Genomic DNA, 68671 nt, shown 5'->3' on the forward strand with positions numbered 1-68671 from the left:
TTGCAGGGTCTCTGTGCTGTGCAGGGCTCTCTTCACCATCAGCTTCAGGAAGTTTTTTTTACCAAGAACTGATATCTATTGGTGCTAGAGCAGGATGTCAGGACTATCTGGAGTGCTGCAAAGAAGCCTTTGGGATGAGGGTCTGTCATGGAGCCAAACAGGGGAAAGCGAAGGGTGGCTCTTCAGACAAAAACTTGTTGAAAAGAGGTGGAAAGGGAGGCTAGAAGAGATTTCTCTTGGTTTTCACAGCTGAGGCTGGTGTGCAGGACTGACAAAGCCTGACAGCTCACAGGATGCAGCCAGGGAGGGCTGTGCCATGGACCTGAACCAGAAGCTGGCTGGGGCTGGGCTTCAGCTGCTGCTGGAGAAACCTCACCACAGGAATGATGGCTTTGGTGTTAAATGTGGGCTATAGAATCAGGTATCCACTAAGCAGCAACATAAAGTACATTTCAGTGCTCTCTTCACTGCTTTTTAGGTTGGATAAGACCCAGTTTAGTCCATTTCTCCCAGCTGGAACTGTTAGTCTAAATAAAATCCTCAACTGAAGCCACACGTTCTGGCTTCAGGTCATGCCCTCTTGGTTTCAAGCCCATCACCCTGCCCTGCCAGCACCTCGCAGCATGGTGAGATGCCGTGCCCAAAACCACATCTGGGAGGCTGCCATGCCCCAGGAGAGGCAGCATTCCTGAACCATTCAGTACCTGTAAGTGCCCCCTGCCTGTGCCAGGCCGGGGCTGCCCACCAGTGCACAGGACTGTGTTGCTTCTTTCCAAATAACTGAGCCACTCCTGTGTCCACCACCTTTTGGAGGATGAGATCCCAGTCACACCAGTGATGTTCTGGTTCAGATGCTGCTGGCTTTGAGCTGCCTGCCCCTGCCTGCATCCCAGGAGGGGACCTGGGCATAAGGGAGAGGCGAGTGCTTGGCTCCTGCCTCCTCAGTTGGTTTTGAGCTCTGATTGCAGCACAGAGCTGTGTGTTGGGGCAGTATTTCATGCTTGCCTGTGTCGGCTGATAAACCTTTGATTTTCACTTCTGGGAATAATAGCACAGTAATGAATTATATTCACAAGAATAACTGTAATAGTCATAAAACTGCAAATAGAAGAAAATTGTAAATCAGTCACCCCCTTGTAATGTGCTTACTTCATTTGAATCACCCTCCCTGGGCAGATTATCAATTTTATTTGGCTTTTCCATCCTAAACTTTTATTAAGTGGGGTGCCTCATGCGTAAAGATACCAAGCACAGGCCATATGTTCCAGGGATTTATCTGTTTACTTTGCCTTCCTTCCCTCCCTCTCCCCTCCCACTCACGACTCTCAGGACCTGCAGGCTGCTGACCTCTGATCATAAAAGACACATCCTCAGTGTCATTTTACCTTTTTATGCAAAAAAAATAAGCTGTCAGTGATGCACAGATCTTCCTCTGTGCCGTGCAGCATTAGCCAGAGCCTGCAGCTTGTTTAGACTTCCATGTAATTAAAATAGAAATCCATTAGCATAGCTCCAGGGTAATCAAGGGGCCACATCCTGAACCCCAGTGAGTCCTGGGCTGTGGTACAAAGATTCTGCTCCTCCCAGTCGATGGGACAATACATGTCCTGAGTCCTGTGGGTAAATGGGGCAGCCCTCAGGCACAGAGAGGCATGAGAGGAAGTGGGGCAGCACCAGGGGAAGGATGGTGACAATTTACCACTGTGCTGTTGGGATTGAGCAGACAGAGAACGTGATCCTGAAAGCAGAGCCATGGCACCAACTGCTGTCATGTGTCTCTGCTGTGGGACTCCCCATGCTTTTCCCTGGCCATGGAGGGAGGCAGCAGCAGAGAAGAACTTCTGGGCCCAAGTATCTTCTCTTGCTGGGTACTGCATTGGTAATTTTTAGCAAAGCCCCTGTCTTCTCTCTTTTTACTGGAAAATCATATTAAAAAAATCCCTTTTTTTTTTTCTCTTAAAGCTGCCTGCCCCTGCCCTTTTCCATGTTTCCTATCAGAAATCCCTCAGTGGTTCAGGGGTGTAAGGCTGGCATGAGAACAATGCTAAATCAATGATGATGTGAAAGGGGTGACAGCAGCCCAGTGATCTGGGGGAAAGGTGCAAGTTCCAGTCAGCAAAAGGCAGCTGTTGGGTTCAGTGACCTTTTTGGAGGCAAACTGCAAGCTGGAGTGGAGTTTGCTTCAGCTGGATATGAACTTGCCAGGGCCTGCACAGTATTTCATGGCTTTTGGAAACACTGCCTGCAATTTTCCATCATAACACAGCAGGGGAAAAAGGAAAAACCACAGACCGTGTGATTTACGAGATGCTTCTCTTGGATATTTCCATCTGTGATCTGAAATTACCAAGTAATGCAGAAACCCTGAACTGTTGCTCCAACTGCTCCCATTGTGGGTGCTTTTGCCATGATTTTTCATGCAAGTCCAGCTCCTCTTTCCCTGTGCCCAGCAGCCCCCAGTGCTGGATCCGGCCCCTGCCCAGCAGCAGGGTGGTTTTGTGGCTCATGATGGTCAGTGCATTTGGGGTTGTTACTGATGGCTGCTGGAGCTGAGCCCATCTGCACCCATCAGGGCCTCTTGGCCAGGCTTTTTGCAGCTTAGCAGGACCCGGAACATCTGTTGAGTGAAGGCTGTGCTGGAGATCAATGTTTTCTGCTCTGGCAAGCAGTTTCTTGCAAACTCAGGCTCATTTTCCTGAGCCACGGGGGCTTGGCAAGTGCTTGGGCTGTGAGTGTGTGTTGGTTCAGGTACCTTCCACATGGGCTTGTCTTCCTGGCACTCCACACATGGGCATTGCCCAGATTTTCATTAGTGCAAGCTCAGGAGTGACCAGAGAGGGATCTGGGGGGTCTGTCCAGCTCCCCCATTCCTCCTCACTTTGCTTCTGCTGAGAGGCTGGGCCAGGGCCAGTCTTGTAATGTGGTTTGCAGGGGATTGCAGTTTGAGCCTGGAGATGTCTCAGCTCACCAGCCCTTCTCCAGCTGCTGCTGGATTCGTTTGGGCTTTTCCAGAGCTCCTGTTTGGCCTCATCTAAGGAAAACCAGAGCCTGCCAGTCGTGCGCTGTCAGGAAGGCTCCAGCCCTGCTGTGAAGCTCAAACTGTTCCCAGCTTTGGCAGAGCTGGAAAACAGGCTGAGAACATCTGAAAACATCTAAGCTGCATAGTTGGTTGCATGGAGGGTGGGTGCAGGACAGGCAGAGAGCACAGGGATCGGTTCAGGACAGGCAGAGAGAGATCACTGTGACTCAGGCAGATGTTTCACTCAGTACCCTGTGCATGGCAGTGTCACCAGCATCTATGGGATCAAAGGGGCTTGTTCAGGGGGAATGAACAGTCACTGGAGTAGGGAAAAGGGAGTACTATGAGGCTGGAGTGGGAAGGGCTGGAAACACCACAGCATCTGCTGGAGGTTCAGCCCAAGACATGATCCCCAGAGAAGGTCTTGCTTGCAGGCTCCAAGTAACGGGTTGGCATGTGCTCCCCAGACCTCTGTTTCCAGAGATTCCAGAGGCTAGAGGAGCCCAAGGTGAATACCATGGGAGAAGAAAAGGCCTTGTGGGATCCCTGCAGGGTGTGTGACTGCCCTTGGTCCTCCAAAGAGGACTGTGGGACGAATTTGTTGCTTGTGCTGCTTCACAGCTCTGCAAGGGGAGGGGAGAAAAAACCTGCAGGAATTGGATTTTAAAGGCAAGTTCAAAGTTCAAAAGTAGCTGCAACTTGAACAGAAATCTGCTCTTTGCAGCCAATTAGCAAAGCTGTGAAAGCAGCGGGAGCATCTCATGTTTTGACAGCGCTAAAAAGGCACAGAAACTGAACAGTGTGGATTGAACACGGCACCCACATGAGCTGTCTCTCTGGCATCAGCAACCCAGCGTCGACTGGAACTGGTGGAAGCTCCAGCAGCACAGCAGGTCCCAGGGATGAGTGAGGCCCCAGCCTGCCCACCAGAACCAGCATCCCTGCCCTGTCCTGCTTGCTGGCGTGCTTCCTAGACAGGAGAAAATGACATATTTTTTGTTAACTCCGTCCAGAGCAGTTTTGTATGCCAGGGTCTGTGTTTACACCACATGGTCCCCTTTTTATTCTTCTTGGGTTGAAGGTTTTCTTGGGTGGAAGGGACTGGTATGGATGACAGCATAAGCGGATGCTCTGGCTGTGCTCCCACGAACAGATGAGTTTGCAGCTGTTTCACTGTATCGGCAGAGTGAATCAATGGGTCTTTAATTAATTTATTAATAAAATAATATTAATTTGTGTGAATTAATTCATTTATCAGACCTGGGGTATCACATAGGACTGGCACAGCATCCAGGGTGCTGCCTAAGGAGGGCAAGAGGGTGAGAGGAACCCTTTGGGAGAGGGCATTCCCCGTGTTTAGGGTGAGGGATACTCCATTGTCCTGAGGATGAAAGAAACAAGCCGGGATGCTTGGGATGCTGATGCTTCCCAGGCAGCAGTAAGCAACCAAGCCAGTGGCTTTGGGAATGGCACTTCCAGGCATCTCTGGTCCCAGGCAGAGCAGACAGGGAACTCGAAGCCTCCGCACCAGCCCTTGCTCCGGCCGCTGCGATCACATCACGCTCCCGGCCCCACAATCGAATTAATGAGGAGCAGCAGCGCAGGCGGATCGGGAGCGAGCGGCGAGGAGGTGGCGGGGAAAGGTGGGCGGGAGGATGCTCTCGGTGACTCACTGACCCGCTCCCTGCTCAGGATTTTCTGTTTTGGAGGTGAAGACTGGAAAGCAGCTCCCTCCTTCCCTCACTCTCTCCCTCCCTCTCCCCCCTAAGCCAAAAAAAGCTGTGACAGCTTGATTTAGGGCTGGATAATGAGGCAATTGTGAGGAGGATGGGTACAGCGGGAGCCTGTGCTTGCCAAATCATTTGGCTTAATTGATCAAATATTTTTATGCATCGTTTATTCCTTTAAGGTGACCATAAGCCTCTTCTCCTGCTGCACTGAAATGAAAAGAGCAATGCTGGAATTCACCCAGGCTGAACCCGGTGAGACAGAGAGGGGTGGGTGGCTGCCAAGGGCCTCGTGGCCACCAAGGACTCGCCTGGCTGCCTGAGCCAAGTGGAGGGTGGGTGAGTGGGAGCCTCTCCAGGGCTCCCCAGGGCACACAGCAGGCAGGAGCACAGGTAGAATCCATCTGGCAGGGCTTGTGCCACCCAAACTGTGATTGCCCTTCCCAGGAGCCGGCTGTGTCCCCGAGTGCCAGGGCACTGTGCCACGACAGGCAGTCGCGGTGCGAAGGGAAACACCCGGCGAGGCAAGGTGGGCACGGAAGTAATGGCTAGGAAATGTTTTCCCCACGCAATTAAGTCGCTGTAATCACTAAATCCCTCAGTCAGAGCTGGATCTGTTAATCTACAAAGAAAGGAGGACAAAACAAATCCGTTCCGTGTTGCCTTTTATCTCCCACCCTCCTGCTGCAGGATGCCAGTGGTGGGAATTGCTCTCGGTGCGGGCAGGACATGGGCACACAGCTCTCATTCCAACTTCCTCCCTCGGACATCGCTGCTTCCAGGTGCCAACTTCAGCCCCCCCAGCCCCTCATGTCCCCACAACCCCTTCTCCCCTGGGTTCAGACTGGCCTACACGGTGCTGGGGGTCCCTTTGCCCACCCAGGCTCTAACACACTTTATTCACCATATGGAGCAAATAAAGTATATTTATATGGAGCAAAGCCGCTGCTGAATGGGCCGTGGGAGCCCGAGGAGTTGTGGCGAGGGTCTGCAGGTCCTCAGTGGAGGAAGGGCCGTCTCAGGGTAGGCAGGAGCAGCTCCATCCCTCCTGCCCGCAGCGCGGTCCCTGGGCACGGTGCCCGGCTGCTTCCTCCCTGCTCAAAACAAAACAAGAGCTGCCTCTAGCGGTGCCGGGGCGCTTCGCGGGGCTCCGGGCGAGGAGCTCCTTCCCGGGCCTGCCTTGGGCATTGCTGCCTGGCTGCGATGTGTCCCCATCACCCAACAACCACACGAGAGGGACCCCACGGCTTCCCTCCCCATCCAGCACCAGCATCCGCCTTTGTTGTCTGCATTTCCCTGTTCCCCGGCATGGTACTGCCCCTCCTGCCAGTGCCTCTGTCAGCCCAGATCCTGGCTCTGAGCTCACCTGTGTGTTTTTGCTGTTTGGATTCAGCTTGGCACGTAAAACCCTTGACCCAGGCTCCCATTCAGCTAAACGAGCCGAAAGCCTTGGGCTGCTGAGATGAGATTGGCAGCAAAGACACACCTGGCACTTTGCTGCGATGCTCCAAGGACAGTTCTGACTGGAAGCAAAGTGCGGGTGCTCACAGGCACAGAGAGATCAGCAGGGACGGCTGGAGAATGGCAAGGCACGTGGAACAACATGTGTGCTTCTTTCTAGGGGTGGGTTCACTGCTACATAGAGAAATGTCAGGGACTGAAGAGAATTGGTCTCCCTCCATTGGCCCCATACCTGCTCAGCCCTCAGCACTGTCCCCCTCACACCCTGACTGTGTCCTGTCCTGCCTCTAAGGTCACCTTTCCAGGTCAGAGGATGCTGGAACATGCTCTGGCTGAGAGCTAAGAGATGGGGCTGCTCATCAGTACAACCTATCCCAAGGTGCTATCTCAGACTCTCCCAAACACCAAATTCTGTTCTCTCTTATACAACCATCCTCCATGACAAACCTTCACCAGTTGTCCTGTTACTTCACCTAGAGAACTAGCAGACAGAAAACCTCATGGTCCCTTTGGAGTTCCCCCCAGGTGGCCTCTCCCAGACGCAGCTGATCCTCTGCACTTTCCCCTCTGTTCAGAGCAAGTCAAGTGATAAAAGATTTCCTTGATCACACACCCAGAGATGCTGCTTTATACTCTTATGTTTCAGGGATGAGCGACTAGACCCTAAGGCTTCAGAAGAAGGCTGAAAATCCTGGAAACATCTGAAATGAAGTGCAGGGAAGAAGACAATCAGATGGAGGTGAATTGACAGCTGGGGCTGACGCTCCAAACCCAAACTCACAGGAGAAAGATGACTGACCTGTGCTCTCTGCTGCCAGTCAAGGAGGTCACTGTGGCTGAGGCATGTCAAGAGAAATGCCATTCTCTGTGACCACTAATGGTATTTGAAGCTCTGCATTTAAAAATGATGATAAAGGTAATCAAACTGCCAGGAACAGAGACAGATGGGGAGCTTCCTGGAGCCAGTGAGGGGATTCCCTGCTTTCAGTTAACAGCTATGGAGCTGGAGCAAGGAGCAGGGCAATAGTGCTTTGCAAAACACTGTAGGAAGAAGTACACAGACATTGAATTTGTCTCTGCTTGAGCTTCTAGACCTGTTTATGCCATCTTTAGACAACACCATTAAATATTACAGGTGTTATAAAGTTTTCCCAGGAAATACTTTGATGAGCAGAAGTCCCTGATGAGATAACAACCAGTAACTTAACTTCCTCCAGCCAGGTGCATCCTGACAGAAACTCCCCTTTCCCTTATTTCTTCTCCCTCACAAGGCTTTGATGAGGTCCTGACAGCAGGCATCACAACCCTTAAGATCTGAGGTATGAAGTTCAGGGTTCTTTCAGAAATACAAGGCTGCAAGAGTCGTGGTGGGGACGAAGGAAGGGGAGGAAGGTGCAAGGACTGCCCTGCTGCAGAGCCACTGACCTTCACCTGCCTGCGAGGTCCACAGCTCAGGTCTCTGATGGCCATGGATCCCGAGCATATATTCAAAACCTCTCTTGCTTTGTCATGACTCTGGCACCCCTCCTTTCCTCTGTCTTCAGATGTTGTCTCTTTTCTCATCTTACCTTTGTGTAGTGTCACGTTGGCAGCAGGGACAGGCAGCAGCCTTCCTTCCTTTGTAACACAAGAGACACTGAGCACTGAGTCTGTGCTGATACCGTATCCATGCAACCTGTGTTTCAAGGATTGTGTTTGCTTTATTTCTGTGGATTAAAAAAAAAACCAAAAACCAAACCCAGTAAGAAAACAGCCTTACTAAAAAGTGTTCTAGCAGTTAATTGGTTTCAACATTGCAAGGGCCGCTGCCCAGCAGCTAAAAATCATGTTTGAATGGTGAATTAAGTCAGCCAAGCAATAAATCTGAGCAACAGAACAGTCCCTTTAGCTCAGAGAAGTTCTCTTTCCCAAAAACACTGAGAAATGGCTTTTTCTGAGAGCCCACGAGGTCATCAAATTAATAAAGCATTTCAAGTAATCTGTGGAAGTGAAGTGACACCCTGCTGCAAGAGATTTGCTGTTAAAGCCAGCTCTCTATAACGGATTGTGATGCATATAGGATTTCCAAAGCAAACCTGTCCTCTAATTTAGGACAGTTGTCCAAACTCCTTCATGTCTGTTCTGGTCTACTGTCTTCCTCCCTAGTCATTATTTAGGAGAGTTAAGCTTGAGAAAACCTCACAGAAGGTGAAAAAAAAACCAAAGAAAACTTGGGATTCTCCCATTGATCAGACGAGATACTCTGAGATACTCTTAATATTTCCATGCAGGGAAGGGAAGACACCAAGGAGGGAAAGTAAGTGAAATCCTGAAAATATCTTCAGATAATGGTGAAACAGGCTCGTGTGCTTTGCAGGGTCTGTTTTCCACCCCCTACCAGATATAAATACAAAGCAATCACCCAAAATACTGGAGTTACCCATTTGACATGAAGAGGGGCAGGGACTGCTGGCTGCCAGCACTGGTGTCAGGGGCATTTCCATGACCCAGCACAGTTAGACAACAAGAAGGTCCAATGCCCAAGAAGCAACATTCAGACATTCAGGCATCAAATAAACAAAATGAATTCTGCAGGCTTTGCCTGAGCACAGAATGACCTATTCAGGCACAGCAGGCACATAAGGTCAAGTATGGTCCCTGCTTTATGCCACCTTCCAGTTTCTTTCATGCATCTCTGCCAGTGGCTGTTTTTAAGACAGAACAGACATCTATGGCTGAGAGCACGTCCTGGGTGGCTTCTCATGCTTCCTTCATACCCAGAGCTGTTCTCAGTGTCCTGATCTTTAAAGGAAGAGAAAGTAGCATGGGACAAAATTTTCACTTTCAGCTCTTGCAAGATGGCCCATAACAAACCTTGCAGCAGAGCAGGGAGAAGGGAAGGAAAGGCAAGAACTGCAGCTAGCTATCTCCAACTCCTTCACTGGAAGTTTGTGTGATGGCAGCCTGTCCCTTAAACTTAAAGCTGAACATGTCCCCCCACTTTCCACTGAAATGCCTTTCTGCAAGCTTGTGTTACACTTGGAGCCATTTAATATGAAATATATATTTAATAACATGGTAGTACAAAGAGGCACCAAATAGGACAAACATAAAAAAGAGCTGGCAGTAGCCTCCGCAAAATTGTGTCCACTGGGTCCCTTCTTCACAAAATCCCAGCCCAGCTTTCATTTGCCTTTGATTTACTTAGTACAAACCTCTTGAGACAGTGTCCAGTGCATTTATACCCGCCATGATCACGGTGCTGAACCCCAAGGGGCGTGTTCATCCCTCTCCAGCGTCTGACCACGGCTGACATCCAAACCCAGCAGCACACACGACCGTGACTCCAGCCTCTGCAGGCTCATTGACATGCAACAGAGCCCCCAGATCCCATATGGAGCGTGGCTGCAGATGGATGGACATATGTGGATCCGTGTGCATCTCTGCTGATGGAAATGTCCCAGCGCAGCCGTAACGCTCGAGTGTGTGGTTTGCATTTGGGGCGAGAGAGAATTTTTCTCCCATTAAACAAATAAAACACGTTCTGAGCAACTTGGGATAAAGCCATTCTAATCCTTTTATCCTTTCCAAAGGAAAATGATTCCATATTCAGGGCACTGTGCAAACAATTAATTAGCCTAACGAAAATGAAAGGCCTAATTGCTCAGTATTATTACGCTCATTGGCATCCAGGCGTGACCAAAGAATAGGCATTGTCTTACCAGGGATAAAGCACAACTTTCCAGCTTTTGAGGCTTTTTTGATATTTGAACATCTAGCAGAACAATTTTTTTTTGAATGATGGTGCAATTCTCACTTCCACATGCAGAAAAGCTGGCAGTATTTGGAGACATCCGAATGAGCCGCTATACAATAAAAGGAGAGAGACCCAGCTGGTGTGAAATGACCTGGCTCAGTGAAAAGTCAATAAAGCTGTAACTTGCCTGAGCTGAATGACACCATGGTGTCTTCACTGTGTCTCCAGCTGGAGACTTGATGCACAAAAGTGCTGCAACATTAAGAAAAAATGTATTTTTTTAAGGAGTGCACCTAAAATTAAAGTACAATCATCCTTAATGCAGCTCCCTTTTCAGTGATCTGTTGTTACCAGATGGAAAAGTGCTTTAAGTGGATGCAGATGAATTTGTTCACTGTGGATAGGATCATGAGGGGTCAGGTTACAGGAGCTTTAAAAAACTGAACCTTTATCATTCATGTATCTCTCATAACAAGGAGACAGAAAGCAGATGCTGACTGAATATTGACCTAGCCTGAGGAGTATGGGCCCAATAATTCTTCCTTTAAGCAGCTGATTCTCATGGGAAAATCCCCAAGATTCAGCATTAATTACATTACCTGCCTTGTGCAGACACTGGCAACCAGAAACTATTCTTTAAAAACAATGTGGGTGAAATCTGCTCTCATTCACACTTGCACAGCCCCACTGACTGTGTTACAGAGGGTTTCTCTGTAACCCAGAGCAAGCTGGATTTTTGGTGTCTGGGGTGGGGGAATGCAGTTAAAACTTAACCAAGGGCACTTTGTGTTTCAAGCTGGCACTGAGCTGCAGGACATGCCCACACAGAAGACACAGAATGCCCACACAGAAGACATGCCCACACAGAAGACATGCAGTATCAGATGCTCATGTTGGAAATACAGCTTCCCAGTGTAACCAGTGGTGATAGGTGACCCCTGGGATCATCCCCTGGCAGAGTTTAATACTCTGAATTGATTGGAAAGAGATCAGGAACGCAAGCCTGGCCACCAAAATGCAGTGGGATGCCCCTTCCCATGTGAAAAAAGTAAGGGCAATACAGGTTTGTAGCTGAAAGTCACTGCACTTCACAGTGTGAAATCAAGAACACACAGACCTTCCTGAAACCATTTCATGTCTGTAAACTGTTCATTTATGCAGCTGGGAACAATTATTACAGATGTTGTTGGGGACTTGACACATAAAAAAATGACAGACACAAAGATGTCATAGCAGGAATGGTCCATCAGATGACTGAATATCCCAGCAACCTTTGTCAGGGATGACTAACAAACATTCTGCTGAGCTCCATACAGCTGCTACTTAGCCTTGGAGAGACAGGCACTCCTTACTTGTAAAACAGAAAATTCCACCCAAACAAGGTTTTTCTTTTTAATTTATTTTGAAAATCTACCAGTTCATTTTATGAAAGTATGAAAGCCTACGTAGTTACATTAAACAGTTACATTACAATCCAGGTAATACAAATAATCACTACACAGTTAGTTTTAGGTACTTTTAGATAACAAGTAGATTTGATGTTACTTAAAATAAAAGTAAGTCACAAAGAAGAGAAAAAAATAGCCTTGTGATTGTCAAAGACTTTAGTTTAAAGCAAGGAAACCACAGCAGACTTTCCTCATCCTACAAAAAGTTAAGAGAGAAACACTTTCAACGTTAATGTTAATTAGATTCATCAAAGAAATTTAAGTGCACATATCTACTCTCAGGATAACAAGAATAGTCCACAAGTTCTTTGGAAACCAGTGTCAAATTTCATTCTCTGGCAATCGCTTTTACTGTATAACATCACCATCGTCCTTGCTTCAGATGCATAAAAATCCTGTAAAATACACCAGAGCTCCAAATCTGCTCTAATTGAATTCAGTGGGAGTAGGATCAGTTCCTACATGCAGTAAGTACTCCTGATATACTGAAATCCTTACAAAACCTCTTTTCCAGGAATGAAATTAATTTAATGAACAAAATACTGTAATAACTGAGGAAAACTCTTTGCTTTGCTATCCAGCAATTGACACTGCAACTGCATTTCTGAGGACCTTTATGCACCTTTATTCCTCTCCAACAGCAACAGGACACACAAAGACACCAGGTAACTGTGCTTAGTAAGAACTTGAAGGTATGTAAAGTACAAAAATCAAAGAACGGATCAAATTAATCTAGAAACTGCTCTCCTGACACCCATCTGACACACCTCCAGTGTCATTCGGCTGCCACTTCTGATGAGACATCTGTCAGTCATAACTGCTTCTTAGGAAGCAGTTAAATGGACCCCACATTTTGTAGTGGCATCTCTCATGGTGTGTGTGTAGTTTGGGGCTAAATATGCAACGTGCCACTGCTGCGTATCATGCAACAGTTTCACAGAAGCAAAGAGCTGCTTATGGGAAATAAGGCAGGTGCAGGTACAATTCTGACGGCCTGTGGCACAAAGGAGACTGAAACAAGTCATTCTCTTGTAGCCTTCACATCTTTTGAGTAGGACATCCGAGAGGGTGCAAACCCCCAAATCTCCACCCACAAACAAACCTGCAACAAACCTGCAGAACTCATTGTAGTACAGAAGTCAAGCCAGTAGCATCTTAGCAGGGCTTCTGAGAGAACTAGGTATTTATCCACAGAGTATTTTTTAACACTGATCACCTTGAAGAACTTAAAGAAACCAGACAGGTTACACAAAACTATACAAACTTTTCACCTGGACATAAAGTGCCATCGAACTATGGAAGCAAAAAAGAAGTTACTGTTGAGGGCAGTAGCTACTCTAAGTGTCTACAGAAGGCTTTATTCCCCTGAAGCAGCTAAAGTTTGCTACAGTCTGGCAAATGGCACCAAGCTGGTGGGAATGCTACTATAACCAAGGCTACCAATTTCCTTCCTTCCTGACAAACACCACTCTTACTTGACAGGCCGAAGGCAACTAGGGTGCATTTACTGGTGGCTGACTGCAGGACTTTTCCCAGAAGGTAGTTTAAAATGGTAACAGATGCTGTCATTTCCCCCTCTCTGATATGATATGATAACTATAATTCGTTCAGAGCGTGAATAACCATAGATGGCCCCACCCTGCTATTACCACTCTGCCTGCTTGTTTTCTACCTCTACTCATGTAAATCTAATGTCAAATCCTCTTAAGAATCCTGAGCAGCCGTCCAGAATCACTTGTTCAACCGACATTTCTGTAATAATAAGGAAAGAAAAAAGAGTTGTGGGAAATTAAATGGTGCTCCTGTTGCCAAGTTGTTAAAATTATATGGCAATACGCTTCCAGTAGTTGTAAGAAATTAATTTGTGGAGTGCTTACAAGCTTTACATCTACTAAATCTCAACAGGATAGAAAATGCTATTTAAGTGATGCAACTTACAAATGTTAAGGAGGAAAAAAAAAACAGCACCAAAGAGTGAAAGAAGAAACTAGATTCTTGTGTGCACTCTGATTCCTGGAGGCTGGATCTCTACAGCTGAGGAAGCCACGTGGGAGATCCTCGGTGAAGTACTTGTGTGTGTACGTATGTCAGCACCGGCACCTCTCCCTTCTGCCACCCTCTTCAGTGGATAAGGCTGGGCTACACCCTGTAAACTCCACACCTGTAAACACGGGCTGGCAAACAGCTCAGCCAGTCCCTCCACCACCCCCTCTCTCTACCACTGTCTTCTGATGGTACTAGCCAGAGCAGAGCAAGTGTCACTACGTTTTACCTGCTTTATGATAATGCTCAGAAATTAAAATGCTCAGAAAGAAGTGCCTGAGACACCTGTCTATAGATGAACTTATTTATTAGTTATGCCACTATGTGATTACTGTCATTCATTTCTCACAACAATGTCAAATACAATATAAAACTTTGGATTTTTCTGTAGTGAGTGAAATCAGCAAAGTCAAAAGCCAGGCAGTGCTGGCAGTGCTGTTACTGCTCCATTCTGTGGGACAGAACCAGGGTAAGGCGCTTTGGCATCAGCACCAAGTTTAAGCAACAAGCTTCTAGAGTATGTACAAGTTTCCTGCAGATGCATGGAAAACTGAGACCCCCTCGTTGTTCTCTAAGCTGCTTTGAAACTACAGCAATTTGTTTAATCCAGCAGCAGACCCTGGTACTTTTCCTAAGTACAGTACATTTTGATAGCAACATAGAAGCACGGGACACAAAACAGATTTGTTCAAGCTCACCATGGTTGTGATGGGCTGCACGCACCAAGAGGCAACTCAAAAAGAGCACACAACTTGAATCACCAGGACAACACTGACTCAAAGGAATTTCGGCTCAACTTTGTGAAGAAAGAAAGAATTCACAAAGGAAAAGACCTTATTGCAAGTTGTACTGCTCAGCTTGGCCAGTTCTAACACAGATCAGAAGTATCAGAAGCTACCAAGGAGCCAAGGACAAAGAACTCCTGTTTTGCAGGAACTGTTTTAAGTATAGCAAGCCTGCTTTAAAAAGAAAAGCCCCCGCACAACGTTCCAAGTGGCCTCTTCTAACAGACTGAACTCGTTAGATCAACACTGAAAGGAAACACAGATTTCTGGCACCTTGCAATTTGGAAAACTGTTGTGCACGTGGGACTGAGGCAGCTTGTTTGCAGACCCCTTTCTCACAGTATCCTTGGGTCACCCCAGCTTCCTTCACCCCCTTGGATTGCTGGACTCAGCAGGTGCCTTCCTCAGAAGGCGCAAACTGGCAGCTGTCGTGGGAAACAGTGTCGATGCTCTGCACCTCGGACTGCGGGTGGATGGACACCTGCACGGCGATCTCCTGGCCCTGCTCGCTCATGGAACCGTCGTCGGAATCCCCGGCTGGGGAATCGCTGCGCTTCATCTCCGGGTCGATGGGGAATATCGCAGCCTGGGCACCGCAGCCTTGGGACTCCTTGTCCTCCTTGCCGACTTCATCGGGATCGTCGACTCGCACAGCCTCGAAGATCTCCTCCATGAACGCCCTGCAGTTGAGGATCAGAGGTGGGAGGGGAATGCTTCTGGCAAGCTCTTCGATGTACCGAGCAAACTCCATGGTCTTAAACTGAGTGACTTTGGCCAGCTCCAGGGTTTTGGCAGATGTAATGATAGGGATACGCTTGGCTATTTCAAAAGCCTTCTGAAGCTTCTCAGCCCCTTCTGTCCTGAAGAACTCATTGATCGCCTTCTCTGTCTTGCGGAGGTGGCTGCTCATCATGCACAGACGGGTTATGTTCAAAATGAGGGTGATGGCAAAGGCAACGAGGCACACAATCATGTAGTAGATACTCATGTCTCCTGAGGTGAAGATAACCCTCAGAGTGACTGTGTAATACAAGGTCTCCTGACGGTTAATGCCTGCACACGTGTACCGGCCCCGGTCAGCAAAGCTGACCTTTGTGATGTTAAGGGAATTATCAGCAATCCTCCACCGGTCACCTGGAGATTGGAAAGAAATAAACCAAGCTGATGAAACCAAAATCACAGGGTAAACTACACATGTGCTGTTTGCTTCATCAACTGGAGTCAAAGCTTGGCAGCTAAGCAGCCCACTTCTAGCGTAACACTAACAGTACACCAAGGACTGCAATGTCCTTTTCATGCTTGTGATACAGAAAGCCATAAGCCATTTACCAATCCTACTGCTTAATGGTAAATTATACTGCATGCTCCCTACACTGGATTTACTTCCTTCTCTCATCTGCACTCTCTAGTGTGCTTCTGGACTGCCAGCTCTTTCTGACAGGGAATCCAATTCTTAACTTGGGCTTCTTTTAAAAGACTGTCCTCCATAAAGCCTAATTTTCCGTACATTCAGAATCAAAAGTCAACTGACCCATGAAAAAGATCAGTCTGTAAATGGCTCTGCTGGCAAAAGAACCCAGGACTTTCCTGAGACATGGTTTTCTGCTGAGCATGCAGTGCTGACACACAAAACCCAAGTAAAAAGAAATCAATACGAGAAGCTTTATACAGCATTTGCTGTGCGTTTATAACTTAGGGGGAAAACTGTTTTCATAACTCATTCTTCTAATTACTCTACTTTGAACTATTTTCATAACTTATTCTTCTAATTACTCTACTTTGAACTAATCTCCAGATGGCATTATAACTACAAAAAGGTTACTGAATACTTAAGGCAGAAAGATGGCCTCCAACAAGTCCTATCAATTAGTTTGATGATCTTCATTAATACTAATAGAGAAAAACACATGCATCTCTAAAACACTTTTCTTAAATTAACAACTACAAGGACAGAACTCTAAGAGCTAATAGCTCAAAAAATATAGTCCCCCCTCAGTACAAAAGGGTTAAATAGCATGTATTGCATTGTTGGCCGTTACACGTTGAGTTACTTTCCACAGTCTCACTGGTGGTTAAACCAGAAAATAAATATACTAAGTTACCATGCTTTAAAATATCTTGTAATGAAATTAAAGCACTGACTGCCAGCTGGAAAAGGTCACAAGTTGTGGACAACTGTGTTTAATTCATGTGTTTGGAAAAATATAATCTAAACCAGAGCAATAATAAACAAAAACATCAGTTAGCGTCTGGTAAAATGCAAACTCATTTCTTCTGTATTGAATGATTCTGTGGGGCACCAAAGCAGGATGGATGGACTGGGACAGAAGAGCTCAGGTATAATTCACAAGTAAAGAGTTTTGTCTTTCTTTCTCCTTATCGCCCAAGTGTAAAAATGGGAGGATAGGAAGAAAAAATTATAATAAAGCCCCAGTGGTTTTCAGATACTGTATAAAAGGGGAATACTTAAGGACAGAAAACAGCAGGAAAACTCACCATCTTGCTGTTCAAGCAGGTGTCCCCTGGAGTTATACCAAAGGATATGTTCATACTGGCTGATGTTCAGTTTACATTCAATTAAAATACTGGTCCCCTCTTTGGCTATGATATCATGGTGTGCTGGAGAACTTATTAAAGCTTGAGACACTGCAGGAAGTGATGCATTGAAAGACCCAAAAGCAACTGTCCTGTTAAAAGCTACATTTTCCACTGTCAATCCAACTGAAAGATCAGCACTAACAGTCAAAATTAACAGGCAGTAGCTGAGCTTCATGGAAAGCTAGTGAAAATTCTTTTTTCATTTAATTTGGAGAAACGAGGTCATACGATATTAAGTTGTCTGTATTGCTCTGAGATAGGAGAGGAGGCTCTTGATTTGTTCTCTGATGGAAAAAGGTCTTGAATCTAAATGCACTTTCAAGACCATCAATATCTGAAGTGGAAACTGGAAGTCCGACTGAAAGGAAAAAAAGCAGTAAGTTTATTAATGACAGCACGGTTACAGCACATTCAAATTTCATTTCCAGTAAACAGATTTCGATTAGCATAATACAAACTGTCAGCTGAGAGGTTCCAAATCAGAGCTTTGCTCAGAACATAGTAATGAAACGAGGGTAATAAGGAATTAGCCCAACCTCCAGTCCACTAGATGTTCATCTTCCCAACCAAATAAATAATCTCAGGAACAATAATCATTAAGGGGAAAAAGGTTTTAAAAAAAGAACAAATTGTTCAGACAGCTTGAAATGCATAATTATCTTTAGAAGTGCTTTCTTAATAGAGGAAGAAAAGTGAGAAAGAGGATGTAATTTCTGCCTCCCTCCCCACCAATATCAAAGTGCTTTTAAGCCCTGGTTTTCTAAATCCAGTCTTTCATTTACAATCCAGAAAAAAGCCAGAGCACACACACACATCTGATTTTTAGCATTTATACATCTACTTACTTGATTTTAGAGGCACAATCAGTGTTAGATGTCTAAATACTACATAATATGCTTATAATTTCTTAGGAGAACTCTTGGCAGCTATAACACTACAGAGAGGAAGCCTCTTTCTGCCCGTCAGGATACTGATGTCTCAATATACTTCCTTTTTTGCAATCTCTCTTGCTCCTGCTGCATTTTCTAAGTCTGCTTCTTTTTATTCTTGTTTGTTTTACAATGAGCTCCTGTTGAAAATCTTTTACTTTATGATGCTATATCTCAGCAGTCTTCCTCATCTTCTCTACCCAAACTTCATAGCAAATTGAAAAATTGTTTTGTCTAGGGACAGATTATCTTCAAATTAATGCGCACATAAGATATTTTAAGACATTAGGATACAGCCTTTAATTTTATGTCTTTTGCACACAAGGATTTTCCTCTCTTACAAGACAGAATAAAATCAACTTGTAACAAAATGAGATGACACTGATAAAAGAAAATCTGTAATCAATTTTTCTGGCAGCTTGATTCAAGAAAACTTCGAATCCAATATGTGTTCCCTGAAGCTATAATTCCATCTAGACTGCTCCAGAGCCCTAAAAAAAAATTATGAAGTACAGAAGCCACAAGCCCAAATGTTATCCTAAAGAATATCTCACTTCATACCATTGACTGTGTGACTTCAAATTTATCAGCCTTTCTTCTACCAATAACAGATGCTGTAGAACTGAATTTCATAAATATCACAACAGAAAGGAACACATTTTCTTAATAAATAATGCAGACACTTCTCATCCTTCCAGAATCACTAGTTATCACTACCTAAACCACTTATGAAAAATAATGAAATATACATAAAGCCAGGTGATTTGTACTAATTGTCTTTTATCAGAGAAAATCCAGGCATATTCAAGAAGGGGAAATTCTGCTGATAAGATGCTATCCAGAGTAGGAATTTTTTTCAGTTAATTTGTCGAAGGTCAAACCAGATTCCAGACTTGACATCTGATGAGAAATGTGTTATCTGACCCATTTCCAATTCTGTTGCAGCTATTGCCAAAACCAGTTTAACAAAGAAGGCAAAGAAGACAGCTGTGTTCAACTCTCCTTCAAGCTTGACTAACCAACTCACCCACTGAATCCCGCAAGAGAAACTGGAAAACAGGCTCCCTACTTGTTTCTCTGTAAACAGAAATCCCTTCATCTGCCCTCTTATTTTTTTTTTAATCATTGGCTGCACTCTGTTTTCTATCATGCCTCTTGTCCTTTCATTTAAGATGAGACCAGTGCTGAGAACTCAATTATACCATTGTGCTGAAGAAGCTACTTTCCCACAGCTAAACAGTTAAAAACAGTACCAAGGGCTCTTTCATTCCTATTTTTCACCAACTACACTTTGGGGAAAGTGTTTACTGAGTCCTGCTGCCTCTAGAGAAGAGCATCTCATCCACAGCAATGGCACAGGTCTAAAAAGAACCCATAGTGAGGTTGCTCTTGATCAACAACTATTCCTCTGTTTGAAGGAGGGGTTTTAACCTTTCTTTTTTAGACCCCTTGTATTTTCAGACTGTTTTAGAGCCTTCAGAAGGCTGCTGACAACCGACCTGCATATTTTGGTAACCTTGTGCAGATTGCTTACAGGCAGGCTGTGGTCTGTGAGTGACTTGTGGACCACTGACATTTGAATTGCTGGAGCTGCTGTTTGAGAGTCTGTCACAGCTTGTGGTGGCAAGTGAGATGCTGCAGTCACAGATCTTGAGCTGACATCATCCCATGACCCAGCTGCCTTCAGCTAAAAATGCCACTGCACTTAATGGCTTCTGCATGCATCAGACCTGACTTCACAGCACCCGATGCAGTTACAACTTTGCAGTAAAGACAAACCCTCCTCTTCAACTTCAAATCATAGGCACACAATAACTCACAGTCTTCTAAAACAATAACCTCCCAACTGATATTTTAGATTTATTAGAGAATAATTCCAGTGCCTCCTGTACTTTGCCTGTGCTATTGAAATTTTAAATTATTAAATTTAAATTGTTAGATTTCCAAGTGTCTGTGATGCTCCTCCTGAAACGACATTAGGAATCTCACTCAATTATTTAACACAAGAAATACTCAGCAACATTTCCCCTCATAAGAATAATTATCTTCAGTAATTGCATATGCTCTCCACTATACTTGCACTGAGCCTGCATAATGTATAAACCATTGCTGGTGGGTCATTTAATTTTACTATTAAATTCTTCGAGGTCTGATTTATTAGAAATTGTTTGTCTTTTGGAAAAGCCATTATTGCTAAGCAGACAATGATCTCTCACTGCTGAGTGCTGGGAACAATAAAATGACTTGCAAAATCCATAATCTTCAACCACTGCACTTATGCAAAACAGCTGCTGGAGCTGATAAAGGACCCAAAAAGGATAAAGTGTGATCAGTGCCAACATCAAAATTCCTCAAGAAAGTGTTAAGCTCAAGCAAGATGAAATGTGGAGAATAGAAACTGGCTATTTTACAACTGAACCCGAAGCTGAGCTCAACATATTTAACCTTTATTAAACCATAAGTTGTGACAACAAATAGCAGTGGAAAGATAAAAATCTGTGATGCATGAGCTTGTATGAGTCATCCTTGGCTCTTACCCTGAAGAAGGGTATTCGTGTTTAACTTAGAGCACTCTAAGTAGTCCCACTGAGGTCAGTGGAAGTACTGGTAGTACTTAAAATTACACACATTTATATGGCACTGCAAAATTGGGGCCCAAGAGGTTGCGAGTTATATGGCTTTACATTCACTCCTTATAACATCATTCCATACCTGGAGTAACGTGGAGCAATAAACTGAGACACACCTGACAGAGCACAGGCTGCTCTGACTGACCGACACTTCTGGCACACGATGTGGAAACGAGTTTTGGCACTTACAGCAAGCTAATTGGTAATAGTGCACGTAGATGGATCCAAATGGATCGCTCCAACACGGAGCACACCTTCCTGCTTGCAGCGTGATGTCTTGCAGAAATACTATTTGCATGGCCCCTCTGACCCTCTGTCAAACCAGGGAGATGCATTTGGCAGAGCCCTGCACATAATAACTCCTGGGAAGTTTATGAAAATAGACAGCATGGTCTTGACAAAAGCCATTCTGGGTGCTCCCATTGCAGGAGAGGGCACAGGGAGGGGTCACCCTCTGCTGGCGCCAGCCAAGGCTCTGCAGGGGAAAAGCAGCACCCACAGCTCAAAATCCAACCCAAGGAGCGAATCCACACGAGACCAGGGCCAGCCTCGCACTTGATGGGATGTGGTGTTTCCCTGTGTGTGTCTCTTGGCTGCCTGACCCCTGTCACGGGGGTGACTCGCCGTGGACGCGGCACTGGCTGTGCACCAAAATAGTTTTTTTTTTCTGCTCCGTCAACTAAAAACGATCGGGCACCAAATCCTACTGAACAGAAACCCGTCCCCGCAGCCCAGCCCTGCATGTTCCAAGTTCGCTTGTGGAAAATCCCTGCCCCTGCTGGGCCGCTGGAGGCAGCGGGACACCCACCCAGACTGCGGCCGTGGGCACCGGGACACACAGGCGTGACGTCACACACACTGACATCACAGACTGACGTCACCGGGGCACGACATCACGCCAGAAACACGGAATATCCTGAGCTGGAAGGGACCCTCAAGGACCATCGAGCCCGTCCCTTAGCCCTGCACAGGACACCCCAACAACACCCTGTGCCTGAGCGTGTTGTCCGAATGCTCCCTGAGCTCTGCCAGATGGCAGAGAGGCCGTGACCTGGGGCCTAGGGAGCCAATTCAGTGCCCGACCACCCCCTGGGGGAAGAACCTCTTTCCAGTATCCGCCTGAACCTCCCCTGACACAACTTCAGCCCATTCCCTCGGGTCTTGTCAGCGCTCACACAGCAGAGATCGGTGCTGCCCCTCCTCGTCCCCTCACAAGGAAGTTGTAACTGCCATGAGGTCTCCCCTCAGCCTCCTCTTCTCCAGGCTGAACTCACCAAGTGCCCTCAGCCGCTCCTCCTGTGCCTTCTCTCAAGGCCCTTCACCACCTTCGTTACTCTCCAAACCCGCCCCTATTCCCACCCCGCCGCTCCATTTCCACGCCAAAACAGCGCGTCGGGACCCGGGCCCGCCACCTCCCCGCCCCCACCCCGGCCCGGGGAGCCCCGGCGGCCCCGCCGCTCTCACCGGGACGAGGTGCCGGGCCCGGCCCGTCCCGCAGCTCCCCGGCCCCGCCGACCGGACGCGCTTCCCCCGCGCCGGAGCCGCTTCCGGGGCAGCGCCGGGGCCGCTCCGCGCCGGCCTCGCTGGTCACGGTCCGCCCGGAGCCGCCGAGGGTGAGGGGGCGGCACGGGGCGATCGAGGGGCTCTCCGTGCGCCTCCACGGGCGGGGGCGTTCGCGGGCCCCCTGTGGGGCCGGCGGTACCATGGGGGGCTGGAGGCATCTGGGGCAAGAATTCCACGGGGGCACTTGGGGGAACCTGGGAGTGACACGTGGGTCGGCCCCGTAGGGGGGTCATGGGGCTTTGGGGGTGTCCCGGGGAAGCGGAGGCACAGGGAGACCCCCAGAGATGAGACAGGGGGCGCAGGGGCTGCCCCGGGGGGGTGACCCTGGTGCCGTGGAACCCGGGCCCCGGGGGTCGCAGCGGGGCCCCGGTGACCGCTGTGGAGGGTCCTGGACAGGTGTGGGGGGTCCCCAGCCCGCACCCGGAGCCGCCCTTCCCGCAGGGCTGTCCCTGCCCTTCGCTTGAAGCCATCGCACCCCCCGTGTTCCCGGACTGATTCAGGGGGTAACAGCCGGTGTGGTACCGGGGGGCTCGGCCGGGCCCTGCCTGCGGGTCTCCTCCTCCGGAGCTGGTGAGGTGCTGCCGGAGAAGCCCGGAGGAGGGACAGGTCGGCCCGGGAGCAGCGTGGCAGCCCCGCTATCGTGGGCTGCCCATCCCCGATGTGCGATGTCAGGGTGGCACCTGGAGCGCATTTCAGGTTCTGGGGGCGTTAATGCCCTGGCAAAACTCAGACCCAAATACAGAAGTGACCCAGTCACTGCCTCCCTACCTGCTCAGCTCTCTGACAGCTGTCCCCATTTATAACCTACACTCCTCAAAGCAGCCGTTCCAAGCAGTTTGTTTTCGCTTTTATTTTGGTGGAGCAAGTCATGGATTTACATTATCTGAGGACCTTTTGTACCTTCATTTGTTTTTCAGAGTTAGCAACCTGTTTTTTTTCCTGCAGAGAGGGCGTGTCAGTTAGATAAAACCACGTGTTCCTGTGGGACTTTAAACTTCCAAGTATGACATTTCTTATAGCCAGATGTAATTTGGTGTACACACTTGCCTAAAAACATAATCCGTGCAAGTGGGTATGTGTAGCAACATTGTTGTGTTTAATTATTTAAAACACAAATTTTATGCTGTTGAACTAGTGTCAAAATGTACAAGGGAGTAATTTTTTAATCTGCTTTGCTTCCTATGGATGTTCTTAGTCATGTCTGAGAAAGGCAGTGGTGAAAATCTGAAAGAAGAAACCTCTCATGAGGAAGAAAATGAACAGAAAGCAGAGGAACTTGGCTGCTCTGAGAGCAGTGAAGAGAGGGAGAAAGAGCTTGAGCCTGTGCCTGTGACTCGGAAAAGACCTGAGCCCAAGCCTCCAAGCCAGCCTGATGCCACAGAAAAGCCCACAGCTGAAACCACCAAGGTATGTTCCTGTGCTTGCTCGGAATAATGTGACTTCATGTCCTTGAGCACTGGAGAATTCTGAGCATAAGCCCCACTCCTCTCTGCAAATTCATATTTGCTGTTTCTCTGAAAAGAAAAAGCTGCACAAAAGTCACACGTCATAGACTGCTTTTGCTCCTCTCCTCACCGTGATACCTGCATCACTCTTCTGTTTGTCTTCATTAAAGGTCTCAGATTCTCCTGCAGTTCAGACAGGGTGGGGCTACTGGGGAAGTTGGGGGAAATCTCTCCTGTCAACTGCATCTGCTACTGTAGCTACTGTAGGTAAGGCTCTTGCTGGTGTTTGATAAATATTTTAATCATGTTTTGTGTCTCAAGCTAGTGCTTTAGAGCTTGTTTCCAGAGAAGGGGATTTCAGTTATAGCAGCCATTATTGGAAAAATGTCAAGAGAATTGTTCGAGTAATGGGGAAGGTTTGTACCAAAAGGTACAGTGAGATTAAGGAGATATTCACAGCCAAAATTACTTTCAAGTTTTTAAGGCATTTGTGTAATTTTCACCTGGTATTTTAAACTGGTATTCAGCCAGTATTTACAACTTGATTTAAAAGCTAAGATAAAACCTTGGTTCATTACATTGGTAGGCAAGCTGGATAGGAGGTGGTTTTAGTGCTGAGTAAACTGTTTTGAACAGGAGGAATCCAGAATAATAAAAAAGAATATGCAGCTCTAATCCTGCTTCTGTTCTGAATTCTGTCTTCTCTAGGTCAGGGTATTTCAAATGTCATAGAAAAAGCAGAAACAACCCTTGGGATCCCCAGTCCTAGTGAAATCTCTTCAGAGTCTGGAAATACTACAAGAGGTCAGTTTTTATTGCATAAGAACAACTCTGAAATATTTTTCATAACAGAATCAGCCCCCAAATAACCCCACCTTACTTTGCGCCTTGCATATTGAGATCAATAATAAGTTAAAATAATAATTTATTGCTTAGTTGTGTTACCTCTGAGAAGTAGTTAGGAAAATAATCCTAATTGTAGACCTGCTCCTGGCTGACAGTTTGTGTCTGTTGATTTTCCCCACTCTACAGCTGACAGGATCTTTTTTTGGAAGTGAGGAAGCTAATTTTCTGCCTTCTAATGCAGGAAGTGAGAATCCTGGTGCAGCTGATGATGGCAGCTCCTTTCCTATTGCTGGGGCTCTTGAAGTTTTATCAACCATCTCTACTGCTGTCCAAAGCACAGTAAGTGAGTTGGGAATGTGGGAGGAAATGGGTTTAAGAGAGCTTTGGGGTTTTGACCTTTCATCTGAACTACTGTGAGAGGAAACTAATTTTGACATTTGTGGGATGAATGGTGAGAAAGTGTTCCAACCTTCAGACAACCTTTATCCTGCACCTTGCTTCTAATTGACACCTAATGTGTAAGATATATTGAATTTTGATAGTTCTGTATTAAATGTTGATACATAACAACAAAAGCTAATGGTGGACTGTGCAGAGATGCATTTCCATGTGTTTCACCTCTGCATCTCTGGACTCTGTCATCTCTGCTCCCTTTAGAGTATTCAGGTAAATGCAGGGTCAGACTCATTCCTGGAATAGTTCCACTGATTTCCAGAGAACTGTCTACAGATGAAATTCATTCTCCTCTTCAAAAACCTTTGTGAAACTAGCCCAATTTGCTTGGAAATCAGCTTGCTCCTGTGACCATGAGAAATGCACTTCAAAGGAAGCCATTACCCTTAGAAACTGCTTTTGTGATCTGCTGTCTTGTCAATTTGCCCGTGAATCTGAAAGAGCTGCAGATGGAAAGCTTGTTTCTTCTTTTAAGGCTTGAACAAAAGTTAGCAACCAAAATCCACAGGTCTAGTGTTTTCTCACTGGAAGGATGAGAACTAAATAATTTAATGTGCCGAGAACCAGCTTGTTCACAAACTAAAAATGTATTTCCCACCAGATTGCTGCAGCTGTCTGGGTGCTGTAATAAACTGTTGGATGATAATATGTTGTGGCTCTTTCTATGTCCTTCTGCTCTCTTTGTGATTATTAGGGTTGAATTTTAGGGTGACAAGGACCCTCTTGGCTTTTATGTGAGTGTCCGGCATCACATCATTGATATAAATCCCCCAGTTAAATTTCTTCCCCTGTGTAGTCTTCTGCAAGTTTTACGTGCTGTCTTTATCCAAATCTGATTCCTAGGGAAAAACTGTTATTAGTGGAGGTCTGGATGCCTTGGAATTCATCGGGAAAAAGACAATGGATGTAATAGCTGAGGGAGACCCTGGATTCAAAAAAACAAAGGGCCTAATAAACAGAACCTCTACGTTATCTCAGGTATGGCAGTTCCCCATCAGTTGGTTTCTCTCATTTCCTCTCCCTTCTTTTGCGGTCCTGTCATTAAGCAACCATATCAACTACTGAACTAAAAGCCTTTTCCTCCTGTATTCTGTATCTTCTGACACTGTCATGAGGCCTCTGCTTTTCTTTTTCAGGTCTTACGAGAGGCAAAGGAGAAAGAAGAGCAGCAGACAGCTACCGAGGTTACCATGGCTACGGAGAAGAAAGCCCATTATGGGTTACTGTTTGATGAGTTTCAGGGTCTTTCGCATCTGGAGGCCTTAGAGATGCTTTCCAGAGAGAGTGAATCAAAGGTAATGGCCTTGAGCATTTTGCTTTCTATTTTGAGCTCAGCTGAGCAGGCAAAAAAAAAAAGAAAAAAGATTAGAAATATATGTATATATATGTAAAATCAAGTGCTCAGAACTTGCTATAAAATGGTGATTACACAGCTTCACTTGGACCTCTGCATTAGTATCTGATGTTTACCTTGGGAGCAGTTTGTCCTGTCCTCAGCTCCTAATGCAATTCCCTTTACCCAGCCAGCCTCAGGTCCTGCATGTCTTCAATAACTTTTCACAAATTACTCTCCTCACACCCACTTGTTTGCTGCCTTGGTCTGGAGAAGAGGAGAGTGTTGTAAGCACGGCAGAGATTGTCCTCTCTGTCTTGAGACAAGGAGGAGGGCACATGAGCATGCAATTTCAGAAGTCATTCACTTTTTTTTTTTATGAAAGAAATTTGAGTAACTCCTTAAGAATCTGTTATTGCCTATCAGGGCTTCACAAATAGGTCTTTTTTCCTTTCCTCCTTTTTGTAGGAACATACCCTTTTCTCATTACCATCAATCTGTCATGCTTTTACATGCAGTGTAAACTAGTGCTGCATTGTCTGTCCTACTGGATGGATTTATGATTCTCTTTGCCTGTGCTGCCCCTAATTAGGTGAAATCGGTTCTAAATGCCCTCTCTGGAGAGGAGTTGGACACACTGAAGGAGGAAATGGAACAACTCAAAGAAGCATTTTCTTTACCTGAATTCTTTGAAGAAGAAGAGGAAGAAAAGAAGGGTAAGAGAGTCCCAGGTTCTGGGAGGAGAGAAGCTGGTTCTCACTGAAGTTCTCAGTGCAGAGCCAACCGGACCTGATCACTGGCAGTGGGCATGATGCCAAAGTTAAGTTATTCTTTAGCTGGATGCTTAATCCTAAAGCCATCTGTGGCCAGGGGCATGACAGGTAGCAACACCCTTCGTTTCTGGAAAGCTGCTGTGCAGTCATTCTGTACCAAAAGGTACAGTAATTCTGTAGCAGGAACGATTTCTTGCCAGAGCAGGATTGGAGTTGTTTGACTCCTGGACAGTTCATACTGACCCTGAGCCAAGAGGCAAATTCAAAGAGATGCTGAGTTTCCTTGACCAGGAGGGAAAGACTGTGAATAGAATTGTCCAACCTGTGGGAAAGCAAAAAGCCTTTTTATTTGTTTTTTAAATGAGAGTTAGCACACAGACCAAAAGACTCAGAGGTGCCTTCACACACAAGAGCTCTGATTCTTGAGGATTACATGGATTTAAATGTAAATTTCTTGCATTGCTTTTACCTAAATGCTCATCAGGGAGGGCTTACACACCTGCACTTGCTATCGTTCAACATTTAATGTATCCTTTATATTTGCACATAATGGATCTCACATCTGCTGTGCCATATATAATAGGAGAACCATAGGCTCTAAGTGATATTTCAGACTCTCCAAGGTGATGTGCAAGTTAGTGTGTTATAAAAGGCTGCCTGTAGAAAACTAAAAAATAAAAAAATGGAGTTACCTTAGCTACAAAACCAGAATTGAGAAGGCAAAAGCTAACCTTCAGGCACTGATGTCTCCACCTTTGCAGAACTTACCTTAGAAATTGTATTTGAAAAGACTGGCTTTGATGCATTTTTGCCTGAGGTGATGATTCAAAGAGAAATAAAGGAAACAGTTGACAGACTTGTGCAGAACTAGTTGTGCATTGAAGTTCTGCTTATTCCTGAATCTGTCGTTTGTGTGGATTCTTTAACCTTTCTTGTCCTTTAGGAGATGAGGAGTTCACAAAAGAAGTTACAGAGTTGTTTACAGAATTGCACATCTCCTCTAAGCCAGACAAACTGATAATGGTGAGTTATTTCCCATCTTTTAAAAGCTGAAGAGATTCCCCACAGGAACTGCTTTGCTTGTGAAAATACCAAGTGCGTGAAAACAAGACATGTTTTAGATCCTTTGACAATGGTAGGCAAAGGAGATGGGCCTTTTCCTTTAACTTTATAGAACAAAGTCCTAGTCTGTCATGTCTTTGGCTCTGAGTCAGTAGACACCAGCATGTCTTTGCCCTGTCACTGGGCACTTGTGGGTGGTGGCAAAGATAACCAGGAGCAGCAGCCTTCAGCCACCACAGTGAAATAACCTGCAGTCATGAGCTGAAGCCCTCCTCTTGGTACAAAGCACCTGGGTTTACCATGTTCAGGAGAGGAAGAATCACCTTTCTTGTCTTCATTTCACTACCCTTCAGATCCACCAAGTGGCAGCAGCATTCTGCAGACATGTTTTTAAAGCACCTCTGATAGCCTGGTCTTGCTGGTAAACTCCAGCACCTGGTGCTAGAGAAATAACTGCCCTCAACTACATCAGCCAACTCTCTACAAAGTCCTGAAGGCACTTTGTAGATCATCTGGGGGATCATTCGTCCTGGTTCTTCTCACAAGCTCAGGAGTTGTAGATTCTTCTTTCCTATAGAGAGATCTAATATTCTATGTCTTTTGATGTTCAGGGAGGCTTCATTCTAGTCATTAAATACTGTGGCACATCTTCATACAGGTGAGGACATCTGCTCATGAATGGATAGCACAATTCAACAGTAGTCTTCCTAAAGAAGAAAAAGAGAATGAAGAAAACCAAGAAACAGAACCCAGAGATGATGACCGGGATGCTAAAAAATCAGTAGAGGTAACTGAGTAAGGAAGGAAGAGAATATCTGACTGCAGAGTGTTTATCTGGCTGCTGAGTTACAGTTGTGATTCCCAGAGTTTATGGGTTTCTATTTCTGTGCACATTCTGAGGTCTGAAAGGGCAGTGTAGTGATAGTATGTTGTGTGAATGACTTGTTTTAAATAATAAAAGCTGCTAGTTTTTGTATGGTATAGGGAATCTTTTTCCCTCTTGCAGGATATTCATGCATTTGCCATAAGAAGCCTGGCAGAACTGACAGCCTGCTCCATTGAAATGTTTCACAAAACTGCAGCTTTGTTTCTGTATGGTCAGAAACAGGAGGTGACAGCCACAGACAGAGCCAAGTCCCTCTCACAGTGAGTGCATCTCTTAGTAAATGTATAGCATATAATTACCTACTTACTGATTAAACTGTCTAATAACTCTTTGCAAATCCATGTAATGCAGGGCTCTTGAATTCTGCACAGGTGTTCAGATTTGTGAATTTGGCAGATTTGTGATGGGTGGCATCACAGTCTTCCATCAGAACTCGACTGTCCCTTTCCAGTTTAAAGACATTTCTTGATAAGAAGCAGTAAACCCTACCTGAAAGCTTTATGTAGTCAAGAAGAATGTTTGCCCTAAGCTTGTGCTAGTCAGTAGACAGACATTTAAAACATGACAAAGCAGTTGTATAAAAGTGATTCTTGATTCTCTCTTTGTTAATCATTTAGTATGCCAGATACATGAGCCTGTACAATTACTGCCCAGGAGATACTTGGCGTGTGTATGAAATATGCATCACTTTCTAATTCAGAAAATGACACTTGCCAGTTAAAAAAAAAAAAAAAAGGCAAGTTAGTACTGTTCCTTCCAGGATGGATGTGTCTGTCCTCTAAATGCTGCTTCAGTTCTTCAGCTTTAATTATTTATTTCTCCTCTCTAATTTATTTGGGGAGCTTCTGAATCTTCATACACCGTTTATATGCTCTATGTCAGTTTTGGTTTAATTTAATTTTATAAGCATAGAAACAAGGCATTTATGTTTTAGAGGAACACTAAAAGAAAGTTCATCCTGAGGTCTGTATTTACTTCACAGTTTTCCCTCCCTTCTTCCACAGAATGACAATCATGCTGTGTAAAGAACTGTCAGCTTTCTCTAAAGAGTTTACAACATGCTTAACAACGGCAGGGGTAAGAGTTGCACCACAGTTCCTAGGAATGAGATGCGGTTGGTTGATTACAGCCTTGGGATCTTTGCCATGAAGAGCATTTTGTCTTTGCATGTTTACATGTGCAGTGTTTTTCCTGTGAACTGATTTTCTAGGCTGGTGTTCCCCAGATTGTGTGCTGAGCTTTTGAGTGTCTCCTGCTGCATCCAGGCTGGCACAGAGTGGGGGTGGGAGTCAGGGCTGGCAGTACTAAGGAGACAGAAGCAAATAAGTTTTGTGATCCTGTTGTGGATTTTCCAGAGCATTCAGGTGTTACTGAAGAGTATCATTATCTCTGAATTCTCCACTTTGTCCCCAGTGCATTTGAAGATGTGATGTGTGTATTCATACACGATCTGTGTTGGGCACATGCAGGTTACTGTGTCCTTATTTGCATGCTACAGGGCAGCTTAGCTTGTGGCTTAGCTTTGCTCTAGTCAAGGGAGCAGTGGTGATTTTAAACTTACTGAGGATTTAGCTTTATCTTGCTTGAAGAAATGTGATCAAATTTTCAATCAGGATAATATATGTCTGATCTCTGCAGGTCAAAGAGAAAGCAGATGTGCTTAATCCCTTAATCACTGGAGTGTTTTTGGAGGTCAGTTGTGCTAACGTTAAAACTTTAGGCTAATGGTTTAAAAATAGATATGCTGGTTCTTTCCACTTCAGTATCCTTATGCATGCCAAGTTCTCTAACCCAGGATCTAAAATTGTGCTTACCTGTCTAATAACTTGAAAGTTTTAATAAATGTCTAGATTTGCAGAGGAGATGAGTTACTCAGTGAAGAGTGAGCCTTATGTGGTGTCCGCTGACAGTTACCATGGGTCAGAAGACACATTGAATTCAGCAGTCTGGAGTTCTAGAATTTAAATGTCCAAAGTCAAACCTTAGACAAGTTCACAAATTGCCATGCAAGAGTCCCAACACTTCCTTGCCATTAAGTTGGTTCTCAATGTTTGCACAGCTCTGCAGTGTGGTAGGAAAGGAGTGTTTCGTGTTGGTGTGTCCTTTCTTCCTGCCACAGTGTGGTTATGCTTCACTTAGAAATAAACTCTATTCATCTGTTACTGAAAACAGTATCCTACATTTGGATTGCACCTGATCTTGTTTGGGAGTTTTTAAGCCAGTTGCTTTTTTTGCCTAATGGCATAAATCCCCTGCAAAACTTAATATTAAATTGGTTTCTGGAATAAAGCCTTTAAAATCCAGCAAGCACTAGGCTTCTGTTTCTTCTGTGCATTAATCAATGCTGTTTGAAATGAGTATGTGGTTAGTAAAGCTGATTGGCAGTGTAATTATTCATGTGTGTATTTTGATTTTTGTTTTCACAGGCTTCAAACAGTGCTTCCTATATCCAAGATGCCTTCCAGCTCTTGCTGCCTGTACTGCAGATCTCTCTTATCGAGGCTAGAACGGAACTATCACAGTAATAAAAATCCTTCTAATTAAGAACTTTTTGACCTTCCCACTTCGTAGTTTCCATGCTGGAGAATGATGTAATGGCTCTTATTAAAGGGAAAAAGATGAACTCTGTTCGCTGCTGCAAGAATGGTGATTAAGTGCAGTCTGGCAGTGACAGCTCTTACAGCACACTGGGAGATGTGATTAGCATAGTCCAGGCTGGTGGACAACGTGACAGACTTAAAGTGCAGATTGCTTCTCTGTTTTCATGGACTGTCTGTATCTTTGCACTGGAACCTCTCTGCTGTATGTGTTAACAAGCTCTTTGTCTTCACAGTCCAGAGAGCTTCTCCAGTGCTGGAGAAAAGAGTAGCAGCTGGCTAGTTAGAGTTAGCTAAAATCACGGTGTGATTTTTAAGTCAGACATAATTAGGTTTCTGATAGCTCTGCGCTGGTGTTAAAGTGAATATTGGTTAGGAGGTGCAAGAAAAGGCAAATATATATGATTATGAACCTTGCAGCTCCTATGCTGGAAAGAATAGAGCAGAGAGGATTCCTAATCAAGCTGTTGTTGCTGAAGAGAAGCCCTGGCTTCCTGAAGATGTCTGTACTGACTCAGGGATGTGGCACAGAGACTCTCACCAGGGTACTGTTTCTCATTCTCTCACAGACTGCTTGCTTCAGCAAGAGCTGGGAAAATGCTGATCTGGCCCTCAGAATGCAGGTACTTGGCTTTATAGCAATAAATGAGAACTGGCTAAGAGGGTTTGATTTGTGTTTGGGCAATTTAATGAGAGAATTTAGCAGGAGGATTCCCCTTCTTCAGTGCAGCTTGACATGTCAGCCACAAACTGTTCACAAACTCACATACTGCTTTTCTTCTGTTTCTGTATAAAAACACTATAATGCAATGATCCTTCTTGGAAGGTATATTAAAGTAGGGAGAGAGGAAGCAATTTGGTTCTGTTGGTGGGAGTCCTAATTTGTCTCAGAAGCTGCTCCACATACGGTATCTGTTTCTTTGTGCTGTGCAAGTTCCCTGCTTTGTTCCTTTTTCCAATTTCTGTCTTTTGAGCCTACCAATGGGGAGGGAGCAGCCTCTGTTGGATTCACAGGAGCAGAAATGCACAGCTAAAATGGAATTTCAAGAAGTCCATAATAGCTAACCAGAGGTGACTGAGTGTCACACCTGCCTCTGCACTTGCTCATTGGGAACAATGATGCTCAAATCCCCTTTCGAAAATCCTGTGGGTTTTAGCAGGTCTTGCACATCTCTGCTATACTGAAGGCTTAGCATTCCTCTGCTCTATTTGTGCAGTAGAGAAATGGTTTTTATTATTAGAATACCTTTTGGCTGATCCTCTGATTTTATATATATGGAAAAAGCCTTGCCTTAGTCATGGTTAGACCGATCAGATCTCTAAAGAGAGAGGGGGTATTCGCTTCTGAAGGAAAACTGGACTTGAAAGGAGTGTGTCTGGGGTAAAAAAAATCTGCACTACAATAAACTCTGTATTTTTTTCTTCCTTTGGTTGATAGCATTATTAAATAAAGGATTTGTTTTGACAACTGTTTCAGTTTAAAGCTATCAAGGTAGCAGTGGGCATGAATGAAATGGAAGAACAGTGGGTTTTTTCTCAGCTCTGACTGTTTTTTGGGGCAGGGCTGGGGGCAGCTGTGGGGTCAGGACAGCTGGGGCTTTTTGCATGGCAGGGTATTGCCTCCTGGGAAAGAGGGCACCCACAGATGAACTCCCAGTTCCTGCATCAGTGCAAAATGGCAGCTTTGCTCCTGCCACAAAGCCAAAATTTACAGAAATGTCAGAAGAGAAGAAATAAAGGTAATGGGGTTTTTATGAAGCAGCAGCTGTTTTTCTTGCAGATAAAGTCTACTCACCTGCAGTGCGTTAGTGCAGAGTAGTTTAATAATTAAAGGAAATGAAGTGATTCTTCTTTTAAGATGCAGACAGTAATTCTTTCAGTCATGTACCCACCTGGATTTTGTTATAGCAGCCAATAATCAAGCATGCACCAGCTTCATTTGTGTGCCAGTGCAAAGGCTGCAATAGACAGCCAACAAAAACAGTTCCACAGTTGCTGAAACCTTCCTACCCAAAGGATTCATCAGAATTCAGCATCCAACTGTCTGGAGGTCTTACTGCTTGGCCTTGCCTTGCTCGTGAACCTAATGAGAGCTGACAGTAATTTGAGCACTTCTGGTAGTGTTTGGGGAGGTGAGAGGTGGCTGAGAATAGATAAGAGTCAGCTAAGATGCTGGCAGTGACTTGGAGGAGAAAAAAAAAAGCCTCCCACAATTATTTTTTTTCCTTGGGAGAGATTCTGTCATTGCAGCTGTAAAAGCTGCTTCCTGGCAGCTGCTGTGGAAAGGTTGAAAACATAAAAAAGGCTTGGTCTTGCCGATGGGCTTCGGGACGTGCTCCCAGTCCTTGCCCAACCACCTTCCCAGCGACTCATTTTCCATTATTAAAACATGAATGTTCAGTAGCAGCAGAACCTGTGACAGGATGAGCAGCTGTCCTTGTTTGGAAGAAGCAGCACCTATGTTGCCAATGGTGGCTGTGACCAAGGGGACAACTGTCCCAGGTCACCCACAGCACAAACTACATGGCCTGACTCAGAGGCAGGAAGGGGAGAGCTCTGGCATTTCCTTCTCAGGTGTGTACACTGGATCCTAAATAAACAGTGGTCTGTGATCATGTGATTTAAGCAGAGATTGGTGTTCTGTAGCCAAAGGCTCCTTGGCACAGAAATAGAGGACATAAGTGGCCTGTACGGTGCTAATTCATGTTTTCTGGGAGTTTCCTTGTCCCTTGCAGCTCAGCACTGTGACAGCAGTTTGGAGGTGGCCACACACTGGTGTTTTGGGTGCTGGCTGGCAGGTTGCTTTCCCTCCTTCAAGGGCAGCGTTGTGCCCACTGCAGGGTGAGAGCAGAGCCTGTGTGGTCTGTGGGCCTGTGGATGTCTGTGGCTGCCACTCTGCTGGGGGGTGACAGCCACTCCTGTGCTGGGACATGCTGGTGGCTCCAGCCTGGCTGGATGGTCGGGGGGGTCCCTGGGTGATGCTTTGTGTCCCCATGGCCAGGAAGTGATGGCAGGGCTGTCCCTTGGGCTCCTCTAACTGGAGGATGCTGGGGACATCAGAGTACTGAGAGCCCAGCTGGGCCTGGCAGGGAATGAGCAATGAGGTCACCAGTTAAAAATAAGCTTGAGTTTGGTATTAGTGGGGGAGGATCTTCCTGAGGGGGCAGGAGCTGCTCAGAGGTGTGGGTTGGATGCCAGTGCCAGTCCCAACACCAAGCATCCTCCCTGGATCTATTCCATGGTCCTGCACTGTGCTCCATGTGCACATTTCCACCGAGCCCCCACATTCCCTGGCTGCACTGACCTGGTGGCTGTGTCCTGCCAGGATTGCTGCCATTGTTTATCCCAAGACTGAGTGCTGCCGGCAGGAGTGCCCTGAATGATTTGTGTGTGAGCTGGAGCATCTCTGTAAGAGCACCACATCTATTGATTGTAAAATGGGCAGCAACAGGGACTCTGCTACCGGCTTGCTGAGCTGCTCCAGGATTTATCCACCTTTGATGTTAAAACCCATCCCTCATTTCTGATCTAAAGCTGCTAAGGGGACTCTTGCTCTGAGGTTGGTGCTTGTACAGGCTGTGGAGGAGGCCTTGGGCAGACATAGACAGGTTTTTGGAACAAGTGACTTCTGTACAGCTGCTTGCTCCCTGCATGGGTTACCCAGGGTTAGTCTCATTGCTGGGAGGGGGCTCCACACTGTAAATGTGGAGTAATTACTGTAAATGAAAGTCAAATGACTGCAGGAGCAACTTTGTTGTAGAGTTGGAAGGTGTTAAATGGGGCAAATCTTACGGGAGAGGTAATACTTCTGATTAGGTGGAGAAAACAAATTAGCTGGGTACACAAGGCCTGTCTGACATTATTGTTACTGTTATTATCCCGTACTGGCGCTGTTAGAAATGAGGGCATTGCATTAGAGGGAGAGCACATTATGCAGGTGTTTAGACCTGCTGGTAACTGCTCTCTGCTGACAGGTATTTACTTAATGATATGTTGGAGGGAAAGCCAGCAGCAAGGACAAGCACTGGAGGGAGCTGGGAGTGCTGAGCTCTGCCTGGCCTGGCCTTGCCTTAATCTGCTTGAGTCACCTGACACCTCCCACCCAAGGACCTGCTGGAGGTCCCTCTCACCGCGGTTTTAAGGACAACCCCAAAGTCCCTTTTCTGTACTTTCAGCAGGGCCCTGGCCATAGCACATCCCCAGACAGAGTCCCCAGTGCCCTCCCTGGTCCCAGGGCTGGTCCCCGTGGTTGTCTGCAGCCTCCAGAGCTGCCCTGACTTGCTTGCTGCAAGGTGTTTCAGCTCCTGCCTGTGCTGGAGGCAATACTTCCCGTGGGTACCAATGGGACTGGTCATGTTTCCGCTGTCATGTGCTGTCCGTGGCAGGTGGCAGAGCCAGTTTTTCTGCTCCAAAAGTGGGACTGGGGAGGAGACCACAACACTCAAATACCCGGATCCCTGGTAGCTGCCAGCCAGGCATCGAGGAGGCCACTTGTCTTTTTCAGCTCCAGGTAAGGCGCTTTCCTTTATCCCTCATGTCATCCTGGGAATTTACAGACTTGCCTACGTATTTTACAGGCGGGAGAAGCAGAGCAGGAGGGCAGGGTGAAGCAGAGGGTGCAGCAGGAGTATCCCTGGGACAGCTTGTGCTCCATGTGGTCTTGGGGATGGCAATGGGGCATCATGCCTGAGCCTTGTGGGATGGACTTCAGTTCCTTGGGTGAGATGGGAGTGGGCTCACTGTGCCCTGTGAGCCTGTCGTGCCTGGGGGGTAAGGCCATCCATGCTGTTGCATCTGGAGAGGTATGAATATGCAAGTTTGCTCCATTAGCCAGAGGTCTGATCCAGCTGCACCTCACGCTTTGCTCAGCTAAGGAGGACAATTGCAGCTGGTCAGTGGGACCATCACTGGGTTTTGCTGGTTTGCCTGCCCAGGCTTTAGGGAACCAGCTCATCTGGGTCAGGTGAACCTGCCTGCTTGAAACCCGTGGCAGCCAAGGCTCTGAAGGAACAGGCAAAACTGGATCTGCTGGGGTGGGATGGGGTGGGATGGGATGGGATGGGGTGGGATGGGGTGGGATGGGATGGGATGGGATGGGATGGGGAAAAGCTGAGCATTGGCAGCCATCATGACCCACGGCTGCAGAGGGGGCTGGGTGGCAGCCCCAGATGGGAGCTTGTCAGAGCCCTGGAGTGTGGGAGCCTACCCCATCTCTTGGAAATCAGCAGGGCTGGTCCCCCATGTGTGGAAGGGAATTAAGGGGTTGTAACCCCCCACAGAGATCTGGTTGCTCATATCCTAGTGCAAAGCTTGATTTCCACCTCTCTGTACCATGTGCCTTCCCTATCTGCTCCCCTCTGGCAGTGAAGGCACAAGGCAGGGACATCCTCATGGATTTGGGGCTGGGCACACACCACAGGAGCTGTGAAGCAGCTTTGGTGAGGAGACCCTGGGATCAGGGCATCAGCTACACCTCCTGCACCTTCCCCTGCACCTTCCCAGGGGCTGCCTTTTCTTTTGTTAACGTTTGATTATTTTAATGATTTTAGATTAAAATGTAATTATTTTCAATTAGTAGTTGCACTTCTTAATTACGGAGATGAATTAGATTACTGTTCATTATTAATTAGATTTTAACTTTGCACTGATTATGTCTTTTATCAGCCATTTCCCACACTCCTTCTCTCCCTGTCTAACCTGTCTCTCCTCTGATTCCACCCCAAACCCCATTGCTTCCCACTCCCCTGCAGCATCCTGGGGGTTTAAAAACCTGTCTAGAAAATACAAATCAATGTTATCAGCTCAGAGGCTGCAACTGGCTCTTTTAAAAGAGCCACTAATACCAACCAGATGATGTCATTTTGAGGCCAAAAAACATTAAAAAAAAGCACTAATATTCTGCCTCCCTCCATCACTGGCTGGAAGAGAAGCTGTTTCCTAATTACCTGCTGGGGCAGGGTAGGACCCTGCTCTTCCCTGCAAGCAGAAGGGACGTGATCTCTTGCCCCTGCTGCCCTGTTGTGCTGTTTGTGTATGAGAGGGAGGGCTTGACCTGCCCGGGCTATTTCATGGGATTTGTTTGGGCCTGCTATTTTTAAAGCAAGCTATTTTCTTTCCTTTCTTCTCATCTGCCACCTTTCAGGCACCTAATCAATGCTTGGATTTTTCTTACCCTTGCTCTCAGCTTCTCTTCTGCTTGCTGCTGTCTCCATCTCCCTCCCTGAAATCACCCTGTCTCCAGAGGTCTCCTTTCTGCTGGGGCTTCCTAGGAGTCCCCACACCTGCTCTTTATTCCTTCATCCTCATATAATTTGAAAAATTTCCTTAATTTGCAGCTGCTCATGGGAGGTTTAAGGCATCTCCCTGCACATTTGCCCTGAGATTTCTCTGCTTCCATCACTTGGCGCTTGCTGCTTCCCTGGGGGAAGTGGGGGCTGCCTGGGTGGGCACAAGGTCTGGCTTTTGTGGAGGCCACAGATTGTTTGATCCCCTTCCCTGCTGTTTTTGGGGGTAGTAAGTGCACAGGACCTCTGCAAAAACTGAACAGTCCAGGGAGGTCTTTTCACCCCTGAAAAGCTCACCTTCTTCCTTTCTCCACTCTCCAGCTGCTCCTTTAGGTCCTCTCTGTGCCGTAGGTGTGATCGTCTTGTGCCCCAGAGCTCTTTGGCTTCGGTGAAATGTCAACAATCCTGAAATGTGAGTGTTTGGCGCAGACTCAGGGGGACCTGCTGGGTTTGTGTGTGCTGGATGCTGGCAGTGAACCTTCCTCTGTGCCCTCTTGTAGGGTTCGGACGGGAAGATAAGGAGAGAGAGGAGAAGGAAAAGGACAAGAAAGAGGAGAAGGAAGAAAAGGAGAAGGAAAAGACTGAGGGAGAAAAAGAGAAAGACAAGCAGAAGAGAAAGGAGAAGGAAGAAGAGGAAAAGGTAGGGGAATGATGGAGTTTTCTGCAGAACCATTTTCATCCTGGCTGTGAAGGGAAGCCATGTCTGACCCATGCCAACCCCACACCTGTGGTGGATGGAGCTATGCCATCCACAGCCTAGAAATCACACTGCATGTGTGGCTTTTCCACCGAGGGACAGCTGCCTCTTTTCTCCCAATATTCCCAGCTAGTTCTCCCTCCTTTTCCTTTCCAAATTAAATACTGCCATGGACAGTGATGCTGCCTGCATTGCACACACCACCCAATCCCTGCTCCTGGCTCCGGAGTTCCCTGCAGGGCCGTGGGCACACGTGGTTCCACAGCAGCACCAGTGGTGCAAAGCCTGGCTCTAGATACCCACAGGGCCAGGAGTCTCTCCGACTCAAGGCTCTTGCTCAAACAGCAAATGGGGTGCCAAGGTCCCTCTCTCTTCTCCCTGGCAGGGAGATGGGGAAGAGAACAGGAGCAGCAGCAGCTCCGGCAGTGACCTGGAGGAGGTAACCCCACCCCAGCTCCGTGCTGGGGCCTGGCTGCCCCCCTGCACACCGGCCCTGTGGGGTTTGCACCTGGGGGGATGCAAACCTGTGGGGATGCTGCCAAATACCTAGAGGTACCAGGGGCCGGGACAGCCAGCGCTCCCCTCACATGCTGTCCCTTTTCTTTGTGTCCCTGCCCCAGGACCGCGGCAGTGACAGGGATGATGAGCAGGAAGACAAGGATTAGCCTTTCCGTGCCGGAGTGGCAGCGCACGCCCTGGGCTCACCGAGGAGGTGGAGAGGCAAATGACAGCACGTGCTGGAGGGCTCCTGGGCCACTCTTAGCCAAATAAAGATTTTGTGGGCTCCAAAGAGAAATGCTGTTTATTCATCCAGTCACACTGCCTCCCCTCTGGAGAAGGAAACAGCCAAGGAAAAGCAATAGGTGGGAAACTGGGATCTGGGTGAGTGGATGTCGTTCAAGACCATGTTGAGAAAAATCCAGGCACTCTGGCTGCCTGGCTCTGCATAGTCGCCCCAGATTAAGAAAACCCAATAACCTCCCTGTGCCCTCCACGCTGCTTGCTGCGGGATGGAGAAGCCTGAGCAGGGACAGACGGGCTGCATAAAAGCAGCTCCAGACGCCTGAGGCTGTGCTGGAGCTGTTATAACTGATTTCAAATTTATCAAAGACAGACGAAGAGCAGTTATAGGGGGGAAAAAAACCGACAAACCCCTCTCTTTCTGCAGTGCTGACCTCAGCGCAGGGGCCGCGCGTAAGCGCAGCCCCGGCCCCGCGGCAGCCGCCGGGGGTTGGTACCGGGCGCGGGGCCAGGGGAAAAAAAGAAGGGGAAAAAATTAGGAAAAATGAGCTGGCACCGCCATCTACCGGGGATGGAACGTCTGGCAGCGGGGCCACGGGTTTCATAACCGCTCGGCTGTTTTATAAGGCTCCCGCAGCGCTCCGGGGGCTGGGAGCGCACCGGGGGCAGGAGTGCTCCGGGGGCAGGGAGAGCACCGGCCGGGGGCCTGGGCTGCTGGCAGGGTCCAACCGGCAGCGAAAGGGACCTCGGAGTGGGGGACAGGACCGGCATCTGGCCCACCACTGCTGCCGGCGGTATTAGGTCAAACCCAGAAGTCTCAGCATCAATAAAAACTTCAATGCAAGCTTGAGCACAAGCTGCGTCGCTGCCTTGCTTTGCTTTCCTTAAGAAGTCTATTTTTATGGGTATTTTCCTGAGTAATGCAGATTTCAGACAAACTCGAGAATAAAAGTCACCACCGCAGAGGATTTTACTTGAAACCACAGAATGTGGCTTTGGATGTTGTTTTCATGGAATGAATGCAGCCGGCTCTTGTATAATCACAACAAACAGCAGGGAAGATGCTGAGTAATGTTGTCTTAATTATCCAGCACAAAGATTAAAGGGAAAACGAAGACGGGAAAAACAAACAGCCCCAAAAGCTAAACTGGGTTTCAATGGGTTGGTTTGGCTAGTGCAGGGAAAGATTGATTTTAACTTCCTTATTGCTTCATGAACCCTTGGGTACATTAATGTAAAATAATCCTATGTGGGGTTATTTTACATATTTTACTTTCCCCTTCGTGCAAGTACACAGGACTCTTGCACAAGACACAACTTACTTTCAAATAGCATATGGAGTTGCAGCATTTTACAGTCCCCTCAGGCCACTCAACCATGGGATGGGAATATCTTGCAATAAATTCTCTGTGTTTTGACATGAAAAGGGGAACCCTTGCCTTTGCTGTTTAAGTTAAAGGTTAGAAACTTCTCAAGCATGCTGTGCCAGACTGAGGTCAAGCATGCCTGTAAGATGCTCAGTTGGAGCTGAAACTCTGCTTTCCAGCTGACACTAAGTGCAGGAGAAAAAAGGCAGGTGGAACATCAGGCTTTTGGGGATGCTGAGGACCTTCAGTCACAGCAGTGCAGTAGCTGTCCCGAGGGACAAATCCCCCACCATGACCTCGGTGTGTTGAGATGGGTGTTTGCCCACAGACGTGGCAGCCGGCAGCTTCCCAAGCACTGCTGGGCATGAGCTCTGACTCCATCAGGCTGTTTAACCACCTCATTTGCTTGAAGCATCTGCAAGGTTCAACTGGGGGCTCCTTGGAGCTGATGTGCCTTCAGCTGGGTGGGAGAGGAGTGTGGACAGAGCCGTGCCCAACACCCATCACATCAGGCTCTGCAAGGGTGGAGTAGGAAAAGAAGACCAGCAAGAGGAACTGGCAGTCGTGGAGTTACTTAAGCAAGTCTTGTTTACACAAATTTATTCCTCTTTATCTAATAACTTTGGCTGATCCTTGGGGAGCAGGAGGGGTTTTGGTGCCCCTGTTGATAGCACCTGGGGGTACCTGCAGGGATCCTGCATGGCACATGGCTGTCTGGAGCCTCTTAGCAGCAGAAATGCCAAGAGAGCTTAGGTGTGAGATGCCCCCAAATGAAGGTATTTTTCTATAAATGCCAGTGATTTCAGAGCAGAAGAGTTGGACTTTTATTTTGTGATGAAACTTTTCTGGGGCTTTATTATTTGAAGTGTCCTATTAGAGAAACAAGGATCTTTAGGGTAGACATCAAAAAGAAATCTTTGCTCTGTTCCCAAGTGACCTTCTTTATGGAAAATTTCAAGCTGCTTTTTCATTCCACTAAAAAATGGAAACAGTTAGAAATCCTGACTTTCCCAGAAAAGCTGATTCCTGCAGCCCTGCTTATGATCTGCTAATCTCTGCAGAGTGCTGGGCAGAGGTTTCCTATGAAACCACTCTTCTATTTTTGCACTGAGTAAGAAGAAAAGCAAAACCCAAATGGAACTGGAGTCGTGCAAGTGAGAGGTGTTTGGAAGGTGAAATTCCTACTTCTGCTCCTGCTCCCTGCACAGCACTTGCACTTGCTCCTCTCTCTGCTGCATTCTTCTGCAACTTGTCCTTTCTTTCTGAAAATTTGTTAGTTAAAAGTTTTTGTCATGTAAATTAGCAGATAAAAGTTATAGCAGAGCTTTATTCACTAAACTGCTTGGGATTAATTTTCACAAAAATGAGTCTAAGGATGCACACCTTTCACAACATCCTTCTCTTTCCTGTAAACCCCTCCAGGACTCTGTGTTTGCTCTTTACTCTCTTTACTCCCTAAACCTCACTGCAGTACGTTCCTAAAATACACAAAGAAATGGTGGCAGGCTTCCTGCAAAGGAAAACCTGCAATTTGCTCTGGCGGATCCACCAGGACAGGTTTCTGGGTGACAAATCTGCCGAGTACTAACAACTTGACCTCTTTAAAAGCCGTGACGTCCGTGTGTTATGAAAGGACGAGCTGGCGGCGGGGCAGTGACTGACTTACCCAAACATGATTCACCTGCTGTTCAAAGTGCAACGAGAGGTGGAGGCAAGCCAGCCTGTGAGATAAAAAGGCACAGACAAAATACTTGTCTGCTTCCTGAGCAGAGAGCTCTGCCCAGCCCACTACCTCTGTGGACAGCTCGGGAGCCCACAGGCAGCTCTTTATAACTATGGTAGAGACACAGCCCTGCTCACCCTGCCTGAAATCCAGCCCAGTGCCTGTGGGGCAGCCAAACTGCAAGAAGACCCTGAGCAGCCCTCTGCATTGCTCCCCGAGACTTCAAGGGGCTTCATTCTCCCCATGGTCAGCCATAGCTCTTAAATGGAATTTGAGTTTTGCAAGAGCTCTTTTGTCCTCACCAAGAACAGAAAGTTATCACCACCACCACTTGTTGTATTCCTTCAGCTGGGGCTGAAGGAATAAAGACCTTCAGGAGGAAGGAGAGGATGAGGAAGCAACACAAGAAAGCTCATCTGGCAAAATGTCTGTACAGGAACCAACACCAAGAGCAGAGAGAAGGGGAAAGATCTGCAGCCCCCCAGGCAGTGCAGCCTGGGAAAGCACTCATCCAGCAGCTCTTGGCCACTGGGGAAGGGACTATTCATAGAGGGGATGCTCAGCTGCAGGACTTCAGTGCTTGTCCATGTTTGCCCTGCACCCAGACAACCTCTCTGGCACCAGCCAACTTCCTTCCAGTTGGTGCCCTGTAAAGGTGAGCTGGGATCCTCTGCCAGTAGCACCTCCTGCGACCTATTAAGTTGAGGGATGAGTAGGACAAGCTGGACCCTGGACGTGGCCTGAGCATGACAGGACAGAGGCATTCCTGCAGAGCAGGCTCTGCCACCTGCAGAGCCCACCCGCTGCCACTTGCAGCCTCCTCTGGCAAAGTGCAAAGGCAGTGCTGGGTCCCTGCCAGGCCTGCTGGCATCTCTGTCAGGTGGGTGGGAGCTAAACAGGAAAAGTGAAAAAAGGAAGAAATTAGGGAGGCAGCACATATTCGCTTCTGGCTGGGGCAAGGAGCCATGGCCATATGGGATGGGGAATGAGTGGGGCAGGGCAGCCTGGTGAGTCCCCAGCTCCAGTGATGGGCCACCACGGTGTCACCCCCTGCCACACATCCCAGGTCAGGCATATGGACACACAGCAGCTTGGGAAGTTGGCAACTTTTGTCTGACCCTGCAGTAACACCTGACACAAATCAGTTCTCCCCATCCAGGAGATGAAGTGGGTGATGTGACCTCCAGGTCTGGCCCACTAGGATGCAGCTCCCTGTGGACACAACCTCCTTGGAAGTGGTGGACCTTGCTGCAATGTAAAGGTGGAATTATGTCCTCAAGGAGTGAGTTCCTTATGACTTTTCCTCCTTTAATCACTTGGTTATGTTATCCATGTCCTTCTGCACCCTGGGATTAGGTGATGCAGAACAAGCTATTCTGACTTTGGGCTCCTCTGTGGGATCTCCTACAGCTGCCCTTGAAACATCAGTGAAACAATTGCAAAGCATCAAGGCAAGCTTATAGCACCCTGCACCACAGATCATGGTCTTGTCACCCATCCTAGGGCTTCCCCCTGGATAATGTGGACAGTTCTGATCTTGCTTTTACCTGTACTCTCTTCTTAGGGTTATGTGGTTTGTACATGACTGCCCATGCTGTGGAAAAAGACATCTCCATCCATTTTATGTGGGACATGCTTTCAAGACTGAGCAATAATGTTCTGCCAACCTCTTTACCAAGATGTTTGGCTCAAGAGACCAAAATGAGTCAGATACTGCTCTGGGCTCTCCCACTGTGACTTTCCAGTTTCCAGGAGTTCAGATATAAGCCTGGTTACATGAACAGTGAGATAACATTACATTGCAGCTCTGTGTCCCACCAATCCATGTGAAAGTCAACTCATTTCTCTAGGAATGATGCTGCCTCAGGCAAAGCCTGTATGAGTCAGAAGGAAAAAATACTAAAGTTTTCCTAATTCCCTGACCCTGTTTACATCTGATCCTTCTTACTGAGAGAGTCAGGACCTCTCTGACCTCTCAAGCAGCAGTTTCAGGACTTGGGAATTTATATGACTGCTCCCTGCCCAATGCCTGGTCAGCACATTGCAGGCCTCAAATCCCAAACCTCATGCAGCAGTGTGGCAATCCGCTTGCCTCTGCCAAGAGAAAACCAGGCATGGAGCAGGTCTCCTTAGAGACCTGAGAGAAAAGGTGATTGTTATAAAAGATGTGCTGTGACTGTGGACAAAGAGTCTCCCACACCACCTGCTTCCACTTCCTTTTGCTTCACTTCCCAGGACCGGCTTTGAACCACATGTGGCAAACCTGGTGCTTGAATAACATCCTGGATCTAGAAATACCATGATGTAAAGAAAGCAAAAATTCCAGGAAGCTGATGTGTTTGTTGACAGGCTGGGAGGGGGATGATGCACATAACTCCCTGCATGTTATTTGCACGTACTGAGGTGTAAAAATAACTCCTTAGGCCAACTCTCAAGGCTTGCAGACAGCCAGGATCCAGGTGCAGCACTGCTGAAAGGGTCCTGTAAGCCACTAGTAAACCATGAGTGGGTTTGCACAGGTGCTGAGACTGGATTTGCCCCTGGCTCTTTTCCTGATGACCCAGCAGGCTGCCTGGCACTTAGAAATGCGACTGTCAACCCCACATGGCCCTTGCTTATAGCAACACTCCTCCTCCCTGGCTGGGATGCCAATGCTTTCCTCCTTCCCTGGCTTTGGAAATGGAGAAGCTTGTTTTACCTCTGTGCAACAGGACTTTCAGGTCTGATGGTGCAGGAGGAGGCTGGTGGGCAGAGTGAGGATAGCAGTGTGGAAAAGGAGTCATGACATTCAGGGTTCTTATTCCTGTTTACAAGTGTTTGTGGTGCCTTTGAAGAGACTCTAAGGAGCACACAGACCTCCTCTCTCCGAACAAAAAAAAGGCAGCACTGGGAAGGTGCTGTCACCTCAGAGCCACTCCTTAATCCCTAGTGTGTCAAAAACAAGTGTCAGTGCTTGCAGTAAATATTTATGCACTAAAAATGAGCAAACACAGCTGGTGTGAGATCCCTGACCCCCATGCTGGGCTGTCAACAATCGGGACCACATTAATGAGGCTGTACTGGAGCCGAAGCACAAGTGGATGTGTGGCTGGGAGCCAGAGGAGGAGTTGGTTTTCCCTGCAGCAACACCTGGAACTCCTCACCCTGCACTGACCTGAGCTGTTTCCCACCTTTAAACTGAAAAAAAAAATCCTATTGTGCTTTGCAAATACTTCCTAAACACAGCGTGGTCTGTCCTCTGTTATGCAACACGTGAAGTTCTCATCTGGCCAGCAGAATGGTTAGCATTAAGCATTTAAAGCTTTTTTTTTTCTGTGGCAGCTATGTACTGAGTCAGCACGAACACGGCAGCGAGAAGAGAAGGCATTTGGAGTTCAGAACCAGCTCAGCTCTGGGTGGAATGAAGAAAACAAATTGTTCTTGCCCTGATGCTAATGAAGCCTGGTTTCCAGTGGACTCGCATGTCATGGTTGATTGATTTTAAACTGTATTATGCAAAGGCAGCAGCACGTCCTCGCCGCTTACGAGGCGCTGGAGAGCCCACACACGTGAGAATGGTTGTGGAGTGAATCAGGAGGTGAGGAAAAGAATGAGGCAGGTCCCAGGCGAACAGCCCGGTGTCTCCCAGAGGAACTGGCTGGGGTTATGAAAGATGCTATGCTCCTCACCTGATCCAGCTGCCCCTGGCAAAGGGCTGCTGCACCCAGGCTGAGCCACACAAACAGGTTATGGGAGCACTCTTCAAGCACATCACTGCAATGTTGGTCACCGTAGCTAAAGTCACCCTCGTTTCATGGCTCAGGAGCCACGAACGTGCCCTTCTTGAGGTGTAACCTGGAGGTAAGAATGATGAGGATTCCCTGGTGGCAATCTTCTGTTTCATTCAATAGCCAAGGTTTGGTGGAAAAACAAGCCATGGAGAAAGCTAAACCATGAGAGGAGAGTATCTGGTATAAATGAGCCTTGCCTACCTGAGAAATGCCCATGGTAGAACTGCTGGGGGAAGTGAAGGGGAAGGTCCGTATCGGAGGGGAACCAAAGACTGATTCCGTGGATGGGGAATATGGAAAATGTCCCCCCCCAGGGCAGAGTCCCACACAAACCCCCAATGGTCCTAGTGTGATCACTGTCCCTAATGCCATACTCAGGTTTTTGGGGTTGTGCTGCCAAACATCATCTGAGATTTCTCCAGTGTGGAGGGATCACTTGAAAAGATAACGGAGAAAGCAGCGAAGCCTTCCGAGCGCACATAAAATGCTTAGTTGTTGAGTTTTTAAAGCCACTCATGAGCTGTTTAATGCAATTGCAGTAGATTTTGAAACAAAACCTGCTCCACAGCCCAAACCTCCGCCAGCCACTCCCTCAGTGGGGCATGGGTTTCACTAGTACTCATGTCCTGCTGGTGATCCCCCTCCCTGAGCATCCCTTCCAGTGCATGCATGGGTTTGGCTTGTTTGTGGGGACACACAAATGAGCCCTTGGGGAATTTGCATCATCCTTATATAAAGTCTGATCTACTAAGCTCCACAGTTGCCAGATTTCAGCTGTTTTTCTCAGCACCTGCTATGCAAAAGCTGCTGACCTTTTTGTTGTATGGCTGTGTGGTGGGATACATCTCCCTTGGAACACTGAGCTCATCCTGGGGGTCCGTGAGTGGGACTGGGATTGTCCCCATACAGGGTCTGAATTCATTCAATTCTGGATAAGTAGAACAGCTGAGGGAGACACCTCAGATGTTGGAGGGACATCTTTCTCTCCCCAAGCATCCTGAGATGATGGGTTTCCATGGAGGGGTCTGCAAAGAGACACCTGATGCACTGCAGCCTCACCAGCTCCCCCCTTCTCTGGAGCACCACAAGAACCAGCACCCTAATCCCACTCTGGAGAGCCTCAGCCAGCTGAGGGACCCTAGGTACCCTGTGCCCAGCTGCTCTGGAGCATCCCACCTTCCTGTCCCCATCACAGAGCACCCTGTATCCCCCAGGACTCGTGCCCCAGCCTTGCTCCACAGCACCCCATTTACCCAGGCAGTCCGCACCATGGGTGGCTCCAAAGTGCCCTGGCCACACTCTAGGACACCCAAAACACCTCGCAGCACTCTGCACCTTGCTCCTGCTCCAGATTGCCCCAGACCCCCCGGGACCCCGTGCCCAGCTGGTGCAGAGCTCTCCACCACCCCCCACAAGGCTTCATTCAGCTCCAGCTCCCGGCTTGTACCCCGCACCGCGGCTGCTCCGGAGCCCCCCAACGCCGCCGTAACCCGGCCCGGGGGGTGGGCACGGGCACACGAGCACACGGCCCCGCCCGGGGCCGCCCCTCGCCCCCGGTACCGCGGGCTCCGTTACGAAACGCGGCCGGGGCGGGGCGGCGGCGGCCAATGGCGCCCGGGCAGCTCCCCCGCCGGGCCGCCCGGGGGTCCCTCCGGCCGCACGGTCCGCTCCGGGAGCCCCGCGGAGGATGGGCTGAGCTGGGCGGGGCGGGGCGGAGCGGGGCAATGCGCGGGGCCCCGGCGGCGGCCGGAGCGTGCGGGCACCGTCGGCCCTAAGGGCAGCTCGCCCTGCTCGGCTGCGGCCGCTGCCATGAGCGGCCCCCCCAGCCCGCAGCCCCTCGGCGCCGGGGGCGCGGGGCTGGACCTGCTGCGCTGCCCCTCCTGCCTCCTGCTCCTCTGGGAGCCGGTGACCGTGTCCTGCGGTCACTCCTTCTGCAAGCCGTGCCTCGGCGGGGCCGGGCTGTCCCACTGCCCGCTCTGCCAGGAGCGGCTGGAGCTGCGGGGCGTCGGGGCGGCGAGGAGCAGCGTGGTGCTGTGCGGGCTCCTGGAGCGGTGCGTGGAGCGGGAGCGGCTCCTGGCCGGGCTGGCGGAGCGCGCCCGGGACCGCCTGGCCCGCGGGGACGCGCGGGAGGCGCTGAGGATGGCGCAGAGAGGGGTCGAGCTGGGTAAGGACCATCCGGGCTCAGGGGCTGGGAGTGCGGATGGTGGGGTGCGGGTGCGGGGTGCGAGGGGCCAACCCAGCAGCAGAGACGGGGATGCACGGGCTGGGCTGTTCGAGCAGGTGGATACCAATGTAGGACACTGTGTCCCAGCACCTCATGGCACTCCGAGCCTGCACAGTCCAGAGCTGGAAGACCTGGGAAGGTGGAAGTGTTGTAAGGCAGGGCTGGGGGGGATGGGGATGGGAGTGCAGCTGCTGGGCATTTCTTCCTTTTCCGTGCATGTCCCGAGGTGATGGGAGCGGTGGGCTGCCAGGTAAGCCCCGCTGCTCATCCCGCTGCCAGGGCTGTGGTCGGAGCTCACTGCCTGTGTCCCATCGACCACGTGCTTCTGGAGGGGAAAGAGCAGCAGATACTCACATCTTGCCTCCTGGCAGTATTTCAGGGTCAGAGGAAGAGCTCTGCCTGGGAGTGGAGGGCATTATGTAAAGTGGTTGGGACTTTTCCAGTCCGAGATGGACACGTCCTTGCCCCAGAGCTGGCGAGGACACAGCCTTGGCCGAGCTCCTGTGCCAGCCCCATGGTGCAGGTCAGCCCCCCATCCTGGCCCCCTTTGGCAACCGGCTCTGGCGAGACATTTGCCTGCAGGGCCAGGATCGGGCCCAGGGTGAGGGGGGGGGGGTGATCTGTGGCTGTAAGTGGATTTCTTGGAAAGTAATACTTAAATAAAAGGGGTTATACAATGCTTCTGGAGCAGGGGGTTGGAGCAACGGAGGCAGAACTTCCTTTCTCCGCGGCGTTTCTATGACAGCAGTCAGCTCTCCTCCGGCAGCTCAGGCTCTTATTCATCGCCTGCTGCGAGACAAGTGCCAGAGGTTCAGGGTTGGAGACGAAGGGCTGAGCCGACCGGTCGATCCTGGTGTTGGCAGCAGAAAGCAGGTCCTTTTATGCAACCTCCAGAGGCATTCATCTCTCCCTGCACACCCGTCCTTCAGCGCAAAGGCACGTGCACAGCTCTCTGGTACTGCTTGCCTTATTGCCAGGCTTTTGCCTGGCCGCGGTGTACCAATCTCTTTTTAAAAAGCCTTTGTGGGTATAAAGAGGAAATATTGCAACCTCTGTCCTGGCTTTCCCCCGCACGTTCTGTTCCCCGAAGGACAGGAAAGTCTGGCTTAGGGCAATAAGGAAATTGCAGTCACAGCCTCAGCTCCAGTGAACCTGTGCTTGCTGGTGCTGCCAGGCTCAGCCACGTGGGTGGTGCTTTCGGGATGTGTTTTCCAGCTCCTGCAGACAGCGTTCAGCTGCACAACTTCTTATGGGCTCCCTTTCCCTTTCAAACAGAACCCCTGATAAATGTTTGACCCACGGGAATGGTTTTTTTGTGGTTCAGTGTTGCATGATGGGCCAGTTTGCAGTGCCCCGCTCAGCCCAGCCTGCAGACCAGCTCTCTTTGCTTGGGTGAAAATAAGCTGTCAACTTTTAATCTTCATTCTTTCTAAGTGAACAACAGAAAAATGCACTGTAACACGTAACACAGGAGGCCCTCTGACATGCCTGGAGCATGGAGGCTGGTGAGTCTGTCCAGCTGCCAGCTGGCTTATGGCCCTGGTGTCTAATGATATCATGGATCAAAAATAGCTGCAGCAGAAGAGAAATGCAGAATTTCTTGCCCCGTTTTACACATCTGGGGATTTTTTTCCAAATCAGTTACTTTGTTGCTGTGCAAGTGTTTGACTGGGTTTGCCCACATGGAAAATAAGCCTCTAGACTTTGTACCCATTTCTTCATCCCTGTCTGTTGTTAGTGGCTGGGATATTTCGTCTCTGGATGTGTGCTTGTGGGACGGGGTACTGAGCAGAAAGTTCCCACTGACTTGAGCCCTAAGGTCTCAGCTAATATCTTAAATGAAAACAAGCTCTGAGGGATCAGGTTTTGTTCTGCTTCACAGCTCAGTGTGGCCAGGGCAGCCTTGGTGCAGGAGTGACTGTGCCTGGGCTCTCTGCTGCTTTCTGGGTTAGGGTGGAACCAGGAGCAAAGTCTGGCTGTGCTCCATGCTGGGCACGGGGGACAAGGAGGAAATAGCCATGGCAGAGCTTCCTCTGCTCTGTGATAAGTGGTGGGTGCCTGGGCAGGTCGGTGGGTGCCTGGGCACAGAGCAGCAGAGGTGAGCAGGGAAGTGGGCAGATATTTCCTGTGCCTGGCTGTCACAGAGCTGCTAGTCCTGACCTGCAGTTTGCTGGCAGAGCTGTGTCAGCACTGTGTTTGAACCAGGCCAGGAGGAAATGCTGCCAGGTTTGGAAGCACAGGAGGCGGCATCATCAGCGGTGTCTCCTGATGATCCCTGATCGGCTGCCAGCCAGGCCCATGTACCCAGCTTGAACCTGAGAGATGCAAGGCAGAGTTGCCCACACCACTTTGCCACAGTAAATGCAGCAGCAGTGCCTGCAAATGGTGCCTAATTTGTGATACAAGGTTGTCTTCAGTGCCAGCATCCTGCAGGGCCACCACAAATGCTACCCGTACTGGACCTACCATCATCTCACGGGGAACTGGGAGCCAATGAGGGGACCTGCATGACACTGGTGACCTCCCCAGAAGGGCTGCTCCCAGCAGGTCCCCAGCCCCAACCCTCAGCAGCTGCAGCCTGATGCTCAGAGCTGGGGGAATGCAGGGCTGGATGCACAGACCCATTCCCTGAGCTGGAAAGCCAGCAGAGCAGTGGATGTAGGTCACCTCCATGAGCTAGGATATAATGGGGTGGGTCTGGAAATCTCTGCAGTTTAAACCCACAAACATTACCACACCTGGTTACTCCATACTCCATGACTGTGGGCTTTTGGGGTGCTGCTTGCTCATTCTCCCTGACATCCACCAACCCATTTCTCCTGCTGGCACTGCTGATAGGAAGGAAGGTCTTTATGGGGTTTTCCAAGGCAGGAAAGAAGAGGATTTCACTGTCAGTTACTTAGGAGCAGGCTGGAGCATGTGGGGCACCCAGCACTGTGATACTTGGAAACCCCAGGTCATGTAGTGGAGGCAGATTCTTGCACCCCCCCAGCTTCTCCTCTGCCCTGGGAGAGCAGTGGCAGCCAGGTAGGCCCAGGAGGCTCCCTGGTGGTTTGGGAATTCAGGTATCCATAGCTGCAGTCTTGTTTGGTAACATGTTATTGTGGCTCTGCTGGGTGAATCACATTGCAGAGCCTCCCATGGCTGCAGCCCCATAGGGAAGACATGTATGGTAGAACCTTTCTGCTGCATCCCAAAAAGATGGATAAAAGCCCAAATCCCAGCATGGTGGGGATGGGGCTTCTTCACTGAGGCTGTTTGGGGAAGATGGGGGGAAAAAACAAAGGGAAGAGCCTCAAACAGTTTAAAATTAGATATTTAGGGGAAATAACTTCCTTGCAGAGACGTATGAGGCCAGTGACTCCTGATGAAGAGCATTGCAGGACCTGGCTGTGTTCAGCGTGAGGCAGCGGTGCAGGGACTGTCCCACTTTGGGGGTGTCTCCCCAGCCTTATCCATCCCTACTGCCTCACCATGGACTCATCACAAGTGACAACATTTATCTTTCCAGCCCCAGACTCCAGCTCCCTGCGGCTGTGCCGGGCAGAGGCATGTGTGGCACTGGGGCAATATCCACAGGCACTGGAGGACCTGGACACTGTGTGCAGGGCAGAGCCTGGAGAGCATGAGGTGAGTGGAGGAGAGACCCATCAGCTGACTAAACTTGGAGCCAAATCTTACTGTATGGGACCAATTTCCGTCCTTCCTGAGTTCTCCTAGCCACTGGATTCATTCTGCTCAGAAATATACTTGACAGACCCATTAGGTTGCCAATCCAGGCAGCAAGTGCTGAGTTGCTCTCATGGGAGAGGTCTGTCACCATGTCTGTCCTTGATTCCAGCTCTCTGTCAGCCTGGCTTTTGCAACTGCTGCATTTTGGAGAGTCTTGCGTTTTTTTAGGCAAGTCTGAGCATGGGAGCAGGGACATGTCCAGATGCTTTGGCTTGGGATGGGAGGAGGCTGGAGGGAGATTCCCTTGGGCCTCACATGGGAACTGAAAGGGCGCATACTCAGCTGGTCACTGTCTCATAGTCACTGCAGGTTTTTCTGCTCTGCAGGCCTTCTTCAGGAAGGGGAAGGTGCTTCTGGAGATGGGACAGAGAGCTGAAGCCCTGCTGGTGTGGGAACATTGCCTGACACTCAGTCCCCATTTCCACTCTGCTCGGAGAGAGATGGAGAAGGTATGTGGGATGTACCATGGTGGGTTCCAGTGCCCTCACATCACACAGGGAGATGTCCTTGTGCTCTGAAGGGCTCAGCTGAGTGCCTGGCCAGCAGTGAAACAATTAACCCAAACATACCCTCTGGCAAGCAGGAAGCTGCTTTGGGGAAAGAGGGAGCCTGGCAGTCCTCCTACCTCCCTGCCTCCTTCTCCTAGCATCCCCTGACCCCTGCTTTCTTCTTGCAGATCCTCATGCAAGACAATGCTCCTCAGCCTCTCACAGCTGCTGCACACCAGGGTGATGCTCTCCTGAGCTCAGCTGGTTCCCAGGTCAATGGAGGGAACCCTGGGCTCCCATCATCTTTCACACAAGCTCAGGTAAGAGTCTGCAGTGATCTGAGTCTGTGGTGAAAATAATGTCCTTCTGAGACATCTGAATTTTGGGTTTTCCAGTGATGGGAAAGGGAAGGCTGTGCATATGGTTGTGCACTGGGGAGAGAATCTGCAGGTAGTGGAGGGTGGGAGAGCAGATACCATCAGAGCTGATGCTGTGGGGACTGAGGAAACAGAGCAAGCTCTCTCTCAATTCCTCTCCCAGTTTTGTTCTACAAATATTTTAGACTCTCGTTGTATTTAAAACACCCAAGTCACACTACATTGAGAAAAAAAATAAAAAGAAAAAAAGTGAGTTTTAATTTTTTTTCATCTAAAGACTGCATCTGAGAATAGTTCAGGTTATTAGCAGCTGTTAAGGAAATCTCATATTTTACTCTTTGCCTTTTATAGACAAATTTAGCAGGTTTGGAGAGAGGAGGAAAATCAAAGAAACTGGGCTCAGACACACCAAATAGCAGGTAGTAGGTCTGGACATAGTGAACCCAGGTTTTAACCATGTGATGAGCAGGAATGTGTGAAGGCCACACTCTCCTGCTGTTCTACAGATGCAAGATATTAATGTACAGCAACACACTGAAAAGCCTCCCAGTGCCATTGGGCTTGGTGGGACAGATGGGGCTGTGCATTCAAAGGTACAAGAGGGTTTGGGCTGCATTTCATCTTTGCTGTGCCTAGGATCAGGAAGGAGAGCTGGCAGATGGCAGAGAGGATGCTGTGTCTGAGCACAGCCTTTCCCAGCTGGGACAACGGCAAGAACTGGAGATTTCAGCAGAGAGTCAGAGCCAGGAGTTGGTAGGTGAGTGTTATCAAAGGTACCAGAATGTTGTCACATGCAAAATGCTTGTTTAAAATCCATTTTGGCACCGAAAACTTGGTGTTTTCACTGTGCTCCAGCTCAGTGAGCAGACGTCCCATGGGGCAGCTCTGGCCAGCACTTTCACTGCTTCTCATGCCTGTAAGGAGGATCCATCCAATCTTCTTGTGTTGAACTGGTGAACTTATACCAAACTTTTGGCTCAAGCTTGGCTCTAGATGGTGGCTAAAGCGAGACATCCCTTGTTCCATATCAGGGAGAGGCTTTCTTTGGTTCCCATGGGTTTAGGTGGGTTTTGGTGGAAATTTAGATAAAATTCCATGTGAGGGACATGGCATGTCATGGGTTGGGGAAACAGCACCTCTATTGGCATTAACTTGCCATCAGCACCCAGCCAGGTGGCTGCCACGTACCTGGGTTCACATAAAGCAGTGATGGTGACTCGTGGCAGGTCTCCAGAGGCTTCCATCCTGGAGCTTCTTAGGCCACTTCCCCTCCCAGTGCCTCAGTTTCCCTGCCTGCAAAAGGAGGAGATACCACCTTCCTCTAACAAGTACCATGAGACCCACTGATGTACCAGCTATGGGTGAACATGGGTAGGTTAATAGAGGGGTTTATATTCCATTTCCTAATGGTTTTGTTTTCTCTGACACTTTCAGAGCACTCTGTGTGGCAGTTATGCCTCAGAACAAGGTTAGAAAACAAAGATTGATTTTCTGTATTGAAATGGGGGTTGTCTTCTCTTTCCTTCTCTTTTGCCACTAGATAATGGAGAGGAAACAGCAGTAGCAAAGTGTCCCCAGCTGTGCCTTGGGGAGCTGCTGAGCATATCTGACTTGGAGTGCTCCCTCTGCATACGGTGAGTTCTCTGTCAGGAGAGCTTTTAGGATGAAGAATTAGCAACTGCTGGGTTTTCTATGCTGATGTGCATCTTTCTTCACATCTTAATAGGAAACTCAGTCCCAAGTACTGCTGAGACATAGGTTTCAGTGGAGATAAAAGATAAGAGGGGAAGGCAGGGCATGCCATGCTCTGCCAGGCTGGAGGAGCTCAGATTACCCTGTCTCAGGGTGCAGCATCATTAGGTCTGTATCCCTTGGGAGGCAGGTGTGGAGGTGGGAATGTTCAGCAGGGTCAAAGACCAAAAGCAGTGGTGGCCCTTTGTACCTGCAGGCTGGGACAGGAAGGTATTTTCCCAGGGAAATATCCATGATGGGGATATTGCAAACCCAGAGGGGAAGCATGTCCAAGCTCTGTGCCTGCTGGAGGTGGAAAAGGGGACAGGGTAGAGCCTGTGTCTGTGTGCTGGCTAGGGCTGGGAAAGGGCTGGGTGTTGCACTGCCACAGGGCATGCTGAAACCAGGCTGTTATTCCTGGTGTGTCCCAGCAGCAGTTGTGCAAGTGGCTACTGGCAGAGGGCTTGGTGTTCCACTGCCAGACATGCAAGTAGGTCAAGGTCTTCTGCATGACAGCTTTTTCCAGGTCTGGACATGGCATGAGGGAATGACATGGGAGGGGTGTGAGAGATCTGATCTGAATTAGGTGAATTTAGGTCTCTTCTGAGAGCAGGAACAGTGTTGAGGAGGAGTCAGGGCTCTGTGCTGAACAGAGCTTTCGTGACACCATTTTATTTCTGATTGTGCAGCTGCCTGTGCTACCCAAGTGCTTGTTGCTGGCTCTGCTCCTGGAGCAGAGGAGAAGGAGGCACTTTCCTGTTGCTGTTGTTTGGATTACAGACCACTGTGGGTGTCTGGGGAACCATAGCCCTACCAGAACCAAGGGGTGCCATGTGTGTAATGATGGGGTCTGCTGGGACTCCATGGAGAGATGAGGAACAGTACTTAGGCCTGAGCAAGTCCAACAGTCTGAGCCCAGACTTCTAATTAAAGGACTAAGCCAATAAGAAACCTTTACATTTAATTAAGAGAAGTTATGAGCAAAGCTCAGCCAGTGCAGCTTTACTGAAAGTGAATTGCAGAGCCATGGGCTGCCAGGAGTTGGAAGGCACAGTGTGAGATCACTTTCCATGGTGTTGCATCCCCACAGCATCACTGTCTTCAGTGCAAAAGTCTGGTGCAGGGAGCAGATCTACCTTGAAATGGTAGGAGGAGACATGGGCAATGTGTTATTCCTACTGGAAGCAAAATCTCTTGCTCACAGTAAGATGATTCAAGGAAGAAGCAGATACAAGGCTGGGGATAGCCAAAAGCTGTGCCCACGGGTCTGCCCACCCTGATCTGCTCTACCTGAGCCTCTGCAATCGCTGAGTGCTTTGTGGGACCCCTTCACCATGGAGCTGAGCTGGGCCAGTGTGTCCAAAGCAGGGTGCTGAGCCAGGCCTGGGGAACGACAGCTTTGAGTGCACCCAGCTGGATTTACCTGTACTCCTTTCCCTTTGTTGCTCTCTGCAATCCTTTGACTTTGATCATCCTTTGCAGGATGTTCTTTGAGCCAGTGACAACACCATGTGGTCACACCTTCTGCAAGGAGTGCCTCGAACGCTGCCTGGACCACCGGCCCAGCTGCCCCCTCTGCAAACAGAGCCTGAGAGAGGTGAGGGAATGTGTCCCATGGGATGGAGCCCACAGGAGAGCAGGGAACCAGCTCTGGCTGCTGGTAGCACGCCCAGGACTGGGGTGGGAAGGTGCAATGCTCCTACTTTAGCAGCTCCCTGGCACAGCAGTGTCAGTTCCACTCACAGGGGAATGACCAGACAGCTGATAATTAAGACCAAGAGATTCATTTCCACAAGATGCCACAGTGATTTAGTGAGATTGTAAACAGGGCTGAGGGAGAGAAAGGGGGAGAGAGAGAGGGGGGGGGGGGAGAGAGAGGGGGAGAGGGGGGGGGGGGGGGGGGGGAGAGAGAGAGAGAGAGAGAGGCAAATGCTAATTACTTTTAAAAAATGGAAATGGATGGAAAACCTTCTAGCCTGGAGATTTGATTTAATCTTTAATGAAAAGGGATTCGGATGAGACCATCAGGGAAATTAGGTTGTCATACAAGGACTGCATCACTGTCAGAGACAGGACGCTGTGTGGGACGGGCCCTGGCTCTGTGCTGTGTCCAGAGGTCTCGGTGGAGCTGACATCCCATCCTGTTAGATGGCTCAACATCCCCTGATAGGTTTTTATCCCTGAGTTTCTCCGATCTAAAATTATGCTCAGCTACAATAAAAGTGAGTGTGTTTCAGAGCCCAGCAGGGCCTCAGGGCTTCCTCCCTGCTATTCTCCAACTTATTTCTGGATCTAATTTCTTTTAGTACCTGAAGGTTGGAAGGTATAGCCCCACTGTGCTGCTGCAGGACATCATGCTGGCCACCTTCCCTGCACAGCTGGCCGAGCGCCAGGAGCTGCACCGGGCTGAGATGGCAGAGCTCTCCAAGTAAGCAGGGACCTGCTCCAATGTGTGTGTATGTGGAGGCTGGGAGGGGCTCTGAAGGGGCTGTCCACACCCCATACCATTGCTCTGGCTTGGTTCTGCTCAGGCAATGTCTGTCTCGCATCCAGGACCACATCACAGCAGTGCTGCTTGAGTGGACGTGCCCCGTGGGGCACCTGGGGGTGAGGACCATCTTTGCAAAGAGCTGTTTTGTGGCCAGAATCTGTCTTTGGGCTCTTGGGGAACCAAGTGGAAGCTTTAGTGTTGCTCTGTGCCAGACCATCACTTCTTGGGGTAAAGGACACATCTAGTTTGGGAAAGCAGCTGATGCATTGGAATGGGAATTGCTTGGGAAGGTGTCACAGTGGTTTCTCCTCCTGTCCCTCAGCCTGACCAAGAACATCCCCATCTTCGTATGCACCATGTCCTTCCCAGGCATCGCCTGCCCTCTGCACGTCTTCGAGCCTCGCTACCGCCTCATGATCCGGCGGTGCCAGGAGACCGGCACGAGGAGGTTTGGCATGTGCATATATGAGAATGGGAAAAGGTGAGCTCCCGGGCAAGGCAGCTTCCCTCTGCCCCAGCTGACTTGCCCCTCTCTGCCCCAGCCCCAAATATCTAAAATTCCAAGTAGTTTGATGATATTTCCTATCCTGTGGCACTTCATGGATAAAAGCAGCAGGAAGGTGCTGTGTTCCCCACACAGCAGAGTGAAATGAGATCTCGCTGCCTCCCAGCATCACCACCAGCCAGGCAAGGAATGAGGCCAGCACTGGAGCTGTGCAGAGCCAGTGATGGCCGTTAAATACAACGTTCTTGGAACAGCTTCTGGCTCAGGACATCTCTGAGCTGTTTGCTGGCTGTGACCTCCAGATCCTCTTAGTGAGCACTTGAAAATTGCCATATTTCTCATACTTTGCTCTTAACAAGCCTCTGAGAGGGCACTGGGTTAAATGGGCCTTTGTTTGGTGCAGGCTGACCATCCCTATATTCCTGGTGGCATCTCCAGAGCTCAGATGGGCTCGGTCTCCAGGCGTCTAACCCAAGTATTCTGTAAAATACCTGTATTTACACAACACATCCTCTCCGTGCTCCACTCCTGTTCAAGTGAAATGAGATAGATAACATTTTATGGGCTTTGGGAAGATGTCACTGAAAAGGGGTGGTGTCATAAGAACCACTGGACATCAGGGCAATGTGAGGAGCTGAGTAATTTTGGTATATGGCAAATCCAAGGGAGTACAGGCAGTGTGCTCACTGTTCCCTGCCAGTGGTAACTCAACAGTTCAGTAGTGCCAAGCAATAGGACAGGAGGCAACAGGCAGAAACTGATGCAGAGGAAGTTCCGCCTGAACATGAGGAAGAATTTCAGTGCTGTACAGGTGACCGTGCACTGGCACAGAGTGCTCAGAGAGGGTGTGGAGTCTCCCTCCCTGGGGATATTTCAGAACTGTCTGGATGCAATTCTGTGCCATGTGCTCTGGGATGACCCTGTTTGAGCAGGGAGATTGGACCAGATGACCCACTGTGGTCCTTTTCAACCTTACCCATTCTGTGAACAGATTTGAGTGAATCTCTGAATTTGCCCCCTCCAAGACTTGGGCCTTTTCCTCCTTTGGAGGTGGTACCTTCAGGACAAGCAGGTCTTGTCACTGGTGTCCCAGCTCAGGCCCTTTTTTCTCTCCTTGTCTCCCCCCAGTTTTGCTGACTATGGCTGCATGCTGGAGATCCGGCAGATCGAGCTGCTGGCGGACGGGAGGTCCCTGGTGGACACCATCGGCCGGCGGCGGTTCCGGGTGCTGAGCCGCGGGCACAGGGACGGCTACCACACCGCCGACATCGAGTACCTGGAGGACAGGAAGGTGAGGGCAGGGCCGAGCAAAATCCCGGGCTGCAGTGGGACAGAACCTCCCTGTGGACTCCTGTGTCCCTTGTCCCTCCATGCAGGTGGCCGGGGAGGAGCTGCAGGAGTTGCAGTGCCTGCACGAGAGCACCTACCGCCTGGCTCAGCGGTTCTGTGAGCACGGAGACCTTACCTCCAGGCACATTTTCATGCAGCATGGGCCACTGCCAGAGAAGGAAGAGGACATCCAGGTAATGCCCAGAGGGAGGGGATTCTCTAAACAGAGAGGGTACCAAGAGAGCCTCTGAAGCAGTGCTGCTGCTAACTAACCACCCTGCTTCCTTACTCGGCTTCCCCCCAAGATGGACAAAAGAAATCCAGTTTTTCTGCCCTGTTACCTGTTACAGCATCTCTCATTCAGAGGGGTGGCAGGGCTTGTCTCATAAAACTGTTCAATGCTACTTTATGGAAACTGAGCACCGAGTTTTAAAATCTTTCCCAGAGTCTTTTGCTAAATGAGAACTAAGAAACTGAACTTTCTGGCTGTGAAAACACTTTGGAAAAAATAGAAATGGGCAAAGAAGTGAACCCCTCAGCTCAGCGAGTCTGCAGTCTCCTTTCTCATTGTGATCCTTTAAGACAGCTGTAGCTGGCCAGAGGCGAGGAGCTGAGAGGACAGGATCCTGTTTGCTTATTACATTACTGTGACAAATTCAGGTTCTGCAGGAAAAAAAAATCCCAAAACTTAATTTTCAGTCCTTCAAGAAAGTGTTTCCTTGTAGATTGTTACAAATACGCTCTTGCTGGCTTGTCCCAGGCTAGGGCTGTCCTGGCCACCAGTCACGTTAATGATGAGCTCAGGAATTACAAAAGACTCACCCCCCCCCTTCAGCTGAATTGAGCTTTTCCCTCTTACTTTAACTTGGATTTTAAAAGAGCCGGTTTACAAAAGCAGTGCCCAGTGACTGCACTTGCCTGGCCTGCACCTCACCTCTGGGAGGCCAATGCCCTATAAACATTGGTTATGCAGGATCTGGCCCATGTTAACAAAAAGCATTGCCCTAAACAAGGAAATGCACAAGATATTTCATTGTCTCTATAATATAGACTTTTTACCGGTTACATCTGTGTCTGGAGACTCCCTGGGGAATGCTTGTCTGGAAATTAAATTAGTTTGTCCAGCAGTCTTGAGCTTGGACAGACAAAAGGACCGTTCAGAGGAGTACCTTAGCCAAAGCTAAGGTACAAGAGCAACCATTTCCCATCAGCGATGGGATCCCATCCATGCCTTTACCTTGCAGCTCCTGACGTGGAGGTCTCTCCCTCTCTCTCCCCACCAGGCTTCGGCGGATGGCCCGACGTGGTGCTGGTGGCTCATCTCCATCCTGCCCCTCGACCCATCCTACCAGCTGAACCTCTTCTCCTGCACGTCCCTGCGCACCCGCCTCACGCAGCTGCAGCGCATCCTGGCCGCCCTCCTGCAGCAGCCGCCCGCCCGGCCCCTGCTGCCCGAGCGCGGCCCCCGCGGCCGTGTCTGACCCTGACCCCTGCCCCGGGGGGTTCTCTGTGTCACTTCATGGGTTTGTGTGTGGTTTGACAGCCCCCCCCTCCTCCTGAAGTGGCCTCAGCTTGGCAGGGCTGGGGCTGCGCCGGCAGCGACACTACGCCGTCCATGCCACCTCTCTGAGGTGCTTGGTGCCACTGCCAGTGGGGATACCGGGATGGAGAGCTGGGTTGTGACTCCAGAGCCAAAATCACTTGCTGAGCAGCTTCTTCACTAAGGAGGATTCTCCTTAGGGCAGAGGACTGAGTGCCAGGATGGCTTCAGTTTTTGGCTCTTTCACTTCGAAGGACAACATAAGGGTTTTGGTAGATGGTCCTGCTTCGTGCAGCAGGTTTAGATGCTTGGAAGAGGTGGCACTAGGGAGGCAGGGAAGTACCAACAGCTTCCCGCAGCCTTGGGAGCTGACGGATCTGCCTCTGCTTCCAACTTTGGCCTGATTTCTATTTGAAAAGAAGAAAGGTTAAATTAAAGAATCTGAAACTCATGGTCCTGCTCCTAACCACCTCCATGGCCACATGATGAGTTGATGCCTCTCTTTGAATGTGCCCAGGTCCAGGCATCCCCTTCCCACCACTCTTCCTGGTGCTGTGCTCTGTTTGCTGTGCTGAGCTCCCCAACCCCTTTCCCTGGGAGACTGCCAGCCATTTCCCTGACTGCTGGCTCCAGTGTTGTGAAGTGCCATGGGAGGGGGGAATAGGACAGCATTGGTGCTTTTCCTCTATCTAAAGGCTACTGTTCCAAGCCTGGCTGGGTTCAGGCTACAGGGTTGGACCTGGGGGCTGGAAGGAGCTGAGGGAGTTTGAGAGTGTCTTTTTGAGACTTTCTGCTCCTTGACTAGTGCAATTTTCCCCTATTCAATGTTTCTTGTGAACTTTCTGCCCCCTCAGGAGAGAATCGGGATCTAAGCTGAGGCTAGACCCTTGCACTTGGGACCCGGAATAGTTTGGGATCCCCCAAAAAGCACAGAGTGAAGTCAAAGGGAGCCAAATCTCTGGAGGGGCAGGGAGAGTTGGTGATTGAGGCTATGAGCCCCTTGTCAAGGGATCAAGTGCTTGGCTGCTGCTTGTCTCTAAACACAGGGAAAAGACTATCCATCTGGATAGACCCGACTTTCGTCCATGGATATTCTGGAGGTTTGGGATTTTTGTCTACCATCCATAATTTTCAGTGGCTTTGGGTTTGATTTAGGAGTAACATCTACTTAGTCATTGGATTATCATTGCTTCTAGAATTTTATCCCTGCTTTTCTCAAAGGCTCCACAATCCCCTCAGAGGAGTGTCGGACGTGTGTATGGTAAAGAAAATCAGACTGGGGCTGCTGTGATTCTTACTGTGTGTGTTGCTGTGCTGAGCCTGGGATGGGAGACTTTGGGCATAACTGGGCCCAGCTATGGACATAGCCTCGGAGAAGTCCCTGCCCAGGGCCACCTCCTTTCCCTCTCCTGCTCTCTCCAGGAGTGAGAAGTCTCTGTCCCTCCTCTCCATCAAAGTGCCTCCCTGGAGCAACAGTCAGGGGGAGCTGAGGGCTTGCTCCCCATGAACCATAGTGAGCACAGGACAGCTGGGGACAACTCAGAGCTGCATTTGTTCCTCTGCCTTTGAGATGTATTCTGCCCCTCTTTGCTGCTGTGTGTGGAGCACCATGACTACCCCAAAGAGCCATATCCCTGGGATGTCAGATTAGGATGGGCAGGGGTAAGTGATGAAGGGATTCCTCACAGTCCCAGGGCAGATGTGTGCAGGTAGCAGGATGACACTGAAGTTTGAGAAGTGCCTTTCTTTTCTGCAGGGTCAATGGGAACTCACCCAGTGACACCCCCACTCTGAGCCCCTCACCTACGCCTTGAGTTGCCTGTTCCCCAGGTGTGAGTGCTCCCTGAGGGTCCCTCCAGCAAGGGGGTGGCATGGGGGGATGCAGGGAGAAGTGTGGCTCTGCACCATGTCCACACTGGGGAAGAGCCAGGGACCAGAGACACGTCCGCCTGGCTGCTCTGGGAAGGGATTCCTGCAAATTGCTCCAGTTTGCTTGGAGTGCTTTGTGGTTTGTATTAGTATCTTTGCTCTTGGGATTAAATTTTCTTTCTGGTCATTGAAATAAAGACCTTTTTTTGTCGTTGTTGTTTTGTTGCTGGTGTTTAACATTTAGCTGCTCGTTGATAAAGATACTTGGGCATTACCAGGAGATTTGGGGACACGTGGAAAGGTGATCTCCTGGCGTGCAGACAACAAGGTGGACTGAACAAGGTGAAGCAAGGGTAGGTGGCAACAAGGGGAAAAAATAATGTGGTTTTATGCACAGAAAATATGTGAAACAAGACAGGATGGACAAACTCCTGCCTGTCTGTGCAGCTGAAGGCTTTGGGGAAGGATGGGAACTGGGAGAGCAGTCTGGTAGAGATGCTGACCAATGTGGGATGACTCTGGAGGCTGGCCCCCAAATGCTATGGAGAGCATCTGCCCCTGTCCTGCCTCTACAACTGTGGGCAGAGGGCTTGGAGCTGGGAGCAGGCTTGCTTTTGGCAGCTGGCATTAGGGATGAGAGACGATCCAGGGAGATATGCACAGGCTCTAAAATGAGAGGGTGGTCCTGGATGGAGAGGGAATGTTCTGCTGGGACAGCTCTCATCTGTCTCTTGCTCCCCACTTGCCTCTTCCCTCTGCTTCCCAAAGGTGCCATCGAAAACCAAGGGTAAGAAGGGAACTCCCTCTGCCCAGCTCAGCTGTGCACCCTGGGGACCTGGAACAGCAGCAGCAGAGAGGGAGAGGGCTCAAGTGGTCTGAGATGGCAGATAACCCTAAAAAGCTCCCATTCCTCAGAGTAGGGTCCCTGGCAGCCCATTAATAACTGCCTCCATGAGGAATTTTGCCTTGAATTCCTCCCCAGCAATGCTCTACAGAAGCAGCTGTGCCCTGGTGAAGCCCAGCTGTGATCTGTGGTGGCTCTGGCAGCCATCGGCTGGTGTGTGCCTGTGTGTCCGGGAGCCTGGAGCTGGCTCCGGGTCCCTTTGCCGTGTTGCCCTGCTCCCACTAGATGTCAGGAGGAGGCTGAGTGCAGGCGAGGAGGAAGGCACAGTGGAGGGGCTGTGCAGCATCAGCTACTGCCAGAGCCTTGGCTATGCTTCTCTCACGTCAGCCTCAAAATCAGCCCTGCTCTCAACCCTGACCTCGGCTGGGCTACCCTAACTCTCCATCAGCACAGAAGTGAAGCTGGGCACCGGTGCAGGATGTCACTGTGACTCTACACTCAGTTCTCCAGGCATGCAAGGTCTGTGCTGGTGGATCCTCCCCCCACTCCAGCCAGTCTGCCATCCTGGGACTGGGGCAGGGGACTGGAGCAGTTGTGGGGTGTCCTGCTCCCCATCCTCTTCCAGCCATCCTGCTGGGCATGGCCTCAGCTCAGAGGTGGGAGGTGAAGCAACCCCTTGTCCCAGCACACAGTTGGGACAGAACTGTCCCACAGTGCCTTTTGAAGTCAGACAGGCATCTCTCAGCCCTGCTGGGATAACCAGTTGTTTCACTCAGTAGCTGGGATCTAGTTGGGACTAGTTGGGAAAGACCTGACAACTTCCATGCTGCCACCCTTCCAACCCTGCCACAAATGTCTACTGGAGTGAGGGAACCCCAATGTCCTCACCATCAGGTGGGACTGCGAGGTGGGTGTTGGGATCATCACTAGCTCCCACCAAACCACCTCACTCTCCCCACTCTCCTCCTTGAGAAGCTCTAGTCTTCAAGATCCATTTTGGACAGCTTTAGGTCCCAGGCTGCTACAGTTTCACTCTGTCTGTGAGGACACAGAGGACAAGGGCTCCTGCTTCAACTCATCCTCTGCCACGAGCCTGCAGAGAGGCTGGATCTGGTCCTGCATGGCTTGGGCTGGCAGTGACAGCCACCTCCAGCCTCTCTGCCCCAGGCTTGGTGGCAGTGCAGGTGACAGCTTCTGCCCCAAATCAGCAGCCAGAGCCATGAGGAGATGGATCTGTCTCTCTGTAGGCTCCTCAGTGGCACTGCCCAAGGGGGGATGAGCCACCCAGACCTGCAGCACAGGAGGTGCCTCCATGCTTTGCATTCCTCCCCTGTGCATCCCCACAACAACTAGCAATGATTTCTGGCTTTATGTAATAATCCTCTCTGGATTTTACAGGCAGGGACTGGGGTGGGAAGAGGCAATGTGCTGCCCAGGGTCACCCAACAAGGTCCATGGTAGTCAGGAGTCCACTCTCCAAATGAATTCTCTTCCCATCCCATCCAGCCTCCACTCTGTGGATGCCAGGATGTCTCCTGCACCTGTTTTTTACATCCCTGGGGAGGTGTAAATCAGAAATCAGCACTAGCACTGGCCCCAATTCCACCATCCCCAAACCTGACCTCTTCCCCAACAGCACCATTTCCTCCCTTCCTATTTGGCACCTTCCAAAGGAGACATGGGTGACAACTTCCCTCACCTAATAGTGTGGGCAAACAATTAGCTAAAGAGGCAAGTAATTATTACAGCAGGTGTCAGGCTGTGTCTCATCTTTCTTTAACAAATGGTGCATTTCCAAACTAATTAGACCAGCCGGTACTTGAGAGAGCGGAAAATCAACACTGGATTGTTTGAGCTAAGATCTGCTTCTCTAGCAAGGTACGCTTGTGCTGGAAGAGAAGCACAGTACATGTTAAAGCTAATAAAGGTGGGAAGAAAAAGCAGAAAACTAGTACCTAATTTTTTCCACCCTCTAGCAATACCAGTTGGTGCAACGAAGGAGGGGTTGTATTGTTCCTGCTTTTTCAAAAAAAAAAAAAGGAAAGAAAAGGAAAGCAATGAAGACAGATGTGCCGTCTCTTTCAAGAAACTAGCCCACGGGATGTATTCAAAGCTGGAAAAATGACAAGTGATGAAAACAGTGACTCAAAGTCACTGGTGTAGCAGTTGGATTGGGACCTGCCTATTCACCTGGGTAAACCACAGAATTGTTGATGTGTAGAATATCCTGAGCTGGAAGGGACCCACAAGGTACATCGAGTCCAGCTCCTGCCCCTGCACAGGACAACCCCAAGAATCACACCATGGTAATGTTTGGGATCACATGATGGTGCTGCCACTTCCTCTGGCCAGGCTGCCTGTGCCCTGTCCTGCACGAAGCAGAGTGGGGTGATCACGGGCATGTGCTGAAGGTGACCCAGAGCAGAGAGCAAATGGCAGCTGGACAAGTGCCTGGGCCTCCTGAGCAGTGGCATTTTGGAGCTGCTGCACTGACGTGTCACTGGCTGCGCTGCACATGGGAACTGTGCAAAGCCAAGCCCAGATCCAAGCAGAATATCTGGGATGATGCATCAGGTGGAGCTGCCTTAGCGTGACCGTGGGTAATTCACACCATTAGCAAACAGATGTACATTGACAGGCTTATTCCAAAAGCTTTTCCAAACCCATTTAGCCACATCACACCAGCAGTGTGACACCTGCAACTAGGGAGCCCTGGATTTGGGGCAGCAGCAAAGGGCTGCTCTCCAGCCCTCCCATACCACCTGATTCAGGGCCACCTTTCTGCTCCCCAGGGGGCACCTGGAGGAGGCATTAACCCCCTCGGTGTCCCCAGTCCCACAACAGCGACACACCTGAGGCTGAGCACGTGGTGGGGGTGCAGGATTTCCCCCAGCACTCTTTCATCCAACCCCTTCCACGGCAGGGTCCAGGTGGCACCGTGTCCGTGGGTGGCAGAGTGTCACAGAGCCAGTGCTGGTGCTAACAGGTCTCTTGGAGACTGTCAAACTCTGAGTGAACAGCAATCAGCTGCTGTCCAGTGTGTAGGATTGTAAGGGACAAGTGTTTATTGCAGATAATGGAAGAGATGGGCTCTGCCTGCTTGATGAGTTCTTCACCACCTAACCAAAGCAAACCTTGGCAAAGCAACCTATCATCAATGCTCCCTGAGAGCATCTCGGTGTGTGGAGAGAGGGATGTTATATAGGACCATATATACATGTATATATACTGGCCCTTTGCCTGAATCTCTGCCCACTGCCACATTCATCCTGAGTGCCCAGTGGTGATTTGGTCTCTCCCTGCCTCCTGCTCTCCCTGCTGATTTCTGATTTCACAAAACCCTTTGAGCCCAGGCAAAATATTTACTGGACTGATTAAACATTGAGGAAATGGGAAACTTGTTAAAAGCATGGAACTTATCTAAATACAGCATTATTAAAATAAAATGTGACTTTTAGCAAGGACAGCTCTCTCAGCTGGGCTGTGTTTACCTTAATTGTTTCCCTCCATTAATTACAGTCTGAGAGGGAGACTTGTGCAAATTGAAATAAATTAATCGAATTTGTTTAGAGTTTTGTGTGTCTGGCTTATGGGGATTGCAATTAAGCCAGTATGTTTGGTGTATAAAATTACATTGCCTAGATCTATTCTTCCCTTTTCAAGCACCAGGAACGTGAAAAGGCAGGACTCAGTGACAATTAGAAGGTAAACAGGCGCTGTGAGTGATGGTTATTTTATCTCCTGCGCCTCAAGAATTTCACTCCTTGCAAGTATTGAGGCTCATCCCTTAATAAATGCAGCCCAGCTCTATGCAATGAGAGATAAAGGGAAGATGATGAAGCAGAGACCAGGGCTCAGCTCTGCCCCGGCAGTGGAAACAGTGACGTGGGTGGGAGTTTAGTCCAATTCTCCAGGAAAATTAGGCTACGTGACTCAGCAGCCTTGTGTGTGTTCCTGCTCATTCCCACTGGCAGCTGCCCAGTACCACCCACGTTTGACACAGGGGAAGAGACTTCCAGATATATCGAGGTCCTGGCAAGGTCTGTGAATATGGGCAGAGAAAGAGAGAAAAGAAAGGCATCTGCCAATGGGGAGGGGAAGGGGATGCTCAACACTTATTAGACACCAGAGAGTCTACACCACACTCTTTTTCAGGATAGGTATTTAATAGGAAACCTTGCTTCAGTGGTGTTGTCCATGGGCCAGTCCTCTCTGATCTTGTCCCAAACCAGCCACGAGTGGGAGTTTGCTCAGAGACCCTTTAGCCCCATGGAGAAGAGCAGCCAAACTTCAGGAGGGATTCCAGCACAGACTAAGGAGAATGGTACAGTTTCCTCCCTAGAGTAAAAGGAATTTTGAGAAGAGAAAAAAGAAAATCTATATGGGCTGCCCACCCATGGTGACTCCTCAGGGATGATGCTTGCAGCACTGACCCAGGCAATGGGGCAGTCAGGAGGTGAGGAGGGTGCCCCAGAGCTGTGGGGATACACAGAGACCCAGGGAACTGCTCTTCAGAGACCTGGCCAGGGGGTAAGATGCTTCACTCCCCTCTCCTGTCTTGTGGCTCATTTATGAAACCACAGGGGATTCAAAACTTACCTCCTGTCACTTCCCTGTAACCCCTCTCCCTCCACTTCTGCCCTGAGCCATCCTCAGTCCAGCAGACTTGTTGCTGTTTGTGTTACTAATAAAAACCATCTCTCATGCCTCAACAAGAGCAGATTCCCGTGGGAAGGTCCTGTTGGCATTGTTGTGCAGAGCAGCCCTACACTGTCCTCACCTGCTCCCACTGTGCTGGGCACTTTGGGAGGGCAGAAGGACACATCCTCCTCCCTGGCGATAAATAGAGGGTGAGCAGGGATGCCAAGGACCAGCAGAGTCTGGCAGATATGTTCTCTGCAAGAGAACCTCTTCACCTGGCCATTGCCTGCGCCCAGATGATGTATGGAGTGGCTGAGCTGCAATAGGATTTCTACCCAGAATATTGGCTGGATGATAAAGGAGTCTGTCTGCGGTGATAATTGCACCATAAATAGCTCTGGGTTCGGCAGTGAAGAGTGAGGCATTAGAAAACTTCACCCTCTGGATTCCTCCCACTTCCTTCCATCTTCCTGACTGCTAACAAGCGGGAAGAATAGCTCATAGGTTCTTACCAGCCACAAGAGGTTTATTGCACTCAGATGCAGCTGGGCACCTTCCTTCCCATAAATCTTAATAGTGAAAAAGGAGAGAGGGGAAAAACCAGCTCAATTGGGTGATTACTGAAGAGCAGCAGTAGGGCTGTATTGTGGTGCAGCTGTCCCTCTTCATTCTCCCCTCTGCAAAGATGCTGCTGTCTCACTCCCTCCTCCAGACTTCCCCTGGCTCTTCTGGGCGCTCTCAGGGATATCCATCCTCTTTTCTCCACTGATGGAAACTGAAAACCTGCCAGCTAGCCCCAAACTCTGAAAAACGAGGAGCTCAAACTGGGGAGTGCCATAAAAGTCAAGACTGGAAAGACAATAAATATGACTAGTTTGGAAGCTCTGTCTGGCTCCTTGTCTTTTGAGCCTGTGGAAAGCACATGGATCCTTGTATTTCTTCCCAAAGAAAAGCTGGGAAATGGATCTGACATCACTGGTACAT

General features: G+C 48.9%; 4 protein-coding genes across 14 annotated transcripts; 3 read left to right on the forward strand and 1 right to left on the reverse strand.

Annotated features, from left to right (window-relative positions):
* Positions 1-11322: 11322 nt before the first annotated feature.
* MFAP3 (microfibril associated protein 3) lies at positions 11323-22731 on the reverse strand. 3 transcript variants are annotated; one of them, XM_064671986.1, is made up of 3 exons: positions 22708-22731; positions 16716-17175; positions 11323-15353 (listed from the first exon to the last, which is right to left on the reverse strand). In XM_064671986.1, exons 2-3 carry the CDS (start codon positions 16990-16992, stop codon positions 14608-14610), a joined length of 1023 nt encoding a protein of 340 aa, XP_064528056.1. In that variant the 5' UTR covers positions 16993-17175; positions 22708-22731; the 3' UTR covers positions 11323-14607. The 3 variants fall into 3 exon arrangements, with proteins under 3 accessions (XP_064528056.1, XP_064528053.1, XP_064528054.1); XM_064671983.1 differs by lacking the exon at positions 22708-22731 and adding an exon at positions 21841-21926; XM_064671984.1 differs by lacking the exon at positions 22708-22731 and adding an exon at positions 21651-21744.
* On the forward strand, positions 21593-32802 carry FAM114A2 (family with sequence similarity 114 member A2). 4 transcript variants are annotated; one of them, XM_064671979.1, is made up of 14 exons: positions 21593-21989; positions 23135-23346; positions 23555-23651; positions 24093-24188; positions 24472-24569; positions 25527-25661; positions 25820-25978; positions 26609-26732; positions 27733-27812; positions 28510-28638; positions 28858-28997; positions 29742-29814; positions 30376-30429; positions 31164-32802. In XM_064671979.1, the coding sequence occupies exons 1-14, from the start codon at positions 21608-21610 to the stop codon at positions 31260-31262; spliced, it is 1878 nt and encodes a 625-aa protein (XP_064528049.1). In that variant the 5' UTR covers positions 21593-21607; the 3' UTR covers positions 31263-32802. The 4 variants fall into 4 exon arrangements, with proteins under 4 accessions (XP_064528049.1, XP_064528050.1, XP_064528052.1 ...); XM_064671982.1 differs by lacking the exon at positions 21593-21989 and adding an exon at positions 22074-22093; XM_064671981.1 differs by lacking the exon at positions 21593-21989 and adding an exon at positions 22993-23011.
* A 2282-nt stretch (positions 32803-35084) lies between these two features.
* On the forward strand, positions 35085-39111 carry LOC135422634 (merozoite surface protein 9-like). 6 transcript variants are annotated; one of them, XM_064671991.1, is made up of 5 exons: positions 35085-35844; positions 37970-38030; positions 38119-38258; positions 38701-38754; positions 38936-39111. In XM_064671991.1, the coding sequence occupies exons 2-5, from the start codon at positions 38012-38014 to the stop codon at positions 38978-38980; spliced, it is 258 nt and encodes an 85-aa protein (XP_064528061.1). In that variant the 5' UTR covers positions 35085-35844; positions 37970-38011; the 3' UTR covers positions 38981-39111. The 6 variants fall into 6 exon arrangements, 5 of the variants coding, with proteins under 5 accessions (XP_064528061.1, XP_064528060.1, XP_064528057.1 ...); XM_064671990.1 differs by having other exon boundaries at positions 35088-35844; positions 37952-38030; XM_064671987.1 differs by having other exon boundaries at positions 35090-35844; positions 37940-38030.
* An 8396-nt stretch (positions 39112-47507) lies between these two features.
* Positions 47508-62416, forward strand: LOC135422635 (LON peptidase N-terminal domain and RING finger protein 1-like). The gene is made up of 12 exons (XM_064671992.1): positions 47508-48080; positions 51652-51770; positions 52199-52321; positions 52549-52680; positions 53374-53494; positions 54278-54371; positions 55951-56065; positions 56775-56896; positions 57282-57440; positions 58593-58755; positions 58841-58987; positions 60077-62416. The coding sequence occupies exons 1-12, from the start codon at positions 47726-47728 to the stop codon at positions 60272-60274; spliced, it is 1848 nt and encodes a 615-aa protein (XP_064528062.1). The 5' UTR covers positions 47508-47725; the 3' UTR covers positions 60275-62416.
* Positions 62417-68671: the final 6255 nt, after the last annotated feature.

Source organism: Pseudopipra pipra, chromosome 15, assembly GCF_036250125.1.
Source record: "Pseudopipra pipra isolate bDixPip1 chromosome 15, bDixPip1.hap1, whole genome shotgun sequence".
NCBI lineage: Eukaryota > Metazoa > Chordata > Aves > Passeriformes > Pipridae > Pseudopipra > Pseudopipra pipra.

Bases quoted from the DNA above. Each gene is read 5' to 3' on its own strand.
- FAM114A2 (XM_064671979.1), top strand. From the start codon at position 21,608: ATGAGGTCTCCCCTCAGCCTCCTCTTCTCCAGGCTGAACTCACCAAGT. The intron at 25,979-26,608 runs GTAATGGCCTTG...GCCCCTAATTAG, and splicing joins CCAGAGAGAGTGAATCAAAG to GTGAAATCGGTTCTAAATGC. The intron at 30,430-31,163 runs GTCAGTTGTGCT...TTGTTTTCACAG, and splicing joins TCACTGGAGTGTTTTTGGAG to GCTTCAAACAGTGCTTCCTA.
- MFAP3 (XM_064671986.1), bottom strand. From the start codon at position 16,992: ATGAAGCTCAGCTACTGCCTGTTAATTTTGACTGTTAGTGCTGATCTT. The intron at 15,354-16,715 runs GTGAGTTTTCCT...TCCAATCTCCAG, and splicing joins CCTGCTTGAACAGCAAGATG to GTGACCGGTGGAGGATTGCT.
- LOC135422635 (XM_064671992.1), top strand. From the start codon at position 47,726: ATGAGCGGCCCCCCCAGCCCGCAGCCCCTCGGCGCCGGGGGCGCGGGG. The intron at 51,771-52,198 runs GTGAGTGGAGGA...TCTGCTCTGCAG, and splicing joins CAGAGCCTGGAGAGCATGAG to GCCTTCTTCAGGAAGGGGAA. The intron at 58,756-58,840 runs GTGAGGGCAGGG...CCCTCCATGCAG, and splicing joins AGTACCTGGAGGACAGGAAG to GTGGCCGGGGAGGAGCTGCA.
- LOC135422634 (XM_064671991.1), top strand. The intron at 38,259-38,700 runs GTAGGGGAATGA...TCTCCCTGGCAG, and splicing joins AGAAGGAAGAAGAGGAAAAG to GGAGATGGGGAAGAGAACAG. The intron at 38,755-38,935 runs GTAACCCCACCC...TCCCTGCCCCAG, and splicing joins CCGGCAGTGACCTGGAGGAG to GACCGCGGCAGTGACAGGGA.